Source organism: Panulirus ornatus, chromosome 46 (assembly GCF_036320965.1).
Source record: "Panulirus ornatus isolate Po-2019 chromosome 46, ASM3632096v1, whole genome shotgun sequence".
In the NCBI taxonomy this organism is placed as follows: domain Eukaryota; kingdom Metazoa; phylum Arthropoda; class Malacostraca; order Decapoda; family Palinuridae; genus Panulirus; species Panulirus ornatus.
Genome location: NC_092269.1, coordinates 20,128,466 through 20,188,544, shown reverse-complemented (window position 1 = coordinate 20,188,544; position 60,079 = coordinate 20,128,466). Strand labels below are relative to the sequence as shown.

The 60,079-nt window shown below is 39.4% G+C and overlaps 1 protein-coding gene across 1 annotated transcript; it reads right to left on the bottom strand.

Moving 5' to 3' along the window:
* Positions 1 to 16,436: 16,436 nt before the first annotated feature.
* Positions 16,437 to 56,580, bottom strand: LOC139763360 (uncharacterized). The gene is made up of 4 exons (XM_071689382.1): positions 56,406 to 56,580; positions 55,582 to 55,681; positions 17,323 to 17,452; positions 16,437 to 17,042 (listed from the first exon to the last, which is right to left on the bottom strand). The coding sequence occupies exons 1-4, from the start codon at positions 56,494 to 56,496 to the stop codon at positions 16,920 to 16,922; spliced, it is 444 nt and encodes a 147-aa protein (XP_071545483.1). The 5' UTR covers positions 56,497 to 56,580; the 3' UTR covers positions 16,437 to 16,919.
* Between the last annotated feature and the right edge of the window lie 3,499 nt (positions 56,581 to 60,079).

Genomic DNA, 60,079 nt, shown 5'->3' with positions numbered 1-60,079 from the left:
TATCCCTGAGGATAGGGGAGAAAGAATATTTCCCACGCATTCCTCACGTGTCGTAGAAGGCGACTAAAGGGACGGGAGAGGTGGGCCAGAAACCCTCTCCTCCATGTATTTTAACTTTCTGAAGGGGGAAACAGAAGAAGGTGTCACGCGAGGAGTGCTCATCCTCTTCGAAGGCTCACATTGGGGTGTCTAAATGTGTGTGGATGTAACCAAGATGAGAAAAAAGGAGAGACAGGTAGTATGTTTGAGGAAAGGAACCTGGATTTTTTGGCTCTGAGTGAAACGAAGCTCAAGGGTAAAGGGGAAGAGTGGTTTGGGAATTTCTTGGAAGCAAAGTCAGGTGTTATTGAGAGGACAAGAGCAAGGGAAGGAGTAACACTACTCCTGAATCAGTAGTTTTGAGAGTATGTGATAGAGTGTAAGAAAGTAAATTCTAGATTGATATGGGTAAAACTGAAAGTTGATGGAGAGAGATGGGTGATTATTGGTGGATATGCACCTGGGAATGAGAAGAAAGATCATGAGAGGCAAGTGTTTTGGGAGCAGCTGAATGAGTGTGTTGGTGGTTTTGATGCACAAGACCAGGTTATGGTGATGGGTGATTTGAATGTAAAGGTGAGTAATGTGGCAGTTGAAGGAATAATTGGTATACATGGAGTGTTCAGTGTTGTAAATGGAAATGTTGAAGATCTTGTCGAATCATGTGCTGAAAAAGGACTGGTGATTGGGAAAACCTGGTTTAAAGAGCGAGATATACATAAGAATACGTACGTAAGTAGGAGAGGTGGCCAGAAATCGTTATTGTATTACGTGTTAATTGATAGACGCACGAAAGAGAGACTTTTGGATGTTAATGAGCTGAGAGGTTCAACTGGAGGGATGTCTGATTATTATCTTGTGGAGGCGAAGGTGAAGATTTGTGGGGATTTTTAGAAAAGAAGAGAGAATGTTGGGGTTAAGAGAGTGGTGAGAGTAAGTGAGTTTGGGAAGGAGACTTGTGTGAGGAAGTACCAGGAGAGACTGAGTACAGAATGGAAAAAGGTGAGAACAAAGGAGGTAAGGTGAGTGGGGAAGGAAAGGGATGTATTTAGGGAAGCAGTGATGGCTTGCGCAAAAGATGCTTGTGGCATGAGAAGCGTGGGAGGTGGGTTGATTAGAAAAGGTAGTGAATAGTGGGATGAAGAAGTACGATTATTAGTGAAAGAGAAGAGAGAGGCATTTGGACAATTTTTGCAGGGAAAAAATACAAATGAGTGGGAGAGGTATAAAAGAAAGAGACAGGAGGTCAAGAGAAAGGTGCAAGAGGTGAAAAAGAGGGCAAATGAGAATTGGGGTGGGAAAGTATCATTAAATTTCAGGGAGAATAAAAACATGTTTTGCAAGGAGGTAAATAAAGTGCGTAAGACAAGGGAGCAAATGGGAACTTCAGTGAAGGGTGCTAATGGGGAGGTGATAACAAGTACTTGTGATGTGAGAAGGAGATGCAGTGAGTATTTTGAAGGTTTCTTGAATGTGTTTGATGATAGAGTGGCAGATATAGGGTGTTTTGGTCGAGGTGGTGTGCAAAGTGAGAGTGTTAGGGAAAAGCCTTTGGTAAATAGAGAAGAGGTAGTAAAAGCTTCACGGAAGATGAAACCGGCAAGGCAGCAGGTTTGGATGGTATTGCAGTGGAATTTATTAAAAAAGGGGGTGACTGTATTGATCACTGGGTGGTAAGGTTATTTAAAGTATGTATGATTCATGGTGAGGTGCCTGAGGATTGGCGGAATGTTTGTATAGTGCTATTGTACAAAGGCAAAGGGGATAAGAGTGAGTGCTTAAATTGCAGAGGTATAAGTTTGATGAGTATTCCTGGTAAATTATATAGGAGGGTATTGATTGAGAGGGTGAAGGCATGTACAGAGCATCAGATTGGGGAAAAACAGTGTGGTTTCAGAAGTGGTAGAGGATGTGTGGATCAGATGTTTGCTTTGAAGAATGTATGTGAGAAATACCTACAAAAACAAATGGATTTGTATGTAGCATTCATGGATCTGGAGAAGGCATATGATAGAGTTGATAGAGATGCTCTGTGGAAGGTTTTAAGAAAATATGGTGTGTGAGGCAAGTTGTTAGAATAAGTGAAATGTTTTTATCCTAGATGTAAGGCATGTGTACGTGTAGGAAGAGAGCTAAGTGATTGGTTCTCAGTGAATGTAGGTTTACGGCAGGGGTGTGTGATGTCTCCACGGTTGTTTAATTTGTTTATTGATGGGGTTGTTAGAGTGGTGAATGCAAGAGTTTTGGAAAGAGGGGCAAGTATGCAGTCTGTTGTGGATGAGAGAGCTTGGGAAGTGAGTCAGTTGTTGTTCGCTGATGATACAGCGCTGGTGGCTGATTCATGTAAGAAACTGCAGGAGCTGGTGACTGAGTTTGGTAAAGTGTGTGAAAGAAGAAAGTTAAGATTAAATGTGAATAAGAGCAAGGTTATTAGGTACAGTAGTGTTGAGGTTCAAGTCAAATGGGAGGTAAGTTTGAATGGAGAAAAACTGGAGGAAGTGAAGTGTTTTAGATATCTGGGAGTGGATCTGGCAGCGGATGGAACCATGGAAGCGGAAGTGAATCATAGGGTGGGGGAGGGGGCGAAAATTATGGGAGCCTTGAAGAATGTTTGGAAGTCGAGAACATTATCTCGGAAAGCAAAAATGGGTATGTTTGAAGGAATAGTGGTTCCAACAATGTTGTATGGTTGCGAGCCGTGGGCTATGGATAGAGTTATGCGCAGGAGGGTGGATGTGCTGGAAATGAGATGTTTGAGGACAATATGTGGTGTGAGGTGGTTTGATCGAGTAAGTAATGTATGGGTAAGAGAGATGTGTGGAAATAAAAAGAGTGTGGTTGAGAGAGCAGAAGAGGGTGTTTTGAAATGGTTTGGTCACATGGAGAGAATGAGTGAGGAAAGATTGACCAAGAGGATACTTGTGTCGGAGGTGGAGGGAATGAGGAGAAGTGGGAGACCAAATTTGGATTTGGAAAGATGGATTGAAAAAGATTTTGAGTGATCGGGGCTTGAACATGCAGGAGGCTGAAAGGCGTGCAAGGAATAGAGTGAATTGGAACGATGTGATATGCCGTGGTCGATATGCTTTCAGTGGATTGACCCAGGCTATGTGAAGCGTCTGGGGTAAACCATGCAAAGTTGTGTGGGGCCTGGATGTGGAAAGGGAGCTGTGGTTTTAGTGCATTATTTCATGAGAGCTTGAGACTGAGTGTGAACGAATGGGGCCTTTATTGTCTTTTCCTAGAGCTACTTCCCACACATGAGGGGGAAGGGGGTTGTTATTCCATGTGTGGCGAGATGGCGATGGGAAGAAATAAAGGCAGACAGTATTAATTATGTACATATATATATATATATATATATATATATATATATATATATATATATGTCTGTGTGTGTATATATATATGTGTACATTGAGATTTATAGGTATATATATTTTGCCTGTGTGGACTTGTATGTATATACATGTGTATGTGGGCGGGTTGGGCCATTCTTTCGTTTGTTTCCTTGCGTTACCTCGCTAACGCGGGAGACAGCGACAAAGCAAAATAAATAAAATCTAAAACAAATATATATATATATATATATATATATATATATATATATATATATATATATATATATATATATATATATATATATATATATATATATATATATATTCATGGGGATACGGGGACAGAATACTTCTCACGCATTCCTCACGTGTCATAGAAGGCGACTGAAGGGGACGTGAGCGGGGGGCCAGAAACCCTCCCCTCCTTGTATTTTGACTTCCTAAAGGGGGAAACAGATGAAGGAGTCACGCGGATCGTGCTCATCCTCCTTGAAGGCTCAGATTGGGGTGTCTAAATGTGTGTGGATGTAAACAAGATGAGAAAAAAGGAGAGATAGGTTGTATGTTTGAGGAAAGGAAACCGGATTTTTTGGCTATTAGTGAAACGAAGCTCAAGGGTAAAGGGGAAGAGTGGTTTGGGAATGTCTTGGGAGTAAAGTCAGGGGTTAGTGAGAGGACAAGAGCAAGGGAAGGAGTAGCACTACTCCTGAAACAGTAGTTGTGCGAGTATGTGATAGAGTGTAAGAAAGTAAATTCTAGATTGATATGGGTAAAACTGAAAATTGATGGAGAGAGATGGGTGATTATTGGTGCATATGCACCTGGGCATAAGAAGAAAGATCATGAGAGGCAAGTGTTTTGGGAGCAGCTGAATGAGTGTGTTAGTGGTTTTGATGCACGAGACCGGGTTATAGTGTTGGGTGATTTGAATGCAAAGGTCAGTAATGTGGCAGTTGAGGGAATAATTGGTATACATGGGGTGTTCAGTGTTGTAAATGGAAATGGTGGAGAGCTTGTAGATTTATGTGCTGAAAAAGGACTGGTGATTGGGTATACTTGGTTTAAAAAGTGAGATATACATAAATATACGTATGTAAGTAGGATATATGGCCAGAGAGCGTTATTGAATTACGTGTTAATTGATAGGCGTGCGAAAAAGAGACTTTAGGATGTTAATGTGTTGAGAGGTGCAACTGAAGGGATGTCTAATCATTATTTTGTAGAGGCAAAGATTAAGATTTGTAGGGGTTTTCATAAAAGAATAGAGAATGTTGGTGTGAAGAGAGTGGTGAGAGTAAGGGAGCTTGGGAAGGAAATTTGTGTGAGGAAGTACCAGGAGAGACTGAGTACAGAATGGAAATAGGTGAGAACAAAGGAGGTAAGGGGAGTGGGGGAGGAATGGAATGTATTTAGGGAAGCAGTGATGGCTCGCGCAAAAGATGACTGAGGCATGAGAAGCGTGGAAGGTGGGTTGATTAGAAAGGGTAGTGAGTGTTGGGATGAAGAAGTAAGATTATTAGGGAAAAAGAAGAGAGATGCATTTGGACGATTTTTGCAGGGAAAAAATGCAAAAGATTGGGAGATGTATAAAAGGAACAGGCAGGAGGTCAAGAGAAAGGTGCAAGAGGTGAAAAATAGGGCAAAAGAGAGTTAGGGTGAGAGAGTATCATTAAATATTAGGGAGAATAAAAAGATGTTTTGGAAGGAGGTAAAGAAAGTGCGAAGGACAAGGGAGCAAATGGGAACTGCTGTGAAGGGGGCTAATAGGGATGTGATAACAAGCAGTGGTGTTGTGAGAAGGAGATGGAGTGAGTATTTTGAAGGTTGAATGTGTTTGATGATAGAGTGGCAGATATAGGGTGTTTTGGTCGAGGTGGTGTGCAAAGTGAGAGGGTTAGGGAAAATGATTTGGTAAACAGAGAAGAGGTAGTAAAAGTTTTGCGGAAGATGAGAGCCAGCAAGGCAGCGGGTTTGGATGTTATTGTAGTGGAATTTATTAAAAAAGGGGGTGACTGTATTGTTTATTTAATGTATATATGACTCATGGTGAGGTGCCTCAGGATTGGCGGAATGCTTGCATAGTGCCAATGTACAAAGGCAAAAGGGATAAGAGTGAGTGCTCAAATTACAGAGGTATAAGTTTGTGAGCATTCCTGGTAAATTATATGGGAGGATATTGATTGAGAGGGTGAATTCATGTATAGAGCATGAGATTTGGCAAGAACAGTGTGGTTTCAGAATTGGTAGAGGATGTGTGGATTTGGTGTTTGCTTTGAAGAATGCATGTGAGAAATACTTAGAAAAGAAAATGGAATGGTATATACTATTTATGGATCTGGAGAAGGAACATGATAGAGTTCATAGAGATGCTCTGTGGTAGGTATTAAGAACATATAGTGTGGGAGGCAAGTTGTTAGAAGCAGTGAAAAGTTTTTATCGAGGAAGTAATGTACGTGTAGGTGTAGGAATAGAGGAAAGTGATTGGTTCTCAGTAAATTTAGGTTTACGGCAGATGTGTGTGATGTCTCCATGGTTGTTTGATTTTTATATGGATGGGGTTGTTAGGGAGGTGAATGCAAGTGTTTTCGAAAGAGGGGCAAGTATGCAGTCTGTTGTGGATGAGAGAGCTTGGGAAGTGAGTCAGTTGTTGTTCGCTGATGATACAGCGCTGGTGGCTGATTCATGTGAGAAACTGCAGAAGCTGGTGACTGAGTTTGGTAAAGTGTGTGAAAGAAGAAAGTTAAGAGTAAATGTGAATAAGAGCAAGGTTATTAGGTACAGTAGGGTTGAGGGTCAAGTCAATTGGGAGGTAAGTTTGAATGGAGAAAAACTGGAAGAAGAAAGTGTTTTAGATATCTGGGAGTGGATCTGGCAGCGGATGGAACCAAGGGAGTGGAAGTGAATCAAAGGGTGGGGGAGGGGGCGAAAATTCTTGGAGCCTTCAAGAATGTTTGGAAGTCGAGAACATTATCTCGGAAAGCAAAAATGGGTATGTTTGAAGGAATAGTGGTTCCAACAATGTTGTATGGTTGCGAGGCGTGCTCTATGGATAGAGTTGGGCTCAGGAGGGTGGATGTGCTGGAAATGAGATGTCTCAGGACAATATGTGGTGTGAGGTAGTTTGCTCGAGTAAGTAATGTAAGGGTAAGAGAGATGTGTGGAAATAAAAATAGCGTGGTTGAGAGAGCAGAAGAGGGTGTTTTCAAATGGTTTGGTCACATGGAGAGAATGACTGAGGAAAGATTGACCAAGAGGATATATGTGTCAGAGGTGGAGGGAACGAGGAGAAGTGGGAGATTTTCGCTCCCTCCCCCACCCTATAATCCACTTCCGCTTCCATGGTTCCATCCGCTGCCAGATCCACTCCCAGATATCTAAAACACTTTACTTCCTCCAGTTTTTCTCCATTCAAACTTACCTCCCAATTGACTTGAACCTCAACCCTACTGTACCTAATAACCTTGCTCTTATTCACATTTACTCTTAACTTTCTTCTTTCACACACTTTACCAAACTCAGTCACCAGCTTCTGCAGTTTCTCACATGAATCAGCCACCAGCGCTGTATCATCAGCGAATAATAACTAACTCACTTCCCAAGCTCTCTCATCCCCAACAGACTTCATACTTGCCCCTCTTTCCAAAACTCTTGCATTCACCTCCCTAACAACCCCGTCTATAAACAAATTAAACAACCATGGAGACATCACACACCCCTACCGCAAACCTATATTCACTGAGAACCAATCACTTTCCTCTTTTCCTACACGTACCGATGCCATACATCCTCGATAAAAACTTTTCACTGCTTCTAACAACTTCTAACAATTTTCTGGTTTCTATGTCTTCCAGTTTCTCTACGGCAATGACATCCCAGCAATAAGGTCCGTGGTAAATTCTTCCTTTGTTGAGGCTGTATCATCGTCAGTAGACGAAACAAAGTCCACTTGTCCCAATACTAGTTGAAGCACAGACTTAAAACTCCTGAAACAGGAGTTGTGGGAGTATGTGATAGAATGTAAGAAAATAAATTCTCGATTAATATGGGTAAAAGTGAAAGTTGATGGAGAGAGATGGGTATTTATTGGTGCATATGCACCTGGGTATGAGAAGAAAGATCATGAGAGGCAAGTGTTTTGGGAGCAGCTGAATGAGTGTGTTAGTGGTTTTGATGCACGAGACCGGGTTATAGTGATGGGTGATTTGAATGCAAAGGTGAGTAATGTGGCAGTTGAGGGAATAATTGGTATACATGGGGTATTCAGTTTTGTAAATGGAAATGGTGAAGAGCTTGTAGATTTATGTGCTGAAAAAGGACTGGTGATTGGGAATACCTCGTTTAAAAAGCGAGATATGCATAAGCATACGTATGTAAGTAGGAGAGATGGCCAGAGAGCGTTATTGGATTACGTGTTAATTGACAGGCGCGCGAAAAAGAGACTTTTGGATGTTAATGTGCTGAGAGGTGCAACTGGAGGGATGTCTGATCATTATCTTGTGGAGGCTAAGGTGAAGATTTGTATGGGTTTTCAGAAAAGAAGAGTGAATGTTGGGGTGAAGAGGGTGGTGAGAGTAAGTGAGCTTGGGAAGGAGACTTGTGTGAGGAAGTACCAGGAGACACTGAGTACAGAATGGACAAAGGTGAGAACAATGGAAGTAAGGGAGTGGGGGAGGAATGGGATGTATTTATTGAATCAGTGATGGCTTGCGGAAAAGATGCTTGTGGCATGAGAAGAGTGGGAGGTGGGTTGATTAGAAAGGGTAGTGAGTGGTGGGATGAAGAAGTAAGATTATTAGTGAAAGAGAAGAGAGAGGCATTTGGACGATTTTTGCAGGGAAAAAATGCAATTGAGTAGGAGATGTATAAAAGAAAGAGACAGGAGGTCACGACAAAGGTGCAAGAGGTGAAAAAGAGGGCAAATGAGAGTTGGGGTGAGAGAGTATCATTAAATCTTAGGGAGAATAAAAAGATGTTCTGGAAGGAGGTAAATAAAGTGCGTAAGACAAGGGAGCAAATGGGAACTTCAGTAAAGGGCGCAAATGGGGAGGTGATAACAAGTAGTGGGGATGTGAGAAGGAGATGGAGTGAGTATTTTGAAGGTTTGTTGAATGTGTTTGATGATAGAGTGGCAGATATAGGGTGTCTTGGTCGAGGTGGTGTGCAAAGTGAGAGGGTTAGGGAAAATGATTTGGTAAACAGAAAAGAGGTAGTAAAAGCTTTGCGGAAGATGAAAGCCGGCAAGGCAGCAGGTTTTGATAGTTTTGCAGTGGAATTTATTAAAAAAGGGGATGACTGTATTATTGACTGGTTGGTAAGGTTATTTAATGTATGTATGACTCATGGTGAGGTGCCTGAGGATTGGCGGAAAGCGTGCATAGTGCCATTTTACAAAGGCAAAGGGGATAAGAGTGAGTGCTCAAATTACAGAGGTATAAGTTTGTTGAGTATTCCTGGTAAATCATATGGGAGGGTATTGATTGAGAGTGTGAAGGCATGTACAGAGCATCAGATTGGGGAAGAGCAGTGTGGTTTCAGAAGTAGTAGAGGATGTGTGGATCAGGTGTTTGCTTTGAAGAATGTATGTGAGAAATACTTAGAAAAGCAAATGGATTTGTATGTAGCATTTATGGATCTGGAGAAGGTATATGATAGAGTTGATAGAGATGCTCTGTGGAAGGTATTAAGAATATATGGTGTGGGAGGCAAGTTGTTAGAGGCAGTGAAAAGTTTTTATCGACGATGTATGGCATGTGTACGTGTAGGAAGAGAGGAAAGTGATTGGTTCTCAGTGAATGTAGGTTTGCGGCAGCGGTGTGTGATGTCTTCATGGTTTTTTAATTTGTTTATGGATGGGGTTGTTATGGAGGTAAATGCAAGAGTTTTGGAAAGAGAGGCAAGTAAGCAGTCTGTTGTGGATGAGAGAGCTTGGGAAGTGAGTCAGTTGTTGTTCGCTGATGATACAGCGCTGGTGGCTGATTCATGTGAGAAACTGCAGAAGCTGGTGACTGAATTTGGTAAAGTGTGTGAAAGAAGAAAGTTAAGAGTAAATGTGAATAAGAGCAAGGTTATTAGGTACAGTAGGGTTGAGGGTCAAGTCAACTGGGAGGTGAGTTTGAATTGAGAAAAACTGGAGGAAGTAAAGTGTTTTAGATATCTGGGAGTGGATCTGGCAGCGGATGGAACCATGGAAACGGAAGTGGATCATAGGGTGGGGGAGGGGGCGAAAATTCTGGGAGCTTTGAAGAATGTGTGGAAGTCGAGAACATTATCTCGGAAAGCAAAAATGGGTACGTTTCAAGGAATAGTGGTTCCAACAATGTTGTATGGTTGCGAGGCGTGGCTCTATGGATAGAGTTGTGCGCAGGAGGATGGATGTGCTGGAAATGAGATGTTTGAGGATAATGTGTGGTGTGAGGTGGTTTGATCGAGTAAGTAACGTAAGGGTAAGAGAGATGTGTGGAAATAAAAAGAGCGTGGTTGAGAGAGCAGAAGAGGGTGTTTTGAAATGGTTTGGGCACATGGAGAGAATGAGTGAGGAAAGATTGACCAAGAGGATATATGTGTCGGAGGTGGAGGGAACGAGGAGAAGTGGGAGATTTTCGCTCCCTCCCCCACCCTATAATCCACTTCCGCTTCCATGGTTCCATCCGCTGCCAGATCCACTCCCAGATATCTAAAACACTTTACTTCCTCCAGTTTTTCTCCATTCAAACTTACCTCCCAATTGACTTGACCCTCAACCCTACTGTACCTAATAACCTTGCTCTTATTCACATTTACTCTTAACTTTCTTCTTTCACACACTTTACCAAACTCAGTCACCAGCTTCTGCAGTTTCTCACATGAATCAGCCACCAGCGCTGTATCATCAGCGAATAATAACTAACTCACTTCCCAAGCTCTCTCATCCCCAACAGACTTCATACTTGCCCCTCTTTCCAAAACTCTTGCATTCACCTCCCTAACAACCCCGTCCATAAACAAATTAAACAACCATGGAGACATCACACACCCCTACCGCAAACCTATATTCACTGAGAACCAATCACTTTCCTCTTTTCCTACACGTACCGATGCCATACATCCTCGATAAAAACTTTTCACTGCTTCTAACAACTTCTAACAATTTTCTGGTTTCTATGTCTTCCAGTTTCTCTACGGCAATGACATCCCAGCAATAAGGTCCGTGGTAAATTCTTCCTTTGTTGAGGCTGTATCATCGTCAGTAGACGAAACAAAGTCCACTTGTCCCAATACTAGTTGAAGCACAGACTTAAAACTCCTGAAACAGGAGTTGTGGGAGTATGTGATAGAATGTAAGAAAATAAATTCTCGATTAATATGGGTAAAACTGAAAGTTGATGGAGAGAGATGGGTATTTATTGGTGCATATGCACCTGGGCATGAGAAGAAAGATCATGAGAGGCAAGTGTTTGGGAGCAGCTGAATGAGTGTGTTAGTGGTTTTGATGCACGAGACCGGGTTATAGTGATGGGTGATTTGAATGCAAAGGTGAGTAATGTGGCAGTTGAGGGAATAATTGGTATACATGGGGTATTCAGTTTTGTAAATGGAAATGGTGAAGAGCTTGTAGATTTATGTGCTGAAAAAGGACTGGGGATTGGGAATACCTCGTTTAAAAAGCGAGATATACATAAGTATACTTATGTAAGTAGGAGAGATGGCCAGAGAGCGTTATTGGATTACGTGTTAATTGACAGGCGCGCGAAAAAGAGACTTTTGGATGTTAATGTGCTGAGAGGTGCAACTGGAGGGATGTCTGATCATTATCTTGTGGAGGCTAAGGTGAAGATTTGTATGGGTTTTCAGAAAAGAAGAGTGAATGTTGGGGTGAAGAGGGTGGTGAGAGTAAGTGAGCTTGGGAAGGAGACTTGTGTGAGGAAGTACCAGGAGACACTGAGTACAGAATGGACAAAGGTGAGAACAATGGAAGTAAGGGGAGTGCGGGAGGAATGGGATGTATTTATTGAATCAGTGATGGCTTGCGGAAAAGATGCTTGTGGCATGAGAAGAGTGGGAGGTGGGTTGATTAGAAAGGGTAGTGAGTGGTGGGATGAAGAAGTAAGATTATTAGTGAAAGAGAAGAGAGAGGCATTTGGACGATTTTTGCAGGGAAAAAATGCAATTGAGTAGGAGATGTATAAAAGAAAGAGACAGGAGGTCACGACAAAGGTGCAAGAGGTGAAAAAGAGGGCAAATGAGAGTTGGGGTGAGAGAGTATCATTAAATCTTAGGGAGAATAAAAAGATGTTCTGGAAGGAGGTAAATAAAGTGCGTAAGACAAGGGAGCAAATGGGAACTTCAGTAAAGGGCGCAAATGGGGAGGTGATAACAAGTAGTGGGGATGTGAGAAGGAGATGGAGTGAGTATTTTGAAGGTTTGTTGAATGTGTTTGATGATAGAGTGGCAGATATAGGGTGTCTTGGTCGAGGTGGTGTGCAAAGTGAGAGGGTTAGGGAAAATGATTTGGTAAACAGAAAAGAGGTAGTAAAAGCTTTGCGGAAGATGAAAGCCGGCAAGGCAGCAGGTTTGATAGTTTTGCAGTGGAATTTATTAAAAAAGGGGATGACTGTATTATTGACTGGTTGGTAAGGTTATTTAATGTATGTATGACTCATGGTGAGGTGCCTGAGGATTGGCGGAAAGCGTGCATAGTGCCATTTTACAAAGGCAAAGGGGATAAGAGTGAGTGCTCAAATTACAGAGGTATAAGTTTGTTGAGTATTCCTGGTAAATTATATGGGAGGGTATTGATTGAGAGTGTGAAGGCATGTACAGAGCATCAGATTGGGGAAGAGCAGTGTGGTTTCAGAAGTGGTAGAGGATGTGTGGATCAGGTGTTTGCTTTGAAGAATGTATGTGAGAAATACTTAGAAAAGCAAATGGATTTGTATGTAGCATTTATGGATCTGGAGAAGGTATATGATAGAGTTGATAGAGATGCTCTGTGAAAGGTATTAAGAATATATGGTGTGGGAGGCAAGTTGTTAGAAGCAGTGAAAAGTTTTTATCGACGATGTATGGCATGTGTACGTGTAGGAAGAGAGGAAAGTGATTGGTTCTCAGTGAATGTAGGTTTGCGGCAGCGGTGTGTGATGTCTCCATGGTTTTTTAATTTGTTTATGGATGGGGTTGTTATGGAGGTAAATGCAAGAGTTTTGGAAAGAGGGGCAAGTAAGCAGTCTGTTGTGGATGAGAGAGCTTGGGAAGTGAGTCAGTTGTTGTTCGCTGATGATACAGCGCTGGTGGCTGATTCATGTGAGAAACTGCAGAAGCTGGTGACTGAGTTTGGTAAAGTGTGTGAAAGAAGAAAGTTAAGAGTAAATGTGAATAAGAGCAAGGTTATTAGGTACAGTAGGGTTGAGGGTCAAGTCAACTGGGAGGTGAGTTTGAATTGAGAAAAACTGGAGGAAGTAAAGTGTTTTAGATATCTGGGAGTGGATCTGGCAGCGGATGGAACCATGGAAACGGAAGTGGATCATAGGGTGGGGGAGGGGGCGAAAATTCTGGGAGCTTTGAAGAATGTGTGGAAGTCGAGAACATTATCTCGGAAAGCAAAAATGGGTACGTTTCAAGGAATAGTGGTTCCAACAATGTTGTATGGTTGCGAGGCGTGGGCTATGGATAGAGTTGTGCGCAGGAGGATGGATGTGCTGGAAATGAGATGTTTGAGGACAATGTGTGGTGTGAGGTGGTTTGATCGAGTGAGTAACGTAAGGGTAAGAGAGATGTGTGGAAATAAAAAGAGCGTGGTTGAGAGAGCAGAGGAGGGTGTTTTGAAGTGGTTTGGGCACATGGGGAGAATGAGTGAGGAAAGATTGACCAAGAGGATATATGTGTCGGAGGTGGAGGGAACGAGGAGAAGAGGGAGACCAAATTGGAGGTGGAAAGATGGAGTGAAAAAGATTTTGTGTGATCGGGGCCTGAACATGCAGGAGGGTGAAAGGAGGGCAAAGAATAGAGTGAATTGGAGCGATGTGGTATACCGGGGTTCACGTGATGTCAGTGGATTGAATCAAGGCATGTGAAGCGTCTGGCGTAAACCATGGAAAGCTGTGTAGGTATGTATATTTGCGTGTGTGGACGTATGTATATACATGTGTTTGGGGGGGGGGGGTTGGGCCATTTCTTTCGTCTGTTTCCTTGCGCTACCTCGCAAACGCGGGAGACAGCGACAAAGTATAATAAAAAAAAAAAATATATATATATATATATATATATATATATATATATATATATATATATATATATATATATATATATATATATATATATATATATATATATATATATTGAAGAATGTATGTGAGATATATTTAGAAAAGCAAATGGATTTGTATGTAGCATTTATGGATCTGGAGAAGGCATATGTTAGAGTTGATAGAGATGCTCTGTGGAAGGTATTAAGAATATATGTTGTGGGAGGCAAGTTGTTAGAAGCAGTGAAAAGTTTTTATCGAGGATGTAAGGCATGTGTACGTGTAGGAAGAGAGGAAAGTGATTGGTTCTCAGTGAATGTAGGTTTGCGGCAGGGGTGTGTGATGTCTCCATAGTTGTTTAATTTGTTTATGGATGGGGTTGTTAGGGAGGTGAATGCAAGGGTTTTGGAAAGAGGGGCAAGTATGAAGTCTGTTGGGGATGAGAGAGCTTGGGAAGTGAGTCAATTGTTGTTCGCTGATGATACAGCGCTGGTGGCTGATTCATATGAGAAACTGCAGAAGCTGGTGACTGAGTTCGGTAAAGTGTTTGAAAGAAGAAAGTTAAGAGTAAATGTGAAAAAGAGCAAGGTTATTAGGTACAGTAGGGTTGAGGGTCAAGTCAATTGGGAGGTGAGTTTGAATGGAGAAAAACTGGAGGAAGTGAAGTGTTTTAGATATCTGGAGTGGATCTGGCAGCGGATGGAACCATGGAAGCGGATGTGGATCATATAGTGTGGGAGGGGGCGAAAATTCTGGGAGCCTTGAAGAATGTGTGGAAGTCGAGAACATTATCTCGGAAAGCAAAAATGGGTATGTTTGAAGGAATAGTGGCTCCAACAATGTTGTATGGTTGCGAGGCGTGGGCTATGGATAGAGTTGTGCGCAGGAGGATGGATGTGCTGGAAATGAGATGTTTGAGGACAATGTGTGGTGTGAGGTGGTTTGATCGAGTAAGTAACGTAAGGGTAAGAGAGATGTGTGGAAATAAAAAGATCGTGGTTGAGAGAGCAGAAGAGTGTGTTTTGAAATGGTTTGGGCACATGGAGAGAATGAGTGAGGAAAGATTGACCAAGAGGATATATGTGTCGGAGGTGGAGGGAACAAGGAGAAGAGGGAGACCAAATTGTAGGTGGAAAGATGGATTGAAAAAGATTTTGTGTGATCGGGGCCTGAACATGCAGGAGGGTGAAAGGAGGGCAAGGAATAGAGTGAATTGGAGCGATGTGGTATACCGGGGTTGACGTGCTGTCAGTGGATGGAATCAAGGCATGTGAAGCGTCTGGCGTAAACCATGGAAAGCTGTGTAGGTATGTATATTTGCGTGTGTGGACGTATGTATATACATGTGTTTGGGGGTGGGTTGGGCCATTTCTTTCGTCTGTTTCCTTGCGCTACCTCGCAAACGCGGGAGACAGCGACAAAGCAAAAAAAAAAAAAAAAAATATATATATATATATATATATATATATATATATATATATATATATATATATATATTTATATATATATATATAAAGCACCCGACAGAGGTCAGAAGATTGTAGCCAGATGGTAAGGGTATCTGTTTCTTGCCCAAAGTTTGTGTTAACAGAAGTCATTTTTCAGAGTTCCTTCTTCGTGGGCATATGGACCAATTATACACCCTTAAAGGAAAGGGTAAGGTTGTAACAGGGTGTGTGTGTGTGCGCGCGCTTTTGCGCCTGTGCGCGTGTCCGTATGTTTGTGTGTGTGTGTGTGTGTGTGTGTGTGTGTGTGTGTGTGTGTGTGTGTGTGTGTGTGTGTGTGTGTGTGTGTGTGTGTGTGTGTGTGTGTGTGTGTTTCTGGATGAGTAGCAATGCCGTTTCTTCACCTGTTTGTGGGGCTCGTATGGATATTGTTTATCATAACGAATGACAGGTCTTATTCATTAACATTGTATAAGATATCTGGTGATGTATTTTGATTACTGTTCAAGATATTAGTCGATGTATCATGACTACTACATAAGATATCAGTTGATGTATCATTGTTACTGTTTTAGATATCTGTTGATGTATCATGACTAGTGTATGTTAGATGCATTGTGACTATTGTTTAAATTTCAGTTGATAGAACTACTGTATAAGGTATCGGTTAATATATCATGACTACTATATGAGAAATCAGTTGATGTATTATTGCTAATGTATAAGTTATCAGTTGATGTATTAATACTACGGTGTAAGGTATCGGTTGATTTATTACATCATTGCTGGTTATTTGTTTACATCTGCTCTGAGTGTTAATGTATAAATCGACATCCTGATATCAACAGGGTTATCTATTTTCTATTCAATTCCATGAAATATGTACGTCCCTCTACGAAAGTAATAAAAACACAGACTGAAGAATCATATATTTTTTCACACAGAAAACCCTTGTGAGGGAAAACCAATTTTTCCTATAATTTGCAAGATTAGGAAGATTTCTGTTGATGTATCATGACCAGTGTAAGAGAGATGTATCGTGACTATTGTTTAAGTTATCAGCTGATGTATCAGGACTACTGTATAATGCATCGGCTGATGTATTATGACTACTGTATGAGATATCAGATGATGTACTACTGCTACTGTATATGTTATCAGTTGATGTATCAATAGTACGGTATAAGGTATCGGTTGATGTATTACATCATTGCTGATTATTTTTCTACATCCGCTCTGAGTATTAATGTATGAGAAGAAGACCTCTTGATATCAACAGGGTTATCTAATTTCTATATCATTTTCAGGAAACATGTACTTCCCTCTACGAAAGTAATAAAAACACAGACTGAAGAATCATATTTTTTTTTTTCACACAGAAAACCCTTGTGAGAAAAAGCCAAATCTTTCTTATAATTTGCAAGATTAGGAAGGGTAGAAACATATGTGATCTATTGGACTGAAATTACAATGCAATCAAAAGCTTTCGTGCGTTGATACCATTGCTAACATATCTATGATACACAAACACAAGAGCAAAATCAGCATTTAATGATATTCAAAATGTTCTTCATACTTGTATGTTCTATCTAGAAAAAACTGCAGCGTTTTATGTTCATGAAAGCCTTCATTCTTCGATGACCGAAGGTGAAATCTTAGGAAATTCCTGTAAACAAATCTAATAGTCATACCAGATTGGAAAAGCGTCTGCACCTGTAAATGAAGGCATGTCTTGTCTTTTGATGGCATTGTTAAAAGACTTTCATTTCCACCTTTGGTTTTCATGTAGAACTCATCACTCTAGTTGAGTATCATCATTATCATTGACTATCTTCCATACAAAATCAAGAGTGTCTTTTGCAACGCATCAGACTTCACGATTTTATGGAGCCACAAGTTGAAGAGTTCCAGGACTGTAGTATCTCAAACGTGAGAGCCTCAAGAGCCAGTGTGAGAAGACTAAGAGAATATCCAGCCAGTAGCACCGTAAACATACCCTGAAGTGATGGACGTTAAGATTATTATAATGAATCAAACAACAAAGTTTTCTGGTCATGCATAACTGTGATAACAAAGTGCATACATTATTTATAGCGTATTGTGACTCTGGTAACGGTTACATATTACCAGCATCTTCTAGATTTCAAGCATCTGTGATATCATTATGTTAGTTATATTGAATAAGGTAACAGTGATTTCTTGGTCGTAAAGAGCTGAGCTATCAATGGAAGAATACTTCAGAAATTATTTTTACTAAGGGATCATAGAATATTTTACCCAGAGGTTATGAAGACTGAGTGAAGTGTTGACAGCAATCTTGGTTGGAGGATAAGCACAAGATGTAGAGTTGGGCATATAGGCCTCCGTCCAATGATCATAGAGTCCCGCCTGCGTTACAGATGTAATCCTGGAAGGATGAGGACATATTGATAAGTCTAACAAAGATGACAATTACCACGTATAATTTGTCATTTATCGTACTTAAGCGTCATTAAACCGACCACTAGTTCAGGCAATGTATAAATGAAACATCAAACAGTGGTTGAAAGATACAAAATCATACAATGGTTGAAAGATACAATATCAAACAGTGGCTTAAAGACACAAAGTCATACAGTGGTTTAAAGATTAAAAATCAGACAGCGGATTAAAGATAAAAGAACAGACAGTGGTTGAAAGCCTCAAGATCAGAGTGGTTTAAAGATAGTAGATCAGAAAGTGGTTTAAAGATAGAAGATCAGGCAGTGGTTGAAAAATAAAACAAACAGTGGTTAAAAGACACAAGATCAGACACTTGTTGAAATATAAAACGTCAGACAGTGGTTAAAAAATAAAAGGTGAGACTATGGTTGAAAAATACAAGATCAGATTGTGGTTGAAAGATAAAACACCAGACAGTGGTTGGAAGATAAAAGATCAGACGGCAGTTGAAAGATTAAAGATCAGACGGCAGCTGAAAGATAAAACGTCATATATTGTTTGAAAGACAAAATACCAAACAGTGGTTGAAAGATAGAAGATCAAATAGTGGATGAGAGAGATACAAGATCAGACAGAGGTTGAAAGATGAAAGATCAGACATTGGTTGAAAGATACAAAATCAGACAGTGTTTGAAAGATAAAAGAAAGCAAGATAGTTAAAAGATAAAAGATAACAATAGTTAAAAGATACAAGATCAGAAATTGGCTGAAAGATAAAAGATCAGACAGTGATTGAAAGACACAAGACCAAAGAGTATTTGAAAAAAAAAAATCACACAGTGGTAAAAAGATGAAAGAGCATAAAGTCGCAGTAAGATACAAGATCAGAGACTAGTTGAAAGACAAAGATCAGACAGTGGTTGAAAGCTAAAGGATCAGACAGTGGTAGAAACATAAAAGATCAGACAGTGGTTGAAAGATACAAGTTCAGACATTGGTTGAAAGATAAAGATCAGACAGTGGATGAAAGATAAAAGGTTGAAAGATAAAAGATTAGAGTGGATAAAAGATACAAGATCAGAAAGTGGTTGAAACATGAAACATGAGAGAGTGGCTGAAAGATACAATTTCAGACAACAGTTGAAAAATAAAAGATCAGACAGTGGTTGAAATATAAGAGATCACACAGTGGTTAAAAGACACAAGATCAGACAGTGGTTGAAAGATAAAAGATCAGACAGAGGTTGAAATATAAAAGATCACACAGTGGTTGAAAGATTAAAGATGAGAGATTGGTTGAAAGATAAAAGATAAGACACTTGTTGAAAGATAAAAAATAAGACACTTGTTGAAAGAGAAAAGATAAGACACTTGTTGAAAGATAAAAGATAAGACAGTGGATAGAAGATACAAGATTAGAGAGCGATTGAAAGATAAAAGTTCAGACAATGGTTGAAAGATACAAGATCAGAGAGAGGTTGGAAGATAAAAGATAAGACAGTGGTTCAATGATAAAAGGTCTGACAGTGGTTGAAAGATAAAAGATAACACAGTAATCAAAATATACAAGATAAGACAATGGTTGAAAGATAAAAGATAAGACAGTGGTTGAAAGACAAAAGAACAAAGAGTAGTTGAAAGATAAAGGAGCAGATAGTGGTTGAAAGATGAAAGATCACAGAGTTGTTGAGAGATACAAGACCAGAGAGTAGTTGAAAGATAAATGATCAGATAGTGGTAGAAAGATAAAAGATCCGAGAGTGGTTAAAAGATAAAAGATCTCACAGTGGTTAAAAGATACAAGTTCAGACATTGGTTGAAAGATAAAAGATCAGAAAGTGTTTGAAACATAAAAGATCAGACACTTGACAAATGATACAAGATCAGAGAGTGGTTGAAAGATAAGAGATCAGACAGCGGTTGAAAGATACAATTTCAGACAGTGGTTGAAAGAAAGATAATAAATACGACAATGGTTGAAATATGAAAGATCAGAAAGTGGTTAAAAGATACAAGGTCAGACAGTGATTGAAAGATGAAAGATCAGAGAGTGGTTGAAAGATAAAAGATCAGACAGTGGTTGAAAGATAAAAGATCAGAGATTGGCTGAGAGATAAAAGATCAGACAGTAGTTTAAAGACAAAGGATCAGAAAGGGGATGGAAAATACAAGATCAGACAATGGTTGAAACATAAATGATCAGACAGTGGATGAAAGATACAAAATCAGACAGTGGTTGAAAGCTGAAAGATCAGAGAGTTGTTAAAAGAAAATAGAACACAATGGTTGAAAGATAAAATGTCAGACGGTGGTTGAAAGATAAAAGATCAGACAGTAGTTGAAAGACAAAAGATCAGATATTGGTTGAAAGAGAAAAGGTAAGACAGTGGATAAGGGATACAAGATCAGAAAGTGGTAAAAGATAAAAGTTCAGACAGTCGTTGTAAGATAAAAAATCAGAAAGTAGTTAAGATATACAAGATCAGACAGTGGTTAAAAGATAAAAGATCAGACAGTGGTTGAAAGACAAAAGGTCAGTCAGTGATCAAAAGAATCAGACAGTGGATGAAAGTTTCAAGAAAAGACAGTAGTTGAAAAACATAAGATCAGGCAGTGGCTGAAAGATAAAAGGTCAGAGAGTGGTTGAAAGAAGAAATATCAGACAGTGGTTGAAAGCTAAAAGATAGGAGAGTGGTTGAAAGATACAATATCAGAAAGTTGGTTAAGAGATAAAAGATCAGAGAGTGGTTGAAAGATAAAAGCTCAGACAGTGGTTAAAAGATACAAGATCTGACAGTGCTTGAAACAAAGAAATCTGACAGTGATTGAAATAAGAGATCGGACAGTGGTTGAAAGCTAAAAGATCAGACATTGGTTGAAATATAAAAATTTAGACATTGGTTGAAAGATAAAAAATCGGACAGCGGTTAAAAGATAAAAGGTCAGAAAGTGGTTGAAAGATAAAATATCAGACAGTGGTTGAAAAATAAAAGAACAGACTGCGGTTGAATGATACAAGATCAGACAGTATATCAAATATAAAAGATCAAACAGTGGTTGAAGAATACAAGATCAAACAGATCAAATACAAGAGAAGACAGTTGTTGAAAGAAAAATGATCAGACAGCGGTTAAGAGGTACAAGATCAGACAGTGGTCAATAGATAAAAGACCAGACGGTGGTTGAAATATACAACATCACGCAGTTGATCTACGATAAAAGATGAGACAACAGTTGAAAGATGCAAGATCAAACAGTAGATGAGAGATACAATATCAGACAGTGGTTGAAAGATAGAATATCAGACAATGGTGAAAAAATACAAAATCAGACAGTGCTTGAAATATAAAAGATCAGAAAGTGGTTGAAAGCTACAAGATCAGACAGCAGGTGAAAGATGAAATATTAAACAGTGATTGAAAGCTACAAGATCAGACAGTGGTTGAAAGATAAAAGACCAGACAGTGGTTGAGCGTTACAAGATCAGACAGTAGTTGAAAGACACAAGATCAGAGAGTGGTTGTACATAAAAAATCATACATTAGTTGAAAGACACAAGATCAGATAGTGGTTGTCAAGTAAAAGATCAGACAGTGACTGAAAGATGCAAGGTGACAGAATGGTTTAAAGATTAAAGATCAGACAGTGGTTTAAGGACAAGAGACAAGATAGTGATTGAAATATACAAGATCAGACAGTGATTAAAAGATAAAAGATCAGACAGTGGTTAGAAAATAAAAGATCAGTCAGTGTTTGAAAGATACAAGATCAGACAGTGGTTGAAAGACAAAAGATCAGAGAGTGGTTAAGAGATCAAAGATCAAATAGTGGTTAAAAGATACAAGATCAAACAGTGGTTGAAATATAAGAGATCAGACAGTGGTTGAAAGATAAAAGGTCAGACAGTGATTAAAATATAAAAGATCAGACAATGGATGAAAGATTCAGGAAAAGACAGCAGTTGAAAGATAAAACATCAGATAGTGACTGAAAGATAATAGGTCAGACAGTGGTTGAAAGATACAAGATCAGACAGTAGCTGAAACATAAAAAATCAGACAGTAGTTGAAAGATAAAGATCAAACAGTACTTGAACGATTAGACTAGAAAGTAGTTGAAAAGCTAAGAGATCAGACAATGGGTGAATGATACAAGATCAGACAATGGGTGAATGATACAAGATCAGACAGCAATATATAGATAAAAGATCAGACAGTGGTTGAAAAATAAAAGAGCTGAGACTGGTTGTAAAATAAAAGATCAGACAGCAGTTAAGAGGTACAAAAACAGACAGTGGTTAAAAGAAGGCGGTTGAAAGATACAAGATCAGACAGTGAATGAATGGTGAAAGATTAGACAGGGGTTAAAAGATACAGGATCAGAAAGCGGTTGAAAGATACAAGATCAGACAGAGGTTGAAAGATAAAAGATCAGACAGGGGTAGAAGAGCAAAGAGTAGTTGAAAGATAAAAGGGCAGACAGTGGTTGAAAGATCAAAGATCACACAACTGTTGAAAGATCAAAGATCACACAGTTGTTGAAAGTTACAAGATCAGAGAGTAGTTGCAAGATAAAAGATCAGACTGAGGTAGAGAGATAAAAAAAAAAAAAAAAACAGACAGGGGTTAAAAGATAAAAGAACAGAAAGGGGATGGAAAATACCAGATCAGAGAGTGGTTAAAATATAAAAGATTAGACAGTGGTTGAGCGATAAAGATCAGACAGTGGTTGAAAGATAAAAGCTCAGAGAGTGGTTGAGAGGTAAAATATCAGATTATAGTTGAAAGATACAAGGTTAGACAGTACTTGAAAGATAAAAGGTCAAGGAATGGTTGAAAGCTACAACATCAGACAGTAGTTGAAAGATAAAACATCAGATATGGTTGAAAGCTGCAAGATCAGACAGTGGTTGAAACATAAAAGACCAGACAGTGGTTGAGCGGTTCAAGATCAGACAGTAATTAAAAGACACAAGATCAGACAGTGGTTGTAAGATGAAAGATTATACAGTGGGTGAAAGATAAAAGTTCAGAGAGTGGTTGAAAGATACAATATCAGAAAGTCGTTAAAAGATAAAATATCAGAGAGTGGTTGAAAGGTAATGATCAGACAGTGGTTAAAAGATACAAAATATAAGGATTAGAGAGTGGTTGAAATATAAAAGATCAGACAGTGGTTGAAAGATAAAAGATTAGAGAGTGGTTGAAAGATACAAGATCAGAAAGTAATTAAAAGATAAAAGATCAGAGAGATACAAGATCAGAGAGTGGTTAAAAGATAAAAAATCAGACAGTGCTTGAAAGATAAAAGATCGGACGGTAGTTGAAAGACAAAAGGTCAGAAAGTAGATGAACGATAAAATATCAGACGGTGATTTAAAGATAAAAGATCAGACAGTGGTTGATTGGTATAAGGTCAGACAGTACATCAAAGATAAGATAAAACACAGAGGTTAAGAGATAAAAGATCAAACATATCAAATAAAAGAGCAGACAGTGGTTGAAAGAAAAATGATTAGACAGCGGCTAAGAGGTTAAGGACCAGACAGTGGTTGAAAGATAAAAGACCAGACGTTGGTTGAAAGATACAAGATCAGCCAGAGGTTGACCGATAAAAAATCAGACAGTGGTTGAAATATGCAAGATCAAACGTTGGGTGAAATATACAAGAATAGACAGAGGTTGAAAAATTAAATATCTAACAATGAATAAAAGATAGATCATACAGTGCTTGAAAGATAAAAGATCACAGAGTAGTAGAAAGCTACAAGATCAGACAGCAGTTGAAAGATAAAATATCAGACAGTGGTTGAAAGCTACAAGATCAGACAGTGGTTGAAAGACAAGATCAGAGAGTGGTTGCAAGATAAAAGATCATACAGTAGTTGACAGGCACAAGATCAGATAGTGGTTGTTAGAGAAAAGATCAGACAGTGACTGGAAGATGCAAGGCGACATAGTGGTTTAAAGATCAGAGACCAGACAGTGGTTTAAGGATAAAAGATCAGACAGTGGTTGATAGATACAAGATCAGACAGTATCTAAAAGATAATAGATCAGACAGTGGCTCAAAGATAAAAGATCAGACAGTAGTTGAATGATACAATATCAGACAGTAAATCAAAGATAAAAGATCACACAGTGATTGAAAGATAAAAGATCAAGCAGAACAAATAAAAGAGCAGACAGTGTCTGAAAGAAAAATGACCAGACAGCGGTTAAGATGTACAGGATCAGACAGTGGTTAAATGATAAAAGACCAGACGGTGGTTGAAAGTTACAAGATCAGACAGTGGTTGAACGATAAAAGATCAGACAGTGGTTGAAATATGCAAGATCGGACAGTGTTTGAAAGATACAAGATCAGACATTGGTTGAAAGATGAAATATCTAACAATGGTTAAAAGATACAAGATCAAACAGTGCTTGAAAGATAAAAGATCCGAGAGTGGTAGAAAGCTAAGAGATCAGACAGTAGTTGATAGATAAAAGACCAAAAAGTGGTTGAGCGGTACAAGATAAAACAGTGGTTGAAAGACACAAGATCACACAGTGGTTGTAAGACAAACGATCATACAGTGGTTGCAAGACACAACATCAGATAGTGGTCGTAAGATAAAAGATCAGACAATGACTGAAAGATGCAAGATGACATAATAGTTTAAAGATAAAACCACACAGTGGTTGAAGGATAAATAATCAGTCAGTGGTTTAAAGATACAAAATTACAAAGTAGTTGAACGATAAAAGATCAGAGAGTGGTTAAAAGATAAAAAATCAGACAGTGCTTGAAAGATAAAAGATCGGACGGTAGTTGAAAGACAAAAGGTCAGAAAGTAGATGAACGATAAAATATCAGACGGTGATTTAAAGATAAAAGATCAGACAGTGGTTGATTGGTATAAGGTCTGACAGTACATCAAAGATAAGATATAACACAGAGGTTAAGAGATAAAAGATCAAACATATCAAATAAAAGAGCAGACAGTGGTTGAAAGAAAAATGATTAGACAGCGGCTAAGAGGTAAAGGACCAGACAGTGGTTGAAAGATACAAGATCAGCCAGTGGTTGACCGATAAAAAATCAGACAGTGGTTGAAATATGCAAGATCAAACGTTGGGTGAAATATACAAGAATAGACAGAGGTTGAAAGATTAAATATCTAACAATGGATAAAAGATAGATCATACAGTGCTTGAAAGATAAAAGATCACAGAGTGGTAGAAAGCTACAAGATCAGTCAGCAGTTGAAAGATAAAATATCAGACAGTGGTTGAAAGCTACAAGATCAGACAGTGGTTGAAAGACAAGATCAGAGAGTGGTTGCAAGATAAAAGATCATACAGTAGTTGACAGACACAAGATCAGATAGTGGTTGTTAGAGAAAAGATCGGACAGTGACTGGAAGATGCAAGGCGACATAGTGGTTTAAAGATCAGAGACCAGACAGTGGTTTAAGGATAAAAGATCAGACAGTGGTTGATAGATACAAGATCAGACAGTGGTTGATAGATACAAGATCAGACAGTATCTAAAAGATAATAGATCAGACAGTGGCTCAAAGATAAAAGATCACAGACAGTAGTTGAATGATACACTATCAGACAGTAAATCAAAGATAAAAGATCACACAGTGATTGAAAGATAAAAGATCAAGCAGAACAAATAAAAGAGCAGACAGTGTCTGAAAGAAAAATGACCAGACAGCGGTTAAGATGTACAGGATCAGACAGTGGTTAAATGATAAAAGACCAGACGGTGGTTGAAAGATACAAGATCAGACAGTGGTTGAACGATGAAAGATCAGACAGTGGTTGAAATATGCAAGATCGGACAGTGTTTGAAAGATACAAGATCAGACATTGGTTGAAAGATGAAATATCTAACAATGGTTAAAAGATACAAGATCAAACAGTGCTTGAAAGATAAAAGATCCGAGAGTGGTAGAAAGCTAAGAGATCAGACAGTAGTTGATAGATAAAAGACCAAAAAATGGTTGAGCGGTACAAGATAAAACAGTGGTTGAAAGACACAAGATCACACAGCGGTTGTAAGATAAACGATCATACAGTGGTTGCAAGACACAACATCAGATAGTGGTCGTAAGATAAAAGATCAGACAGTGACTGAAAGATGCAAGATGACATAATAGTTTAAAGATAAAACCACACAGTGGTTGAAGGATAAATAATCAGACAGTGGTTTAAAGATACAAAATTACAAAGTAGTTGAACGATAAAAGATCAGAGAGTGGTTAAGAGATAAAAGATCAAAATTACAAAGTAGTTGAACGATAAAAGATCAGAGAGTGGTTAAGAGATAAAAGATCAGACAGTGGTTGGAAGATAAAAGATCCGCGAGTGGTTGAAAGATACAAGATCAGACAGTGGTTGAACGATAAAAGATCAGACAGTGGTTGAAATATGCAAGATCGGACAGTGTTTGAAAGATACAAGATCAGACATTAGTTGAAAGATGAAATATCTAACAATGCTTAAAGAATACAAGATCAGACAGTGCTTGAAAGATAAAAGATCCGAGAGTGGTAGAAAGCTAGGAGATCAGACAGTAGTTCATAGGTAAAAGACCAAAAAGTTGTTGAGTGGTACAAGATAAAACTGTGGTTGAAAGACACAAGATCACACAGTGGTTGTAAGATAGACTATCATACAGTGGTTGCAAGACACAACATCAGATAGTGGCCGTAAGATAAAAGATCAGACAGTGACTGAAAGATGCAAGATGACATAATAATTTAAAGATAAAACATCACACAGTGGTTGAGGGATAAATAATCAGACATTGGTTGAAAGATACAAAATTACAAAGTGGTTGAAAGATGAAAGATCAGAGAGTGGTTAAAAGATGAAAGATCAGACAGTGGTTGAAATATAAAATGATCAGACAGTGGTTGAAAAACAAAAGATCAGACAGTATTTGAAAGATGAAAAAATCAGAGAGTAGTTAAAAGATAAAAGATCAGATTGGACTTGAAAGATAAAAGATCAGACAGTGATTGAATGATAAAAGATCAGACAGTAGTTGAAAGCTGCAAGAACAGACAGTGGTTGAAAAATAAAAGAGCAGACAGTGGTTGAAAGAGAAAAGATCAGACAACGGTTAAGAGGTACAAGATGGGACAGTGGTTGAAAAGACAAAAGATTAGACAGTCTTGAAAACAAAAGAAGAGAAAGTGGTTTAAAGACACAAGACCAGACATAGGTTGAAAGACAACATTAGACCGAGGTTGAAAAATATGATAACAGACAGTGGTTGAAAGATAAAGGATCAAACATTGGTTGAAAGATAAAAGATCAGAGAATGGATAAAATATACAAGATCAGAGAGTTGTTGAAAGATGAAAGATCAGAGAGTGGGTGAATGATACAAGATAAGACAGTTGTTGAAAGGTATAAGATCAGGCAATCGTTGAAAGATTAAAGATCAGACCGTGGTTGAAATATAAGAGATCACAGTGGTTGAATGATAAAAGATCAGTGATGAAAGATTCAAGAAAAGACAGTAGTCGCAAGATAAAAATCAGACGGTGGTTGAAAGGTAAAAGGTCAGACAGTGGTTGAAAGAAGAAACATCAGACAGTGGTAGAAAAATAAAGGATCAGAGAGGGGTTGAAAGATACAAGATCAGAAATTGGATAAAAGATAAAAGACCAGAGTGTGGTTGAAAGATAAAAGATCAGACAGTGGTTAAGATATAGAATATCAGACAGTGGTTGAAATATAAAAAATCAGACAGTGGCTGAGATATAAGAGATAAGACAGTAGCTGAAAGGTAAAAGATCAGACAATGGTTGAAAGATAAAAGTTAAGACAGTGGTTGAGAGATAAAAGATCGGATAGTAGTTGAAAGATAAAAGATCAAACTGTAGTTGAAAGATAAAAGATCAAACAGTAGTTGAACGATGAAATAAGAAAGTGGCTGAAGGATAAAAGATTATACAATCGCTAAAAAGACCAGAAAAAGACCAGACAGTGGTTGAAAGATACAAGATCAGAAAGTGGTTGAAACATACAAGATCAGACAGTAGTTGAAAGATATGATAAAATATCAGACATTGGTTGAAGGATAAAAGATCAGACAGTGGTTGAAAGGTACAAAATGACACATTGGTTGAAAGGTAAAAGATCAGAAAGTGGTTAAAAGATAAAAGATCAGACCGCGGTTGAAATATAAAAGATCATACTGTGGTTGAAAGATAAAAGATCAGACAGTAGTTGAGAGATAAAACATCAGATATTGGTTGAAAGGAAAAAGATAAGACAGTGGATAGGGGATACATGATCAGAAAGTGGTAATCACTCAGCGGTTGTGAGATAAACGATCATACAGTGGTTTCAAAACACATCACATAGTGGTTGTAAGATAAAAGATCAGACAGTGACTGAAAGATACAAGAATCCTTAATGGATTAAAGATAAAAGATCAGACAGTCGTTGTAAGATAAAAGATCAGACAGTCGTTGTAAGATAAAAGATCAGAAAGTGGTTGAAATTTTACAAGATCAGAAAGCGGTTGAAAGTTTACAAGATCAGATAGTGGTTGAAAGATATAAGATCAGACAGTGGTTGAACGGTAAAAGATCAGACAGTGGTTTAAAGACGGCAGTTGAAAGATACATTATTAGTCAGTGATTCATATATAAAGGACCAGAAAGTGGTTGAAAGATAGAAGATCAGAGAGTAGTTGAAAGATAAGATATCAGAAAATGATTAAAGACACAAGATCAGACGGTGGTAGAAAGATAAAAGATACGACATTGGTTGAAAGCTACAAGATCAGACAACGGTTTAGAGATAAAAGACCAGAAAGTGGTTGAGTGGTACAAGATAAGACACTGGTTGAAAGACACAAGATCACACAGCGCTTGCAAGATAAACGATCATACAGTGGATGAAAGACACATCAGATAGTGGTTGTAAGATAAAAGATCAGACAGTGACTGAAAGATACAGGATTACATAATGGATTAACGATAAAATATCAGACAGTGGTTGAAGGACAAATGATCAAACAATTGTTGATAGATACAAAATGACAGAGTGGTAGAAAGATAAAAGATCAGAGAAAGGTTAAAAGATAAAAGAGCAGACAGTGGTTGAAATATAAAGAATCAGACTGTGGTTGAAAGATAAAAGATTAGAGAGTGTTGAAAGATAAAAGGTCAGACAATGGTTGAAAGAAGGAACATCAGACAGTGTTTGAAATGTAAAAGATCAGAGAGTGGTTGAAAGATGCAAGATCAGAAAGTGGGTCAAAGATAAAAGACCAGAGAGTGATTGAAAGATAAAAGATCAGAGAGCGGTTAAAACATACTAAATCAGAGGTGGTTGAAATATAAGAAATTAGACAGTGGTTGAAATATAACAGATGACACAGTGGTTGAAAGGTAAAAGATCAGACAGTGATTGAAAGATAAAAGTTAAGACAGTGGTTTAAAGATAAAACATCGGATAGTCGTTGAAAGAAAAAAGGACAGACAGTGGTTGAGTGATACAAGATCAGACAGTACATCAAAGATAAAAGATTACACAGATCAAACAGATCAAATAAAAGAGCAGAGAGTAGTTGAAAGTAAAATGATCAGAAAGCGGTTGAGATGTACAAGATCAGACAGTGGTTGAAAGATAAAAGATCAGACAGTAGTTAAAAGATACAAGATTAGAGAGTGGTTGAAATATAAAAGATCAGACAGCGGTTGAAAATGATCAGAAAGCGGTTGAGATGTACAAGATCAGACAGTAGCTGAAAGATTGAAAATCTGATAGTAGTTGAAAGATAAAAGATCAGACAGCAGTTTAACGATAAGATTAGAAAATGGCTGAAAGATAAAAGACCATACAGTAGTATAATGATACAAGATCAGACATTAATATAAAGAGAAAAAATCACGCAGTTGTTGATAGATACAAGATCAGACAGTGGTTGATATATAAAAGAGCAGAGAGTGCTTGACAGAAAAAAAAATCAGACAGCATTTAAGAGATACAAATTCAGACAATGGTTGAAAGGCAGCAGTTGAAATATACAAGATGAGACATTGGTTGAACGGTAAAAGCTCAGACAGTGGTTTAAAGATGGCAGTTGAAAGATACAAGATCAGACAGTATTTGTACGGTAAAAGATCAGACAGTGGTTCATATATACAAGATCAGAAAGTCATTGAAAGATACAAGATCAGAGAATAGTTGAAAGATAAAATATCAGAAAATAATTAAAAGACACAAGATCAGTCAGTGCTTGAAAGATAAAAGACCAGTGATTGGTTGAAAGTTACAACGTCAGTCAGTAGTTGAAAGATAAAATATCAGACCGTGGTTGAAAGCTACAAGATCAGAAAGTAGTTGATAGATAAAAGACCAGACAGTGGTTGAGCGATACAACATCAGACAGTAGTTGAAAGACTAGATCAGAGAGTGCTTGTAAGACAAAACCTCATACAGTGGTTGAAAGACACAAGATAAGATGGTGGTTGTCAGATAAAAGATCAGACAGTGCCTGAAAGATGCAAGGTGACACAGTGGTTTAATGATTGAAGATCACAGAGTGGTTTAAGGATGAAAGATCAGACAGTGGTTGAAAGATACAAGATCAGACAGTGATCAAAAAAATAAAAGATCAGACAGTTGTTCAAAGATAAAAGATCAGACAGTGATTGAAAGATACAAGATCAGACAGTAGTTAAAAGACACAAGAGCAGAGAGTCGTTGAAAGATAAAAGATGAGACAGTGGTTGAAAGATACAAGATTAGATAGTGGTTTAAAGATAAAATATCAAAGAATGGTTAAAAGACACAAGATAAGACAGTGCTTGAAAGATATGAGATCAGAGAATGGCTGAAAGCTAAAAAATAAGTCAGTCGTTGAAAGGCAAAATATCAGACAGTGGTTGAAAGCTTCAAGATCAGACAGTGGTTAAAACACCAGACAGTGGCTAGCGGTACAAGATCAGACATTAGTTGAAAGACTAGATCAAAGAGTGGTTGTGAGATAAAAGATCATACAGTGGTTGAAAGACACAAGATGAGATAGTGGTTGTCATATAAAATATCAGACAGTGACTGAAAGATGAAAGGTGACACAGTGGTCTAAATAGTAAAGATCACAGATTGTTTTAAGGATAATAGATCAGACAGTGTTTGAAATATAGAAGATCAAACAGTGAATAAAGAATATAAGATCAGACAGTTGTTCAAAGATAAAAGATCAGACCGTGTTTGAAAGGTACAAAATCACACAGTGGTTGAAAGACACAAGATCAGACGGTGGTTGAAACATAAAATATCAGACAGTGGTTGAAAGATACAAGATAGACAGTAGCTGAAAGATAAAAAATCAGATAAGATTAGAAAGTGGCTGAAAGTTAAAAGATCAGACAATGGTTGAATGATACAAGATCAGACAGTAATATAAAGATGATAGAACATGCAGTGGTTGATAGATACAGGATCAGACAGTGGTTGAAAAATAAAACAGCAGAAACTGGTTGAAAAAAAAAATCAGACAGCAGTTAAGAGGTTCAAAATCAGACAGTGGTTTAAAGACGGAAGTTGAAAGATACAAGACCAGAAAGTGGTTGAACGGTAAAAGATCAGGCAGTGGTTGAAAGATACAAGATCAGAAAGAGGTTGAAAGATACAAGATCAGAGAGTAGTTGAAAGGTAAAATATCAGAAAATGGTTAAAAGGTACAAGATCAGACAGTGGTTGAAAGATAAAATATCAGACAGTGGTTGAAAGATACAAGATCAGATAGTGGTTTAAAGATAAAAGACCAGAAAGTGGCTGAGTCGTACGATATAAAACAGTGGTTGAAAGACACAAGATCACACAGCGGTTGTAAGATAAACGATCATACAGTGGTTGGAAGACACATCAGCTATTGGCTGTAAGATAAAAGATTAGACAGTGACTAAAAGATGCAAGATGACATAATGGTTTATAAATAAAAGATCATACAGTGGTTGAAGGGTAAAAGATCAGACAGTGGTTGAAAGATAAAAGATAAGAGAGTGGTTAAAATATATAAAATCAGAGAGTGGTTGAAATATGAAATGATCAGACAGTGGTTGAAAAATGAAAGATCAGACAGCAGTTGAAAGAAGAAAAAATCAAAGAGTACTTGAAAGATAAAATATCAGACGGAACTTAAAAGATAAAAGAAAGACAGTGGTTGAATGAAACAAGATCAGTCAGTACTTCAAAGATAAAAAAAAACACGCAGTGGTTGAAAGATACAAGATCAGACAGTGGTTGAAAAATAAAACAGCTGACAGTGGTTGAGAGAAAAAAGATCAGACAGTGGTTAAGAAGTACAAGATGAGACAGTGGTTCAGAGATAAAAGATCAGACAGTTGTTGAAAGATAAAAAAGAAACAATGGTTGAAAGATACAAGATCAGACAGTGGTTGAAAGACAATATCATACAGAGGTTGAAAGATACAATATCTGATAGTGGTGGAAAGATACAAGTTCAGACAGTGGTTGAAAGATACAAGATCAGACAGTGGTTGAAAGATAAAAGATCAGACAGTCGTTGAAAGACAAGAGATCAGAATGTGGATAAAAGATACAAGATCAGAGAAGGATTGAAAGATGAAAGATCAGAGAGAGGTTGAAAGATGCAATTTCAGACAGTAGTTGAAAGATAAAAGATCAGACAGCGGTTGAAATATAAAAGATCAGACAGGGGTTAAAAGATTCAAGATAAGACAGTGGTTGAAAGATAAGAGAGCAGACAGTGGGTGAAATATAAAAAATCACACAGTGGTTGAAAGATAGAACATCAAAGAGTGATTGAGAGATAAAAGGTCACACAGTGATTGAAAGATACAAGATCAGACAGTGGTTGAAAGATAAAAGGTCAAACAGCTGTTTACAGATGAAACATCACACAGCGCTTGAAAAATAAAAGATCAGACAGTGGTTGAAAGATGCAAGACCAGACGGTGGCTCAAAGATAAAATGTCTGACAGTGATTGAAAGATAAAAGAAAACAGAGTAGTTAAAAGATACAAGCTCAGACAGTAGTTCAAAGATAAAATATCAAGCAGTGGTTGAAAGATAAAATATCAAGCAGTGGTTGAAAGATAAAAGAGTAGACAGACATTGAAACATGAAAGATCACACAGTTGTTGAAAGATACAAGATGTGAGAGTAGTTGAAAGATAAAAGATCAGACAATGGTGGAAAGATAAAAGATCAGACGGTGGTTAAAAGATTGAAAGATCAGACATTGGTTAAAAGATACAAGTTCAGACATTGGTTGAAAGATAAAACATCATACAGTGGTGAAAGATAAAAGATCAGGCAGTGTATAAAAGATACAAGATCAGAGAGTGGTTGAATGATGATAAATCAGAAAGTGGTTGAAAGATACATTTTGAGACATTGGTTGAAAGATTAGAGATCAGAAAGTGGTTGAAATATAAAAGATCAGACAGTGGTTAAAAGATAAAAGATCAAACTCTGGTTAGATAAAAGATCAGAAAGTGGATGGGAAATACAAGAGAGTGGTTGAAAGATAAAAGATCAGACAGTGGTTGAAAGATACAAGATCAGACAGAGGTTTAAAATAAAAGATCTGAGAGTGGTTAAGAGATAAAAGATCAGACATTGGTTGAACGATAAAAGATCAGACAGTGGTTGAAAGATAAAAGATTTGACAGTAGCTGAAAGAGAAAAGATCAGACATTGGTTGAAAGAAAAATGATCGGACAGTGGATAAGGGATACTAGTTCAGAAAGTGGTTAAAAGATAAATGATCAGACAGTCGTTGTAAGATTAAAGGTCAGAAATTAGTTGAAACATACAAGATCAGACAGTGGTTGAAAGAGAAAAGATAAGAGATTGGTTAAAAGATAAAAGATCACAAAGTTGTTGAAAGATGAAACATCAGAAAGTGGATAGAAAGTACAATATCGGAGAGTGGTTGAAAGATAAAAGATCAGACACCGAATAAAAGATTAGTCAGTGGTTGAAAGACAAGAGATCAGAGAGTGGTTAAAAGATAAAAGATCAGACAGTGGTTGAAAGATAAAAGATCAGACAGTGGTTGAAAGATAAAATATCGGACAGTAGTTAAAAGACAAAAGATTGGACATTGGCTAAAATAAAAAAGATCAGACATTGGATAGGTGATACAGAATCAGAGAGTGGTTAAAAGATAAAAGATCAGACAGTCGTTGTAAGATAAAAGATCAGAAAGTGGATGAAATATAAAAGATCAGACGGTGGTTAAAAGATAAAATATGAGATAGTTGTTCAAAGATACACGATCAGATAGTGGTTGAAAGATAAAAGATTAGACAGTGGTTGAAAGATAAAAGGTCAGAGAGTGATTAAAAGATAAAAGAACAGACAGTGAATGAAAGATTCAAGAAAAGACAGCAGTTGAAAGATAAAAGATCACACAACGGTTGAAAGATAAAAGGACAGACAGTGAATGAAAGAAGAAACATCACACAGAGGTTGAAAGATACAAGATAATATATTTGTTAAAAGATAAAAAAAATATTAGTGGTTAAAAGTTCCGTTTCAGTGGTTAAAAAAATATTAGTGGTTCAAAGTTCCGTTACAGTGGTTAAAAAGTACAAAATCAGAGAGTGGTTGAAATATGAAAAATCAGACAGTAGTTGAAATATTAGACACCAGACAGTGGTTGAAAGGTAAAAGATCAGATAGTGGTAGAAAGATAAAAGTTAATACAGTTATTGAAAGATAAAAGATCGAACAGTAGTTGAAAGATAAAAAGTCAGAAAGTGGTTGAAAGATAAAATCTCAGACAGTGGCTCAAAGGTAAAAGAACAGACACTGGTTGAATGATACTAGATTAAACAGAACATCACATATTAAAGATCACACAGACGTTGAAAGATACAAGAGCAAACACATCAAATAAAAGAGCAGACAGTGGTTGAAAGAAAAATGATCGGATTGCGGTTAAGAGAGATACAAGTGTTGATAGAGATGCTCTGTGGAAGGTATTAAGAATATATGGTGTGGGAGGCAAGCTGTTAGAGGCAGTGAAAAGTTTTTGTCGAGGATGTAAGGCATGTGTACGTGTAGGAAGAGAGGAAAGTGATTGGTTCTCAGTGAATGTAGGTTTGCGGCAGGGGTGTGTGATGTCTCCATGGTTGTTTAATTTGTTTATGGATGGGGTTGTTAGGGAGATGAATGCAAGAGTTTTGGAAAGAGGGGCAAGTATGCAGTCTATTGTGGATAAGAGAGCTTGGGAAGTGAGTCATTTGTTGTTCGCTGATGATACAGCGCTGGTGGCTGATTCATGTAAGAAACTGCAGAAGCTGGTGACTGAGTTCGGTAAAGTGTGTGAAAGAAGAAAGTTAAGAGTAAATGTGAATAAGAGCAAGGTAATTAGGTACAGTAGGGTTGAGGGTCGAGTGAATTGGGAGGTAAGTTTGAATGGAGAAAAGCTGGAGGAAGTAAAGTGTTTTAGATATCTGGGATTGGATCTGGTAGCGGATGGAACCACGGAAGCGGAAATGAATCATAGGGTCGGGGAGGGGGCGAAAATTCTGGGAGCCTTGAAGAGTGTGTGGAAGTCACGAACATTATCTCGGAAAGCAAAAATGGGTATGTTTGAAGAAATAGTGGTTCCAACAATGTTGTATGGTTGCGAGGCGTGGGCTATGGATAGAGTTGTGCGCAGGAGAGTGGATGTGCTGGAAATGAGATGTTTGAGGACAATATGTGGTGTGAGGTGGTTTGATCGAGTAAGTAATGTAAGGGTGAAAGAGATGTGTGGAAATAAAAAGAGTGTGGTTGAGAGAGCAGAAGAGGGTGTTTTGAAATGGTTTGGTCACATGGAGAGAATGAGTGGGGAAAGATTGACCAAGAGGATATATGTGTCGGAGGTGGAGGGAACGAGGAGGAGTGGGAGACCAAATTGGAGGTGGAAAGATGGAGTGAAAAAGATTTTGTGTGATCGGGGCCTGAACATGCAGGAGGGTGAAAGGCGTGCAAGGAATAGAGTGAATTGGAACGATGTGGTATACCGGGGTCGACGTGCTGTCAATGGATTGAACCAGGGCATGTGAAGCGTCTGGGGTAAACCATGCAAAGTGTGTGGGGCCTGGATGTGGAAAGGGAGCTGTGGTTTCGGTGCATTATTACATGACAGCTAGAGACTGAGTGTGAACGAATGGGGCCTTTGGTGTTTTTCCTAGCGCTACCTCGCACACATGAGGGGGGAGGGGGTTGTTATTCCATGTGTGGCGGGGTGGCGATGGGAACAAATAAAGGCAGACAGTATGAATTATGCACATGTGTATATATGTATATGTCTGTGTGTGTATATATGCGTACATTGAGATGTATAGGTATGTATATTGTGCGTGTGTGGACATATATGTATATACATGTGTATGTGGGCGGGTTGGGCCATTCTTTCGTCTGTTTCCTTGCGCTACCTCGCTAACGCGGGAGACAGCGACAAAGCAAAATAATAATATAATATAGTATATATTGGAAAGGACACAATTTTGCGCGTGATCAAGATATTCTATGAGTCCAAGGGGAAAATGAAACACGAAAAGTTCCCAAGTGCACTTTCGTGTAATGATCACATCATCAGGGGAGACACAAGAGTAAAATATAACAGTCAGTTCATATATATCGAAGAGACGAAACTAGGACGCCATTTGGTAAACATGTGATTGTCCATAACATACAACGAGCTTCATAAACTTATCATTTTACAAATCTTATCAACAATAAAGTTATCTAATTTGTACAGACCATCACTATTATTAAGATTATAATTCTTTGTGTACTTAATAATAGAAGATTCAATGATATTTCTCTTAGTAAGAGAGTTAGAGTTAATAGCTGAGAGGGGCAGGCGGTTGCTTGTGTGGCAGGGTGGCGATGTGAATGAATAAAGGCAGACAGTATGAATTATGTACATGTTTATAAATGTATATGTCTGTGTGTATATGTATGTATACGTTGAGTTGTGTAGGTATGTATATTTGCGTCTGAGGACGTGTATGTATATACATGTGTATGTTGGTGGGTTGGGCCATTCTTTCGTCTGTTTCCTTGCGCTATCTCGTTAACGCGAGAGACAGCGACAAAGCAAAATAAATAAAAGTAATGATGATAATAATAATAATAATAATAATATAATATATATATATATATATATATATATATATATATATATATATATATATATATATATATATATATATATATATATATATATATATATATATATATATATATATATATATATATATATGTATATATATATATATATAAATATATAAATATATATATATATATATATATATATATATATATATATATATATATATATATATATATATATATATATATATATATATATATATATATATATCACCGGGGATAGAGTAGAAAGAATACTTCCCACGCATTCCCTAAGTGTCGTAGAAAGCGACTAAAGGGGACGGGAGTGGAGGGCTAGAAACCCACCCCTACATGTATTTTAACTTTCTTAAAGGGGAGACATAAGAAGGAGTCATGCGGCGAGTGCTCATCCTCTTCGAAACCTTAGACTGGGATGTTAAAATGTGTGTGGATGTAAACAAGATGAGAAAAAGGGAGAGACAGGTAGTATGTTTGAGGAAAGAATCTCAGGTGTTTTGGCTCTGAGTGAAACGGAACTCAAGGATAAAGGGGAAGAGTGGTTTGGGAATATGTTGGGATAAGGTCAAGGGCTAATGAGGGGACAAGAGCAAAGAAGGAGCAGCACTTTTCCTAAAGCAGGAGTTGTGGGAGTATGTGACAGAATGTAAGAAAGTAAACTCTAGATTGATATGGGTAAAGCTCAAAGCGGATGAAGAGAGTTCGGTGATTACTGGTACCTATGCATCTGGTCATGAGAAGAAAGATCATGAGAGACAAATGTTTTGGGAGCAGCTGAATGAGTGCGTCAGTAGTTTTGATGCACGAGAACGGGTTATAGTGATGACTTGAATGCAAAGGTTAGTAATGTGGCAGTTGACGGGATAATTGGTGCACATGTGGTGTTCAGTGTTGTAAATGGAAATTGTAGAGTTGTGTTCTAAAAAAGGATTGGTGATTAGGAATACCTGATTCAAAAAAAAAAAAGAGATATGAATAAGTATACGTATGTAAATGGAAGAGATGGCCAGAGAGCGTTATTTAATTACATCTCAATTGATAGGCGCATGAAAGAGACACCTTTGGATGTTCATATGCTGAGAGGTGCAATTGGAGATATGTCTGATTATTATCTTGTGGAGGCGAAAGTTAAGATTTGTAGAAGTTTTCGGAAAAGAAGAGGAAAATGTTGAGGTGAAGGGAATGGTGACAGTAAGTGAGCTTTGGAAGAAGAATTGTGTGAGGAAGTCCCAAGAGAGGCTGAGTGTAGAATAGAAAAAAGTGAGAGCAAAGGATGTAGAGGGAGTGGGGGAGGAATAGGATGTATTTAGGGAAGCAGTGATAGCTTGCGAAAAAGTTGCTTGTGGCATGAGAAGCGTGGGAGGTGAGGAGATTGAAAAGGGTAGTGAGTGGTAGGATGCAGAAGCATTATTAGTGAAAGAGAAGAGTGAGGCATTTGGACGATTTTTGCAGAGAGATAATGCAAATGACTGAGATATGTATATAAGGACGAGGCAGGAGGTCAAAAGAAAAGTGCAAGAGGTGAAAAAGAGGGAAAATGAGAGTTAGGGTGAGAGAGTATCATTATATTTTTGGGATGATAGAAAAATGTTTTGGAAGGAGGTAAATAAAGTGAGTAAGACAAAAGAACAAATGGGAACATCGGTGAAGGGTGTAATGGGGAGGTGATAACAAGTAGTGGTGATGTGAGAAGGAGATGGAGTGAGTATTTTGAAGGTTTGTTGAATGTTCTAGATGGTAGCGTGGCAAATGTAGGGTGCTTTGGTCGAGGTGGTTTGTGAAGTGAGAGGGGTAGAGAGAATGAGTTAGTAAACAGAGAAGAGGTAGTGAAGGCTTTTTGGAAGATGAAAGCCGGCAAGGCGGGATGGTATTGCAGAGGAATTTATCAAAAAAGTGGGTGACTGTGTTGTATGTATAGCTCATGGTGAGGTGCCTGAGAATGGGCGATGCATGCATAGTGTCATAGTACAAAGGGAAAGGGGATAAAGGTGAATGTTCAAATTAAAGAGGTATAAGTTTGTTGAGTATTCCTGGGAAATTATATGGTAGGGTATTAATTGAAAGGGTGAAGGCATGTACAGAGCATCAGATTGGGGAAGAGCAGTGTTGTTTCAGAAGTGGTAGAGGATGTGTGGATCAGGTGTTTGCTTTGAAGAGTGTGTGTGAGAAATACAAATGGATTTCTATGTAGCATCAATGGATCTGGAGAAGGCACATAATTGAGCTGATAGAGATGCTCTGTCGAAGGTATTTAGAATATTTGGTGTGGCAGGCAATTAGTTAGAAGCAGTGAAAAGTTTTTATCGGGGATGTAAGGCATGTACGAATAGGAGGAGAGGAAAGTGTTTGGTTCCCATTGAATGTCGGTTTCGGCAGGGGTGCATGACGTCTCGATGGTTGTTTAACTTGTTTATGGATGGGGTTGTTAGGGAGGTGAATGCAAGAGTTTTGAAAAGAGGGGCAAGTATGCAGTCTGTTGTGGATGAGAGGGCTTGGCAAGTGAGTCAGTTGTTGTTCGCTGATGATACAGCGCTGGTGGCTGATTCCGATGAGAAACTGCAGAAACTGGTGACTGAGTTTGGTAAAGTGTGTGATAAAAGAAAGTTGAGAGTAAATATGAATAAAGCAAGGTTATCCGATACAGTAGGGTTGAGGGAAAAGCAAATTAGGAGGTAAGTTTGAAAGAAGGAAAACTGGAGGAATTGAAGTGTTTTAGATATCTGGGAGTGGATGTGGCAGCAGATGGAACCATAGAAGCGAAAATCCACTCCCAGATATCTAAAACACTTCACTTCCACCAGTTTTTCTCCATTTAAACTTACCTCTCTGTTGAGTTGTCCCTCAACCCTACTGTACCTAATAACCTTGCTCTTATTCACATTTACTCTCAGGTTTCTTCTTTCTCATCCACAACAGACTGCATACTTGCCCCTATCTTCAACACTCTTGCATTCATCTCCCTAACATCCACATCCATAAACAAATTAAACAACAATGGAAACATCACGCACCCCTGCTGCAAACCTATGTTCACTGAGAACCAATCACTTTCCTCTCTTCCTACGCGTACACGTGCCTTACATCTTCGATAAAAACTTTTCACTTCTTCTAATAACTTGCCTCCCACACCATATATTCTTAATACCTTCCACAGAGCATCTCTATCAACTCTATCATATGCCTTCTCCAGATCCATAAATGCTACATACAAATCCATTTCTTTTTCTAAGTATTTCTCACATACATTCCTCAAAGCAAACACCTGATCCACACATCCTCTACCACTTCTGAAACCACACTGCTCTTCCCCAATCTGATGCTCTGTATTTGCCTTCACCCTCTCAATCAATAACCTCCCATATAATTTACCAGGAATACTCAACAAACTTATACCTCTGTAATTTGAGCACTCACTCTTATCCCCTTTGCCTTTGTACAATGGCACTATGCACGCATATATATTTTTTTTCTTTTTTTATTTGCTTTGTCGCTGTCTCCCGCGTTAGCGAGGTAGCGCAAGGAAACAGACGAAAGAATGGCCCAACCCGCCCACATACACATGTATATACATACATGTCCACACACGCACAATATACATACCTATACATCTCAATGTACACATATATACAGACACAGACATATACATATATACACATGTACATAATTCATACTGTCTGCCTTTATTTGTTCCCATCGCCACCTCACCACACATGGAATAACAGCCCCCTCTCCCCTCATGTGTGCGAGGTAGCGCTAGGAAAAAGAATAAAAGGCCCCATTCGTTCACACTCAGTCTCTAGCTGTCATGTGATAATGCACCGAAACCACAGCTCCCTTTCCACATCCAGGCCCCACACACTTTGCATGGTTTACCCCAGACGCTTCACATGCCATGATTCAATCCATTGACAGCACGTCGACCCCGGTATACCACATCGTTCCAATTTACTCTAATCCTTGCACGCCTTTCACCCTCCTGCATGTTCAAGCCCCGATCACTCAAAATCTTTTTCACTCCATCTTTCCACCTCCAATTTGGTCTCCCACTTCTCCTCGTTCCCTCCACCTCTGAGACATATATCCTCTTGGTCAATCTTTCCTCACTCATTCTCTCCATGTGACCAAACCATTTCAAAACACCCTCTTCTGCTCTCTCAACCACACTCTTTTTATTTCCGCACATCTCTTTCACCCTTACATTACTTACTCGATCAAACCATCTCACACTACATATTGTCCTCAAACATCTCATTTCTAGCATATCCACCCTCCTGCGCACAACTCTATCCATAGCCCACGCCTCGCAACCATACAACATTGTTGGAACCACTATTCCTTCAAACATACCCATTTTTGCTTTCCGAGATAATGTTCTCGACTTTCAAACATTCTTCAAGGCTCCCAGAATTTTCGCCCCCTCCCCCACCCTATGATTCACTTCCACTTCCATTTTTCCATTCGCAGCCAGATCCACTCCCATATATCTAAAACACTTCATTTCCTCCAGCTTTTCTCCATTCAAACTTACCTCGCAATTGACTTGACCCTCAACCCTACTGTACCTAATAACCTTGCTCTTATTCACATTTACTCTTAACTTTCTTCTTTCACACACTTTACCAAACTCAGTCACCAGCTTATGCAGTTTCTTACATGAATCAGCCAACAGCGCTGTATCATTAGCAAACAACTGACTCACTTCCCAAGCTCTCTCATACACAACAGACTTCATACTTGCCCCTCTCTCCAAAACTCTTGCATTCACCTCCCCAACAACCCCATCCGTAAACGCATATATGTATGTATATATATACATATATATATATATATATATATATATATATAGATGTATATTAACCCTTTGGATAGGGGGGAAAGAGTACTTCCCACACGTTCCTCACTTGTCGAAGAAGGCGACTAAAGGGAACGGGAGAGGATTACTAGAAAGTCTCCCCTCCTTGTATTCTAAGTTTGTAAAAGGGGAAACAGAAGAAAGAGTCACGTGGGGAGTGCTCATCCTCCTCGAAGGCTCAGACTGGGGTGTCTAAATATGTGTGGATGTAACAAAGATGAGAAAAAAGCAGAGACATGTAGTATGTTTGAGGAAAGGAACCTGGATGTTCTGGATCTGAGTGAAACGAAGCTGTGGGTGAACGGGAAAATGGTTTAGAAATGTCTTGGGAATAAAGTCAGTTGTTGGTACAAGCTAGGGAAGGAGTTGCGCTACTCCTAAAACAGGAGTGGTGTGAGTATGTGATACAGTGTAAGACAGTAAACTCTAGACTGATATGGATAAAACTGAAAGTGGATGAAGAGAGTGGGTGGGTGATTATTGGTGCATATGCACCGGGGGATCATAAGAAAGATCATGAAAGGCAAGTGTTTTGGGAGCACCTGAGTGAGTGTGTTTTAGAGTTTTGACACACGAGACCGGGTTATAGTGAGGGGTGATTTGAATGCAATGGTGAGTAATGTGGCAGTTGAGGGAATAATTGGTGTACATGGGGTGTTCAGTGTTGTAAACGGAAATGGTGAAGAGCTTGTAGATTTGTGCGCTGAAAAACGACTGGTGATTGGGAATACTTGGTTTAGAAAAAGAGATAAACATAGATAAATGTATGTACGTAAGAGAGATGGCCGGAGAGCGTTATTGGATTTCATGTTAATTGATAGGAGCGCGAAAGAGAGACTTTTGGATGTTAATGTGCTGGGAGGTGCAACTGGAGGGATGTCTGATCATTATCTTCTGAAGGCGAAGGTGAAGATTTGTAGAGGTTTTCAGAAAAGAAGGGAGAAGTTGGGATGAAGAGAGAGGTGAGAGTAAGTGAGCTTGGGAAGGACACTTGTGTGAGAAAGTACCAGGAGAGACTGAGTACAGAATAGAAAAAGGTTAGAACAAAGGACGTAAGGGAGTGGGGTAGGAATGGGATATATTTAGGGAAGCAGTGAAGGTTTGCAGTAGGGGTGTGTGATGTCTCCATGGTTGTTTAATTTCTTTATGGATGGGGTTGTTAGGGAGGCGAATGCAAGAGTTTTGGAAAGAGGGGCAAGTATGAAGTCTGTTGTGGATGAGAGAGCTTGGGAAGTAAGTCTGTTGTTGTTCGCTGATGATACAGCGCTGGTGGCTGATTCATGTGAGAAACTGCAGAAACTGGTGACTGAGTTTGGTAAAGTGTGTGAAAGAAGAAAGTTAAGAGTAAATGTGAATAAGAGCAAGGTTATTAAGTACAGTAGGGTTGAGGGTCAAGTCAACTGGGAGGTAAGTTTGAATGGAGAAAAACTGGAGGAACTAAAGTGTTTTAGATATCTGGGAGTGGATCTGGCAGCGGATGGAACCATGGAAGCGGAAGTGAATCATAGGGTGGGGGAGGGGACGAGAATCCTGGGAGCCTTGAAGAATGTTTGGAAGTCGAGACCATTATCTCGGAAAGCAAAAATGGGTATGTTTGAAGGAATAGTGGTTCCAAAAAATGCTGTAAAGGTTTTCGAGGGTGGGCTTTGGGGTAGAGTTGTGCGCCGGAGGGTGGTGGGGGCTGGAAATGAGATGTCAAAGGGCAATGTGTGGTTTTGAGGTGGTTTGATCGAGTAAGTAATGTAAAGGGAAGAGAGATTTTTGTGGGGAAAAAAAAAGCGTGGTTTGGGGAGGAGAAAGAGGGGGTTTTGAAATGGTTTGGGCACATGGAGAGGAAAGAGTGAGGGAAAGGGTTACCCCAAAAGGATATATTTTGTGGAGGTGGAGGGGGGAAAGAGGAGGGAAATGGGAGGGCCCAAAATTTGGGGGTTGGGAAAAATTTGGGGTGAAAAAATTTTTTAGTGATCGGGGCCTGAAAAATGTAGGAGGGGGGGAAAAAGGGCAAGGAATAGAGTGAATTGGATCGATGTGTTTTCCCGGGGTTGACGTGCTGTCAGTGGATTGAATCAAGGCATGTGAAGCGTCTGGGGTAAACCATGGAAAGCTGTGTAGGTATGTATATTTGCGTGTGTGGACGTGTGTATGTACATGTGTATGGGGGGGGTTGGGCCATTTCTTTCGTCTGTTTCCTTGCGCTACCTCGCAAACGCGGGAGACAGCGACAAAGTATAAAAAAAAAAAAATATATATTATATATATATATATATATATATATATATATATATATATATATATATATATTATATATATTTATATATATATATTATATATATATATATTTTTTTTTCTAAATGGGAACAAGAAGAGAGTCACGCGGGGAGTGCTCTCCTCCTCGAAGGCTCAGATGTGGGTGCCTAAATGTGTGTGGATGTGTACCAAGATGTGAAAAAAGGAGAGATAGGTAGTATGTTTGAGGAAAGGAACCTGGATGTTTTGGCTCTGAGTGAAACGAAGCTCAAGGGTAAAGGGGAAGAGTGTTTGGGAATGTCTGGGGAGTAAAGTCAGGGGTTAGTGAGAGGACAAGAGCAAGGGAAGGAGTAGCAATACTCCTGAAACAGGAGTTGTGGGAGTATGTGATAGAGTGTAAGAAAGTAAATTCTCGATTAATATGGGTAAAACTGAAAGTTGATGGAGAGAGGTGGGTGATTATTGGTGCATATGCACCTGGGCATGAGAAGAAAGATCATGAGAGGCAAGTGTTTTGGGAGCAGCTGAATGAGTGTGTTAGTGGTTTTGATGCACGAGACCGGGTTATAGTGATGGGTGATTTGAATGCAAAGGTGAGTAATGTGGCAGTTGAGGGAATAATTGGTATACATGGGGTGTTCAGTGTTGTAAATGGAAATGGTGAAGAGCTTGTAGATTTATGTGCTGAAAAAGGACTGATGATTGGGAATACCTGGTTTAAAAAGCGAGATTATACATAAGTATACTTATGTAGTAGGAGAGATGGCCAGAGAGCGTTATTGGATTACGTGTTAATTGACAGGCGTGCGAAAGAGAGACTTTTGGATGTTAATGTGCTGAGAGGTGCAACTGGAGGGATGTCTGATCATTATCTTGTGGAGGCTAAGGTGAAGATTTGTATGGGTTTTCAGAAAAGAAGAGTGAATGTTGGGGTGAAGAGGGTGGTGAGAGTAAGTGAGCTTGGAGAAGGAGACCTGTGTGAGGAAGTACCAGGAGAGACTGAGTACAGAATGGAAAAGGTGAGAACAATGGAAGTAAGGGGAGTGGGGAGGAATGGGATGTATTTAGGGAATCAGTGATGGATTGCGCAAAAGATGCTTGTGGCATGAGAAGAGTGGGAGGTGGGTTGATTAGAAAGGGTAGTGAGTTGGTGGGATGAAGAAGTAAGAGTATTAGTGAAAGAGAGAGAGAGGCATTTGGACGATTTTTGCAGGGAAAAAATGCAATTGAGTGGGAGATGTATAAAAGAAAGAGACAGGAGGTCAAGAGAAAGGTGCAAGAGGTGAAAAAAAGGGCAAATGAGAGTTGGGGTGAGAGAGTATCATTAAATTTTAGGGAGAATAAAAAGATGTTCTGGAAGGAGGTAAATAAAGTGCGTAAGACAAGGGAGCAAATGGGAACTTCAGTGAAGGGCGCAAATGGGGAGGTGATAACAAGTAGTGGTGATGTGAGAAGGAGATGGAGTGAGTATTTTGAAGGTTTGTTGAATGTGTTTTGATGATAGAGTGGCAGATATAGGGTGTTTTGGTCGAGGTGGTGTGCAAAGTGAGAGGGTTAGGAAAATGATTTGGTAAACAGAGAAGAGGTAGTAAAAGCTTTGCGGAAGATGAAAGCCGGCAAGGCAGCAGGTTTGGATGGTATTGCAGTGGAATTTATTAAAAAGGGGGTGACTGTATTGTTGACTGGTTGGTAAGGTTATTTAATGTATGTATGACTCATGGTGAGGTGCCTGAGGATTGGCGGAATGCGTGCATAGTGCCATTGTACAAAGGCAAAGGGGATAAGAGTGAGTGCTCAAATTACAGAGGTATAAGTTTGTTGAGTATTCCTGGTAAATTATATGGGAGGGTATTGATTGAGAGGGTGAAGGCATGTACAGAGCATCAGATTGGGGAAGAGCAGTGTGGTTTCAGAAGTGGTAGAGGATGTGTGGATCAGGTGTTTGCTTTGAAGAATGTATGTGAGAAATACTTAGAAAAGCAAATGGATTTGTATGTAGCATTTATGGATCTGGAGAAGGCATATGATAGAGTTGATAGAGATGCTCTGTGGAAGGTATTAAGAATATATGGTGTGGAGGCAAGTTGTTAGAAGCAGTGAAAAGTTTTTATCGAGGATGTAAGGCATGTGTACGTGTAGGAAGAGAGGAAAGTGATTGGTTCTCAGTGAATGTAGGTTTGCGGCAGGGGTGTGTGATGTCTCCATGGTTGTTTAATTTGTTTATGGATGGGGTTGTTAGGGAGGTGAAATGCAAGAGTTTTGGAAAGAGGGGCAAGTATGAAGTCTGTTGTGGATGAGAGAGCTTGGGAAGTGAGTCAGTTGTTGTTCGCTGATGATACAGCGCTGGTGGCTGATTCATGTGAGAAACTGCAGAAACTGGTGACTGAGTTTGGTAAAGTGTGTGAAAGAAGAAAGTTAAGAGTAAATGTGAATAAGAGCAAGGTTATTAAGTACAGTAGGGTTGAGGGTCAAGTCAACTGGGAGGTAAGTTTGAATGGAGAAAAACTGGAGGAACTAAAGTGTTTTAGATATCTGGGAGTGGATCTGGCAGCGGATGGAACCATGGAAGCGGAAGTGAATCATAGGGTGGGGGAGGGGACGAGAATCCTGGGAGCCTTGAAGAATGTTTGGAAGTCGAGACCATTATCTCGGAAAGCAAAAATGGGTATGTTTGAAGGAATAGTGGTTCCAATAATGCTGTATGGTTACGAGGCGTGGGCTATGGATAGAGTTGTGCGCAGGAGGGTGGATGTGCTGGAAATGAGATGTCTGAGGACAATGTGTGGTGTGAGGTGGTTTGATCGAGTAAGTAATGTAAAGGTAAGAGAGATGTGTGGAAATAAAAAGAGCGTGGTTGAGAGAGCAGAAGAGGGTGTTTTGAAATGGTTTGGGCACATGGAGAGAATGAGTGAGGAAAGATTGACCAAGAGGATATATGTGTCGGAGGTGGAGGGAACGAGGAGAAGTGGGAGACCAAATTGGAGGTGGAAAGATGGAGTGAAAAAGTTTTTGAGTGATCGGGGCCTGAACATGTAGGAGGGTGAAGGAGGGCAAGGAATAGAGTGAATTGGATCGATGTGTTATACCGGGGTTGACGTGCTGTTAGTTGATTGAATCAGGGTATGTGAAGCGTCTGGGGTAAACCATGGAAAGTTGTGTGGGGGCTGGATGTGGAAAGGGAGCTGTGGTTCGGGCATTATTGCATGACAGCTAGAGACTGAGTGTGAACGAATGGGGCCTTTTTGTCTTTTCCTGGCGCTACCTTGCACACATGAGGGGGGAGGGGGATGGTATTCCATGTGTGGCGAGGTGGCGATGGGAATGAATAAAGGCAGACAGTGTGAATTGTGTGCATGGGTATATATATATGTGTCTGTGTGTGTATATATATGTGTACATTGAGATGTATAGGTATGTATATTTGCGTGTGTGGTCGTGTATGTATATAAATGTGTATGGGGGTGGGTTGGGCCATTTCTTTCGTCTGTTTCCTTGAGCTACCTCGCAAACGTGGGAGACAGCAACAAAGGAAAATAATAATAATAAAATATTTCAAGAATATATGGTGTGGGAGGCAAGTTGTTAGAAGCAGTGAAAAGTTTTTATCGAGGATGTAAGGCATGTGTACGTGTAGGAAGAGAGGAAAGTGATTGGTTCTCAGTGAATATAGGTTTGCGGCAGGGGTGTGTGATGTCTCCATGGTTGTTTAATTTGTTTATGGATGGGGTTGTTAGGGAGGCGAATGCAAGAGTTTTGGAAAGAGGGGCAAGTATGAAGTCTGTTGGGGAATAGAGAGAGCTTGGGAAGTGCGTCAATTGTTGTTCGCTGATGATACAGCGCTGGTGGCTGATTCATGTGCGAAACTGCGGAAGCTGGTGACTGAGTTTGGTAAAGTGTGTGAAAGAAGAAAGTTAAGAGTAAATGTGAATAAGAGCAAGGTTATTAGGTACGGTAGGGTTGAGGGTCAAGTCAATTGAGAGGTAAGTTTGAATGGAGAAAAACTGGAGGAAGTAAAGTGTTTTAGATATCTGGGAGAGGATCTGGCAGCGGATGGAACCATGGAAGCGGAAGTGGATCATAGGGTGGGGGAGGGGGCGAAAATTCTGGAGGCCTTGAAGAATGTGTGGAAGTCGAGAACATTATCTCGGAAAGCAAAAATGGGTATGTTTGAAGGAATAGTGGTTCCAACAATGTTGTATGGTTGCGAGGCGTGGGCTATGGATAGAGTTGTGCGCAGGAGGATGGATGTGCTGGAAATGAGATGTTTGAGGACAATGTGTGGTGTGAGGTGGTTTGATCGAGTGAGTAACGTAAGGGTAAGAGAGGTGTGTGGAAATAAAAAGAGCGTGGTTGAGAGAGCAGAAGAGGGTGTTTTGAAATGGTTTGGGCACATGGAGAGAATGAGTTTAGGAAAGATTGGCCAAGAGGATATATGTGTCGGAGGTGGAGGGAACGAGGAGAAGTGGGAGACCAAATTGGAGGTGGAAAGATGGAGTGAAAAAGATTTTGTGTGATCGGGGCCTGAACATGCAGGAGTGTGAAAGGAGGGTAAGGAATAGAGTGAATTGGATCGATGTGGTATACCGGGGTTGACGTGCTGTCAGTGGATTGAATCAGGGCATGTGAAGCGTCTGGGGTAAACCATGGAAAGCTGTGTAGGTATGTATATTTGCGTGTGTGGACATATGTATGTACATGTGTATGGGGGTGGGTTGGGCCATTTCTTTCGTCTGTTTCCTTGCGCTACCTCGCAAACGCGGGAGATAGCGACAAAGCAAAAAAAAAGAAAAAAAAAAAAAAAATATATATATATATATATATATATATATATATATATATATATATATATATATATATATATATATATATATATATATATATATATATATATATATCTTTTTTTTTTCTAAAATGGGAAACAGAAGAAGGAGTCACGCGGGGAGTGCTCATCCTCCTCGAAGGCTCAGAGTGGGGTGCCTAAATGTGTGTGGATGTAACCAAGATGTGAAAAAAGGAGAGATAGGTAGTATGTTTGAGGAAAGGAACCTGGATGTTTTGGCTCTGAGTGAAACGAAGCTCAAGGGTAAAGCGGAAGAGTGATTTGGGAATGTCTGGGGAGTAAAGTCAGGGGTTAGTGAGAGGACAAGAGCAAGGGAAGGAGTAGCAATACTCCTGAAACAGGAGTTGTGGGAGTATGTGATAGAGTGTAAGAAAGTAAATTCTCGATTAATATGGGTAAAACTGAAAGTTGATGGAGAGAGTTGGATGATTATTGGTGCATATGCACCTGGGCATGAGAAGAAAGATCAAGAGAGGCAAGTGATTTGTGAGCAGCTGAATGAGTGTGTTAGTGGTTTTGATGCACGAGACCCTGTTATAGTGATGGGTGATTTGAATGCAAAGGTGAGTAATGTGGCAGTTGAGGGAATAATTGGTATACATGGGGTGTTCAGTGTTGTAAATGGAAATGGTGAAGAGCTTGTAGATTTATGTGCTGAAAAAGGACTGATGATTGGGAATACCTGGTTTACAAAGCGAGATATACATAAGTATACTTATGTAAGTAGGAGAGATGGCCAGAGAGCGTTATTGGATTACGTGTTAATTGACAGGCGTGCGAAAGAGAGACTTTTGGATGTTAATGTGCTGAGAGGTGCAACTGGAGGGATGTCTGATCATTATCTTGTGGAGGCTAAGTTGAAGATTTGTATGGGTTTTCAGAAAAGAAGAGTGAATGTTGGGGTGAAGAGGGTGGTGAGAGTAAGTGAGCTTGAGAAGCAGACCTGTGTGAGGAAGTACCAGGAGAGACTGAGTACAGAATGGAAAAAGGTGAGAACAATGGAAGCAAGGGGAGTGGGGGAGGAATGGGATGTATTTAGGGAATCAGTGATGGATTGCGCAAAAGATGCTTGTGGCATGAGAAGAGTGGGAGGTGGGTTGATTAGAAAGGGTAGTGAGTGGTGGGATGAAGAAGTAAGAGTATTAGTGAAAGAGAAGAGAGAGGCATTTGGACGATTTTTGCAGGGAAAAAATGCAATTGAGTGGGAGATGTATAAAAGAAAGAGACAGGATGTCAAGAGAAAGGTGCAAGAGGTGAAAAAAAGGGCAAATGAGAGTTGGGGTGAGAGAGTATCATTAAATTTTAGGGAGAATAAAAAGATGTTCTGGAAGGAGGTAAATAAAGTGCGTAAGACAGGGGAGCAAATGGGAAATTCAGTGAAGGGCGGAAATGGGGAGGTGATAACAAGTAGTGGTGATGTGAGAAGGAGATGGAGTGAGTATTTTGAAGGTTTGTTGAATGTGTTTGATGATAGAGTGGCAGATATAGGGTGTTTTGGTCGAGGTGGTGTGCAAAGTGAGAGGGTTAGGGAAAATGATTTGGTAAACAGAGAAGACGTAGTGAAAGCTTTGCGGAAGATGAAAGCCGGCAAGGCAGCAGGTTTGGATGGTATTGCAGTGGAATTTATTAAGAAAGGGGGTGACTGTATTGTTGACTGGTTGGTAAGGTTATTTAATGTATGTATGACTCATGGTGAGGTGCCTGAGGATTGGCGGAATGCGTGCATAGTGCCATTGTACAAAAGCAAAGGGGATAAGAGTGAATGCTCAAATTACAGATGTATAAGTTTGTTGAGTATTCCTGGTAAATTATATGGGAGGGTATTGATTGAGAGGGTGAAGGCATGTACAGAGCATCAGATTGGGGAAGAGCAGTGTGGTTTCAGAAGTGGTAGAGGATGTGTGGATCAGGTGTTTGCTTTGAAGAATGTATATGAGAAATACTTAGAAAAGCAAAAGGATTTGTATGTAGCATTTATGGATCTGGAGAAGGCATATGATAGAGTTGATAGAGATGCTCTGTGGAAGGTATTAAGAATATCTGGTGTGGGAGGAAAGTTGTTAGAAGCAGTGAAAAGTTTTTATCGAGGATGTAAGGCATGTGTACGTGTAGGAAGAGAGGAAAGTGATTGGTTCTCAGTGAATGTAGGTTTGCGGCAGGGGTGTGTGATGTCTCCATGGTTGTTTAACTTCTTTATGGATGGGGTTGTTAGGGAGGTAAATGCAAGAGTTTTGGAAAGAGGGGCAAGTATGAAGTCTGTTGGGGATGAGAGAGCTTGGGAATGTGAGTCAGTTGTTGTTCGCTGATGATACAGCGCTGGTGGTTGATTCATGTGAGAAACTGCAGAAGCTGGTGACTGAGTTTGGTAAAGTGTGTGGAAGAAGAAAGTTAAGAGTAAATGTGAATAAGAGCAAGGTTATTAGGTACAGTAGGGTTGAGGGTCAAGTCAATTGGGAGGTGAGTTTGAATGGAGAAAAACTGGAGGAAGTGAAGTGTTTTAGATATCTGGGAGTGGATCTGGCAGCGGATGGAACCATGGAAGCGGAAGTGGATCATAGGGTGGGGGAGGGGGCGAAAATTCTGGGGGCCTTGAAGAATGTGTGGAAGTCGAGAACATTATCTCGGAAAGCAAAAATGGGTATGTTTGAAGGAATAGTGGTTCCAACAATGTTGTATGGTTGCGAGGCGTGGGCTATGGATAGAGTTGTGCGCAGGAGGATGGATGTGCTGGAAATGAGATGTTTGAGGACAATGTGTGGTGTGAGGTGGTTTGATCGAGTGAGTAACGTAAGGGTAAGAGAGATGTGTGGAAATAAAAAGAGCGTGGTTGAGAGAGCAGAAGAGGGTGTTTTGAAGTGGTTTGGGCACATGGAGAGGATGAGTGAGGAAAGATTGACCAAGAGGATATATGTGTCGGAGGTGGAGGGAGCAAGGAGAAGAGGGAGACCAAATTGGAGGTGGAAAGATGGAGTGAAAAAGATTTTGTGTGATCGGGGCCTGAACATGCAGGAGGGTGAAAGGAGGGCAAGGAATAGAGTGAATTGGAGCGATGTGGTATACCGGGGTTGACGTGCTGTCAGTGGATTAAATCAAGGCATGTGAAGCGTCTGGGGTAAACCATGGAAAGCTGTGTAGGTATGTATATTTGCGTGTGTGGACGTATGTATATACATGTGTATGGGGGGGGGGGGCCATTTCTTTCGTCTGTTTCCTTGCGCTACCTCGCAAACGCGGGAGACAGCGACAAAGTATAAAAAAAAAAAAAAAATATATATATATATATATATATATATATATATATATATATATATATATATATATATTTATATATATATATATATATATATATATATATATATATATATATATATATATATATATATATATATATATATATATATATATATATATATATATATATATATATATATATATCTACCGCATTAACCAATTAGTGCAAGGAAACACACTAAAGAATAGCCCAACCCACCCACATACATATGTACATACATACACGTCCACACACAGGACATTTACATACGTATACATCTCAACGTATAGGTATATATGTACGCACAGACTTATACATATATACACAGAAGCATAATTCATGCTGTATGCCCTTATTCATGCTCGTCGTCACCTCGCCACACTTGAAATTTCAGCCCCCTTCCCCCACATGTGCGCGAGGTAGCGCAATGAAAAGACAAGAAAGGAGACATTCGTTCACACTCAGTCTCTAGCCGTCATGTAAAAATGCACCGAAACCACACCTCCCTTTCCACATCCAGTCCACATAAAACTCTCCATGCTTTACCCCAGACGCTTCCCATGCCCTGGTTCAATCCAATGACAGCACGTCGACAACGGTATACCACATTGTTCCAATTAAATCTATCCCTTGCACGCTTCTCACCCTCCTGCATGTTCAGGCCTCGATCACTTAAAATCTTTTCCACTCCGTCTTTCCACCTCCAATTTGGCCTCCCACTTCCCCTCGTTCCTTCTACCTCTGACACATATATCCTCTATGTCAGTCTTTCCTCACTCATTCTCTTCATGTGACCAAACCATTTCAAAACGCCCTCTTCTGCTCTCTCAACCACAATCTTTTTATTACCACACATTTCTCTTGTCCTTTCATTACTTACTCGATCAAACACCTCACACGGCGTATTGTCCTTATACATCTCATTTCCAGCACATCCACCCTCCTCCGCACAACTATATCTATAGCTTACACCTCGCAGCCACGTAACATTGTTGGAACCACTATTCCTTCAAACATGCCTATTTTTGCTTTCTAAGATAACGTTCTCGATTCCCACACTTTTCTCAACGCTCCCAGAGCATTCGCCCACTCCCCTACCCTATGACTCACTTCCGCTTTCATGGTTCCATCCGCTGCCAAATCCACTCCCAGATATCTAAAAAACTTCACCTCCCCTAGTTTTTCTCCATTCAAACCTACCTCCCAATTGACTTGTCCCTCAACCCTAGTGTACCTATTAACCTTGCTCTTATTCACATTTACTCTCAGCTTTCTTCTTTCACACACTTTAACAAACTCACTCACCAGCTTCTGCAGTTTCCCACCGGAATCAGCCACTAGCGCTGTATCGTCAGTGAACAATAACTGACTCACTTCTCAACCTCTCTCGTCCACAACAGACTCCATTCTTGCCCCACTTTCCAAAACTTTTGCATTTACCTCCCTAACAACCCCATCCATAAACAAATTAACAACCATGGAGACATTATGCACCCCTGCTGCAAACCAACATTCACTGCCAACCAATCACTTTCCTCTCTTCCTACTCGTCCACATGCCCTACATCCTCGATAAAAACTTTTTATTGCTCCTAATAACTTACCTCCCACACCATATATTCTTAATACCTTCCACAGAGCATCTCTATCAACTCTATCATATGCCTCCTCCAGATCCATAAATGCTACATGCAAATCCATTTGCTTTTCTAAGTATTTCTCACATACATTTTTCAAAGCAAACACCTGATCCACACATCCTCTACCACTACTGAACCACACTGGTCTCTCCCAATCTGATGGTCTGTACATCCTTCACCTTCTCAATCAATACCCTCTCATATAATTTCCCTGGAATACTCAGCAAACTTTTATTTCTGTAATTTGAGCCCTCACGTTTATCCTCATTGCCATTGTACATTGGCACTTTGCAAGCATTCCGCCAGTCCTCTGGCACCTCACCATGCGTCACACATACATTAAATAATCTTACCAACCAGTCAACAATACAGTCATCCCCTTTTTTAATAAATTCCACTGCAATACCATCCAAACCCGCTGCCTTGCCGGCTTTCATCTTCCGCAAAGCTCTCACTACCTCTTCTCTGTTTACTAAATCATTCTCCCTAACCCTCTTACTTTGCACATCACCTCGACCAAAACACCCTATATATGCCACTCTATCATCAAACACTTTCAACAAGCCTTCAAAATTCTCAATCCATCTCCTTCTCACATCACCACTACTTGTTATCACCTCCCCATTATCCCCCTTCACTGATGTTCCCATTTGTTCCCTTTTCTTACGCCCTTTCTTTACCTCCTTCCAAAACATCTTTTTATTCTCCCTCAAATTTCATGATACTCTCTCACCCCAACTCTCATTTGCCCTTCTTATCGCCTCTTCCACCTTTCTCTTGACCCCCTCTCTCTTTCTTTTATAGATCTCTCAGTAATTTGTATTATTTCCCTGCAAAAATCGTCCCGATGCGTCTCTCTTCTCTTTCATTAATCTTCTTACTTCTTCATCCCACCACTTTCTAATCAATCTACCTCCCACGCTTCTCATGCCGCTAGCATCTTTTGCAGAAGCCATCACTACTTCCCTAAATACATCCTCACCTTCCACACTCCCCGACATCCTTTGTTCTCACCTTTTTCCCTTTTGTACTCAGTCTTTCCTGGTACTTTATCACACAAGTCTCCTTCCCAAGCTCACTTACTCTCACCACTCTCATCACCCCAATATTCTCTCCTCTTTTCTGAAAATCTCTACAAATCTTCATCTTCGCCTGCAGAAGATAATGATCAGACATCCCTCCAGTTGCATCTCACAGCACATTGAAATCCAAAAGTCTCTCTGTCGCGCGCCCATCTTTAACACGTAATACAATAACGCTCTCTGGCCATCTCTCCAACTTTTATACTTATATTTATGTATATCTCTCTTTCTAAACAGGTATTTCCAATCACCAGTCCTTTCTCAGCATGTAAGTGTACAAGCTCTTCAGCATTTCCATTTACAACACTGAACACCTAATGTACACCAATTATATATATATATATATATATATATATATATATATATATATATATATATATATATATATATATATATGTGTGTGTGTGTGTGTGTGTGTGTGTGTGTGTGACAGAGAGAGAGAGCGGTAGATAGGATATATCGAGAGTAGAAATATTTAGTGCAAGGGAATATGTGAATACTGAGTGAGGTGGGAAGGAGTGAGATGAAATATATACACTGGAAACATCTACGTAAGCGGGAATAGCGTTTGAAGGAGAAGTATACGAAACCATTAATGGAGAGAAGAGTGAAAACAGATGATAGGACAAAGCACTGAGGGACTCTTTTCATATTAGAGTAAGAGAGAAGTCGATCTATTAAAAGCTATGAGAATGGATCAATTTGAAACTATAGTATACATCATAGAGCGAAGGAGGAAGCCACAGAGAGTAAGTTTATGACGCAAATATTTTATAGCAGCACTCAGTCCAGTACTCTCGGAGACGTTGTGAGTCACGATGAAATTTTCACTAAAATCTCAGTGTTTACTGAATGTGTGTAGAAAAAGATATATCAATAATAAGACGTCATTTCTATATCTATATTATCACGTTCCATTGCACTGTCATCAGGTGAATATGGTATTAGTTAAGGAGCCAATGCAATATCGATAATGTAAGACGTACAGAGAGAAAGGGAAGACTTAACTCACTGCTACCTTTTGCTCATGATGGGTACCAAAGGACTGTCCTTCTGGCCAATGATGCCAGACATGAAGGGCATGAGCCTCTCCTGTGATGAGTAGAAATCACACCGTCCTGTTGACGGCAATGATTTAGTCTCAACATCTTGAAAAAAACTATGGCCTCATCTTGATCTTAATTCTACTCATTCATTTACTTGAAATAAGAATAATGTATGTTAAAGAAAGATGTTTCATGCTGCCAGTTACGATGTTAGAAAATGTATGTTTAGAAGATAAGGTTTACCTTGATGTAAAGTGCGAGAGTAAGTGTAAACATATTACATACATATGGTGGCACGGAGACAGCGTACGGCTCCTGCTATGAAGAGGAAATATATCTTACGACACTGATCATAACGAGAGCATCGTACAGTTCTTGATACATTGATGCGATGTGCTGGCAGCTTCGTGTCAGATGAGGCGGAAAAATGAATCGGTCATTTATCATAACACATGAATGTATTAGGATGTACAAGAAGTTTTTGCAGGGATCCACTAAAACTTGCTTCTTCTAGTCCTAGTATTGTGGCTTTTTTTTTTTTCAATCAATTATTCCAGGCTTCATAAGAAAGACCGGATCACATATGTTTTACAGAAACATTTAGGAAAAAATTTAGGAAAAAAATATTCTTACAGTGGCAGCTTTGTCATGATGCAACATGTTTACACTAGAAAAATAATGATACGATCAATGACACAAGTATCAGTACACATGCATGCAATGTATATCTCATAGGATACAATCAAAGCGTATTGTTATACCAGAAAATGCTCGGAAAAGGTAAAGTCTGACATACCTATACGCGAGAAATCATGGGACTTAAGTACCCTCTCGTAGCGATCTTCTGCTATGATGACATGGTCACCTTGCCTCACTAATCTGTCCATGTTGGTATAAAACTCAGCACCTCTCACAAATGAGATGCGTCCTTCTTTCTCAGAATCGGCAATATCTCGAAATATACCAGACTTCACAGACTAAAGAAAAATGAGAAAAAAAAGAATTAATGTATCGAATACCTGATGATAGTAATATATAACACATAACCCTGTCGTAGACCGACCTTCCTTAGGAACCAATCATTCTCCTCTCTTCCTACTCATATACATATCAACCCTATTATATGCATTCTCTGATTCCATAAATGCTACATACAAAACCATCTGTCTTCCGAAATACTTCAAACACACATTCTTCAAAGCAAACACCTGATACACACACACACACACACACACACACACACACACACACACACACACACACACACACACACACACACACACACATATATATATATATATATATATATATATATATATATATATATATATATATATATATATATATATATATATATATATATATATATATATATATATATATATATATATATATATATGTATTTATGAAATTTATATATTATACTTTGTTGCTGTCTCCCGCGTCACCGAGGTAACGCAAGGAAACAGACGAAAGAATGGCCCAATCAACCCACATACACATGTATATACATACACGTCAACACACGAACACATACATACCTACACATTTCAACGAATACATATGTATACATACACATATATATTTTATTCTATTTATTATATTTTCTCGCTGTCTCCAGCGTTAGCAAGGTTGAGCAAGGAAACAGACGAAAGAATGGCCTAACCCACCCACATACACATGTATATACATACACGTCCACACACGCACATATCCATACCCATACATCTCAACGTATACATACATATACACACACTGACATATATATATATATATATATATATATATATATATATATATATATATATATATATATATATATATATATATATATATATATATATATATATATATATATATATACACCTGTCCATAATTCATGCTGTCTGCCCTTATTCATTCCCGTCGCCACGTCTCCACAGTTGAAATGACAGCCTACTCCCTCCGCATGTGCGCAAGGTAGCGTTAGGAAAAGACAACAAAGGCCCCATTCGTTCACACTCAGTCTACAGCTGTCATGCAATAATGCCCGAAACCACAGCTCCCTTTCCACATCCAGGCCCCACAAAGCTTTCCATGCTTTACCCCAGACACTTCACATTCCCTAGTTCAATCCATTGACATCACGCTGACCCCGGTATACCATATCGTTCCAATTCACTCTATTCATTGCACGCCTTTCACCCTCCTGCATATTCAGGCCCTGATCACTCAAAATCTTTTTCACTAAATTTTTCCACCTCCAATTTGGTCTCCCACTTCTCCTCATTCCTTCCATCTCTGACACATACATCCTCTTTGTTAATATTTCCTCACTCATTCCCTCCATGTGACCAAACCATTTCAAATCACCCTCTTCTGCTCAACCACTCTTTTTATTACTACACATCTCTCTTACCCTATTATCACTTACTCGATCAAACCACCTCACACCACATATTGTCCTCAAACATCTCATTTCCAGCACATCCACCTTCCTGTGCACAACTCTATCCATAGCCCACGCCTCGCAACCATACAACGTTGTTGGAACCACTATTCCTTAAAACATACCCATTTCTGTTTTCCGAGATAATGTTCTCGACTTCCACACATTCTTCAACGCTCCCAGAATTTTCGCCCCCTCTCACACCCTATGATTCACTTCCGCTTCCATGGTTCCATCCGCTGCCAAATCCACTCCCAGATATCTAAAACACTTCACTTCCTCCAGTTTTTCTCCACTCAAACTTACCTCCCAATTGACTTGAACTTCAACCCTACTGTACCTAATAACCTTGCTCTTATTCACATTTACTCTCAACTTTCTTCTTTCACACGCTTTACCAAACTCAGTCACCACCTTCTTCAGTTTCTCACATGAATCAGGCACCAGCGCTATATCATCAGCAAACAACAATTGACTCACTTCCCAAGCTCTCTCATCCACAACAGACTGCATACTTGCCCATTTTTCCAAAACTCTTGCATTCACCTCCCTAACAACCCCATCCATAAATGAATTGAAAAACCATGGAGACATCACACACCCCTGCCGCAAACCTAGATTCACTGAGAACCAATCACTTTCCTTTCTTCGTACACGTGCACATGCCTTACATCTCGATATAAACTTTTCACTGCTTCTAACAACATGCCTCCCACACCATTAAGTGTATCAAGTCTCTCTTAATACCTTCCACAGAGCATCTCTATCAACTCTATCATATGCCTTCTCCAGATCCATAAATGCTACATACAAATCCATTTGCTTTTCTAAGTAGTTCTCACATACATTGTTCAAATGAAACACATGATCCACACATCCTCTACCACTTCTGAAACCACACTGCTCTTCCCCAATCTGATGCTCTGTACATGCCTTCACCCTCTCAATCAATACCCTCCTATAAAATTTCCCAGGAATACTCAACAAACTTATATCTCTGTAATTTGAGCTCTCACTCTTATCCCCTTTGCCTTTATACAATGGCACTATGCAAGCATTCCGTCAATCCTCAGGCACCTCACCATGAGTCATACATACATTAAATAACCTTACCAACCAGTCAACAATACAGTCACCCCCTTTTTTAATAAATTCCACTGCAATACCATCCAAACCCGCTGCCTTGCCGGCTTTCATCTTCCGCAAAGCTTTTACTACCTCTTCTCTGTTTACCAAATCATTTTCCCTAACCCTCTCACTTTGCACACCACCTCTACCAAAACACACTATATCTGCCACTCTATCATCACACACATACAACCAACCTTCAAAATACTCACTCCATCTCCTTCTCACATCACCACTACTTGTTATCACCTCCCCATTAGTCCCCTTCAATGAAGTTCCCATTTGTTCCCTTGTCGTGCACACTTTATTTACATCCTTCAAGAACATCTTTTTATTCTCCATAAAATCTAATGATACTCTCACCCCAACTCTCAGTTGCCCTCTTTTTCACCTCCTCCACCTTTCTCTTGACCTCCTGCCTCTTTCTTTTATACATTTCCCACTCATTTGCATTATTTCCCTACAAAAATCGTCCAAACGCCTCTCTCTTCTCTTTCACGAATAATCTTACTTCTTCATCCTACCACTCATTACCCTTTCTAATCTACCCACCTCCCACGCTTCTCATGCCACAAGCATCTTTCGCGCAATCCATCACTGATTCCCTAAATACATCCCATTCCTCCCCCACTCCCCTTACATTCTTTGTTCTCACTTTTTTCCATTCTGTACTCAGTCTCTACTGGTACTTCCTCACACAAGTCTCCTTCCCAGGCTCACTCACTCTCACCACTCTTTTCACCCTAACATTCTCTCTTCTTTTCTGAAAACCTCTACAAATCTTCACTTTTGCCTCCACACGATAATGATCAGACGTCCCTCCAGTTGCACCTCTCAGTGCGTTAACATCCAAAAGTCTCTCTTTCGCGCGCCTATCAATTAACACGTAATATCATAAAGCTCTTTAGCCATCT

Excerpts from the sequence above, each read along its gene's own strand:
- LOC139763360 (XM_071689382.1), bottom strand. The coding sequence starts at position 56,496 with ATGGACAGATTAGTGAGGCAAGGTGACCATGTCATCATAGCAGAAGAT. Across the intron at positions 55,682-56,405 it reads CCATGATTTCTCGCGTATAG|GACGGTGTGATTTCTACTCA; the intron begins GTATGTCAGACT and ends TGCCGTCAACAG. Across the intron at positions 17,043-17,322 it reads TCAGTCTTCATAACCTCTGG|GGTATGTTTACGGTGCTACT; the intron begins GTAAAATATTCT and ends CCATCACTTCAG.